Consider the following 51,192-nt stretch of genomic DNA (forward strand, 5'->3'; position numbering starts at 1 on the left):
TGCAGAGGGTTCTGGGTTTCATCCGTCTCCAGAAAATGGCCTTGGCCAATGGGGGCTGCCTCACCCAGGAGGCTGTGCACCTGTTTCCCTTTATGCTACCTCCCCTAATGTCAGCTCATGGCAGACTGGCTCAGGGCTGCAAATAGCTAGCTCTTTGCCTCAAGGTGGGACCCATGCTTTGGTACAAGGAGTGCTCCAGAGCTCCCTGTGATGTCAGGCCAAAGCCAGACTCCAGGATGATTCGGATAAGTTGTCCTTGCTTTTTTCCCTGGCCCACCTTGTTTCCCTCACTCTCTTGAGACCACTCCTGAGTGTATCCCTTGCGTAAGAATCTCCATCTCACGATCTGCTTCCAGGGAGATGAACTCAAGACAATAGGAAACAAAGGAAGTGGGATTCTGAGTGCTGATTCCTTCGGACGTAGAGAGGCAGAGCATGAGAGGAGGACCGTAAGCTATGATTGGATGACAGAGCCTAACTTTTGTCTTAGCTTCTGTTTTCTCAGGTGTTTATTGTATGATTTTTTAAAAACCTAATTTAAATAGCTAAATAAATAATGAAAAGAGGGCCATGCATGGATCAACAATGGGCGTGCTGTTAACCAAGAATTATGATCAATCTATTTCTGTGGACCTGAAATCTAATTTTTAAAATGTTTATAAGGATACAAATTTTAATAAAAAATTTTACTATTCAACATGCATTTATTGAGTACCTACTATGCGCCAGAGACAGTTTTAGAGGCTGGAAATGCAATAGGAAAAAAGATAAAAATCTCTTCTTTCGTGAAATTTCATTGTAATTGGACAGGCAGGAAGTCCTTAAGTAAACAACTAAATTAAAAGTGAATTTGGGTAACAAGAGCTGCTATAAATAAAAGAAAGCAGACGGCTTTCAGAAGAGGGATGGGTGGTGAGAGAGCCTCTATGGATTGAGAGAGCTAGGGAAGATGGCATTTGAATATAGTATTATAAATTCTTCTTCTTCTTCTTCTTCTTTTTTTTTGATCACCCAGGCTAGAGTGCAGTGGCATTATCATAGCTCACAGCAACCTCAAACTCCTGCGCTCAAGTAGTCCTTCTGCCTCTGCCTCCCAGAGTGCTAGAATTACTGGCATGAGTCACTGTGCCCAGCTGCCCATAACTTTATTCTTTATGTTCTTTGTATACTTCTCCAAGCCATGTGAAAAAGGTGGGCTACATTTTATTATCCACGCTTTATAGATGGAACATCTCCAGAGCTGTATGTTTTCACCCAAGATGAAATTAATATGTTCTCTAAGTGAAGACCCCACTGAAAACGAGAAAACCTGAGCCGTGAACATGCATGGACACAACTGAAATTTCTGTCACACATTTAAGTTTGAAAGGCTTTCATACCTCATCAAATAGTCTCTATGGAATTTCCCACCAATAAGACATCACTGAGCATGGAAAAGGGATAAGCCAGCAATGATGGGAAAAAGCGTTTTGAGTTCTTTTTTGCAGTTCTGGAAGCCATCTCCAGGTGTCATACTACGGGATCCTCCTCTTGGGGACCAAAAGAAGACTTCTGTGAAGTAGCTGCCACGGTGAGGGGTATAGTCCGCAGCTGTGGACGGGATTAGTTGGCATCCATGGCTGCTCACTCGAAACCGGAGCCACTCATCGACCTGCAGCCACCTAGGGGCCAGGGAGCAGATCACATCCACTTCTGTCTTCTGGGTCACCGACAGTGGGGAGCAGTGGAACCACCCAACTCCCTCAGTGCCCTGGGCCATGATGCACCCTCTAGGATCCTCAGTTTTTATCTATCTATCTATCTATCTATCTATCTATCTATCTATCTATCTATCTATCTATCTATGAGGTGGGTCTAGGCTGGTCTCAAACTTCTGGGCTCAAGCAATCCTTCTGCCTCAGCCTCCCAAAGTGCTGGGATTACAGACACACACCACCATGCCCGTCCTGTTTCCCATTTTTAAAATGAAAATAATTTCCGGGCGCAGTGACTCTGACTGTAATCCTAGCTCTCTGGGAGGCAGAGGCGGGCAAATCACTCAAGGTCAGGAGTTGGAAACCAGCCTGAGCAAGAGCGAGACCCCCGTCTGTACTAAAAAATAGAAAGAAATTAATTGGCCAACTAAAAACATACATGCCAGGCATGGTGGCGCATGTCTTTAATCCCAGCTACTCTGGAGGCTGAGACAGAAGGATTGCTTGAGCCCAGGAGTTTGAGGTTGCTGTGAGCTAGGCTGACACCACAGCACTCTAGCCAGGGCAATAGAGTGAGACTTTGTCTCAAAAAAAAAAAAAAAAGAAAATAATAATAGTATCTGCAATGACTTATCGAGAGCATTAAATAAGCTAACATGTTAAGGAAGCTAGTGATTAACCTGACAGAAGCTCTCGGTAGGTGTTAGAATTATTGTCACTGAATGGTGGCAATTTCTTTTGAATGGGGTCCTTGGCATTTTCCCTAAGTGGGAGAATTATTTGCTTTAGATTTTTCATGAGACTCAATAACGAAGATCTCAATAGTGCACAGAAAAATACCAGTTGGATGTTAAGTCGTGTTTTGGTATTATTTGGGTTTTGAAATATTGTGGTTCTTTCTCTGGGACCTTTCCCGTGTGATATAGATATTGATACCCCTTTATTAGATTACGACAGAGAACCATGGCCTGAAGCCATCATAGGTCCAGCTTCCAAGCACATCTATGTCAAACATATGGGGTCACCTCTGAGTTTTATAGGTCCTGGGAAGGGTTTGCTCCAACTCTGGAATGTCCTATGTAGATTATACTTCTTTTATGTTAGTATATAAAGACCAACTATGTAGAATCATTTTTATCATTATCACCATCATCTTTATCTTTCTGTTTGGTGAATTCTGGAATTTTGCCAACCCAGGCAGCTTGTAAAATAAATTCTCTCTGCTATTTGTGTTGAGCCTTAAATCATGAACACCAGCTGTTTCTTGTATTTGAAGTAAAGCTCCAGGTGTATTGGGGGCATCCAGAGAGCACAGGCAGTTTTTTCCTCCTCTAGAATAGACGGGTTCAGCTGGCAAATTTGCTCCTTTATTAAAGAAAGTGAATCTCATGCTTTTTTTGTATCTCCTATATGGCTTAGCTCAGCAGCTAGTAAATATTTGTTGATTGATTTGCTGCAGGGCAGCCAGTTAACAATCGCACAAGCCACACTCTCAACAAGTTAGGGCAGCAGGAAAAGAGCACTTTTTCCAACAAATATTATCAGTGGAATTCTGGAAAACAGATTGGAATGCATGCAGTTCTAAGAGAGACAGAGCATAAATTAAATATTCAGAGATAAGGAAGTCTTGATATTGGTTAAATTGCTTGCAGTTTTGTAATGATTTATAATTTTAAAATGCTTTATAGATACTGGATAATTAAATTATCACAACCACCTGGTGATACAGGCTGGCTGGGTATTATTGTCCCTGTTTAGCTGATGAGGAATCAAAGTATTAAAAAGGCAAAGTAACATGTCCAGTCGTACAGAGATGGAAATGGGGAAGCAGATTCTCATGACCAATTGTTGCTAAAGTAGCACAGAGGCAGGAGGTGTTTGGGTGATATTGGATTTGATTCTGAATGCCTTTAAAATGCACATAGTTTCCTGCAGTCCCTCTGGTCTCACACTCTCGTGTTCTCTGCCTGGCCCCTGAAACCTTTGAGTTTCCAGTTCTGCAGTCATGAGAGGGAATTTAGGGACGAAACAGGAGCCAGGTCTGCCTCCCTTGTTGCCACTGTTGGCTGAAGAAATACACTGATTGAGGAACATCATGTTGATCCTGTAGGTCCTCCTCTGGGCTTGGAATTGCCATCCAGGGAGAATTATGGGTAATGTTCTAATAAGAAACATCTGGAAGGGACTGACAACTGTATTTCCACCCTTTACGGATTTTATGTCTTTTCATGAGGATTCACAGTCCATGGAATCACCTACCCCTGTTAACTATTAGCCTCTTACAACCTTGAACGACAAAATGTGTACCTTCTCTCAACAAGCAAACAGATGCAATCTGTTTGAGTATTTAAACAATTTGGCCAAGCCTTAGAAAACTATTAACTTGAGTTTGGGGCTTATAAGCTCTTCAAGGGCAGAGCCAAGATTTTATTTATTTTGGGTCCCTAGGACCTAAACATGTAATGGTGCATCATAAAGATGTATTCAATGGATACCTGCAATGGCATCAATTCCACACCGGATTCCAGAGCAGCCCTGTGTATTCTTTCCACTTAGCTAACTGGTTGTAGCAGTCTTGTTCCCTCAGTTCTGAGTACTTTGCTATGGCATTGTTCTTCCTGATGGATGAGGGAAACACAGAGGTCAGGGGAAGCAAAGACCTTCTGCTCTAATTTCAGCAAATCTGTACTAGAAAACTCAGAGAAACCAGGCTCAGTGAGGAAAGGATGACCTGTCTCATCACTGTGAAGTGGTATTTTTTAAAATGCTTCAAGGCAGCTGGTGGGTGGACAGGTTAGGAGGCATGTCAAAAAACAAGGCACTAAGCTGTGCGCAGTGGCTCATGCCTGTAATCTTAGCACCCTAGGAGGCCTGGGTGGGAGGATGGCTTGAGCTCAGGAGCTTGAGACCAGCCTAAGCAAGAGCAAGACCCTGTCTCTACAAAAAATAGCAAAATTAGCTGGGCATGGTGGAGTGTGCCTATAGTCCCAGCTACTCAGGAGGCTAAAGCAGGAGGATCGATTGTGCTCAGGAGCTGGAGGTTGCAGTGAGGTAGGCTGACGCCACAGCACTCTAGCCCAGGCAACAGAGCAAGACTCTGTTTCAAAAAACAAAAAACCCAAAAAACAAAAAACTATACCTATTCATATCATAATCAACCTGGAAAAAAAAAAAAAAAAAAAAAGACAAAGTCTTGAAAGAAGCCAGAGGGGAAAACCACTATATATATAGAACCAAGAATAAGAATCAGAACAGACTTCTTGTGAAAAACTCTGCATGCAAGAAGAGAGTGGAGTAAAATATTTAAAGTGTTGAAAGAAAAACCCACCAACCTAGAATTCTATATCCAGTGACATTATCCTTCAAGTGTGAAGGAGAAATAATTCCTCAAACAAAAACTGAGGGAATTCATCAGCAGCAGACCTGCTCTGCAAGAAATATTAAAAGAAATGCTTTGGGCCAGGCGCGGTGGCTCACGCCTGTAATCCTAGCACTCTGGGAGGCGGAGGCGGGCAGATTGCTCGAGGTCAGGAGTTGGAAACCAGCCTGAGCAAGAGTGAGACCCCCGTCTCTACTATAAATAGAAAGAAATTAATTGGCCAACTAATATATATAGAAAAAAAATTAGCCAGGCATGGTGGCGCATGCCTGTAGTCCCAACTACTCGGGAGGCTGAGGCAGGAGGATTGCTTGAGCCCAGGGGTTTGAGGTTGCTGTGAGCTAGGCTGGCGCCACGTCACTCACTCTAGCCTGGGCAACAAAGCGAGACTCTGTCTCAAAAATAAAAATAAAAAAGAAGTGCTTTGATGAGTAGGAAAATGATATAGGTCAGATATCCAGATCTATGTAAAGATAGGGAAAGAGAAAGAATAAATGAAGGTAAAATAAAATATTTTATTTTTTCTTATTCCTTATTGATCTAAAAGATAACTATTTAAAGCAATACTAGTAATGTATTGTGTGATTATAACAGGGATAAGTGAAATATATTTCAGCAATGTCACAATGGGCAGGAAGAAGAAATTGGGAATACTCTGTTACAAGGTGCCTACACTACATGTGAAGTAGTGTGGGGTTATTTGAAGGTGGACTTAGATAAAAAATGTATTGCAAACTCTAGTGCAATTACTAGAATGATTTTTTTTTTTTTTGAGACAGAGTCTCACTTTGTTGCCCAGGCTAGAGTGAATGCCATGGCGTCAGCCTAGCTCACAGCAACCTCAAACTCATGGGCTCAAGCACTCCTCCTGCCTCAGCCTCCCCAGTAGCTGGGACTACAGGCATGTGCCACCATGCCCAGCTGATTTTTTCTATATGTATTAGTTGGCCAATTAATTTCTTTCTATTTATAGTAGAGACAAGGTCTCGCTCTTGCTCAGGCTGGTCTCGAACTTCTGACCTCAAGCAATCTGCCCACCTCGGCCTCCCAGAGTGCTTGGATTTCAGGCGTGATCCACCACGCCCAGCCACTAGAATGATTTTTAAAAGAAGTATACTTGATATGCTAAGAAAGAAGATAAAATGGAATTGTGCTCAATTAAAACCAGAGAAGGAAGAACAAGAGGGCAAACAAAAGAAACAAAGAACAGGCGTAATAGACAGAGAGCAGTTACAAACATGGTAGTTATTACTCCAACTACATTCATAATAAATTTAAACAGGAATGGCTAAATACACCAATTAAAAGAGATTGTCATAGTGTATTAAAAAACAAGACTCAAGCGTGTATTGTGTATAAGAAACTCACTTTATTTGTATTTATTTATTTATGTAAAGACAGACTCTCACTCTGTTGCCCTGGGTAGAGTGTCATCATCATAGCTCACTGCAACCTCAAATTCCTGGACTCGAGTGATCCTCAGGCGCATGCCATGACACATGGCTGATTTTTCTGTTTTTAGTAGAGACCGGGTCTTGCTGTTGCTCAGGCTGGTTTCAAACTCCTGAGCTCAAGCGATCCTCCCACCTCTGCCTCCCAGAGTGCTAGTATTATAGGTGTGAGCCACTGCACCCGGCCAGAAATCCACTTTAAATATAAAGACTCATGTATGTTAAAAGTAAAGGGGTGGAGAAAGCTATTTCAGGCTAACACTAATCAAAAGAAAGTTGTAGTAGTTCCCTTAATTTAAACAAAGCAGACTTAAGAAACAGAAAAATTGTCAGGGGCAAAGAGGTGCATTACATAACAATAAAGAGTTTAATTCTCTAAGAACCTATAACAATCCTCAACACGTAAGCACCTAACAACAGTGTCACAGTCAATGAGGCAAAAACTGGTAGAACTGCAAGGAGAAAAAGACAAATCCACTATTATAATTGGAGACTGAAAAACCCCTCTTTCAGTAATTTATACGTGAAGCAGGCAGAAAATCAGTAAGAATATAGTTGACCTGAAAAGCACCATCAATCAACTTGATCTAATTGACGTGTATAGACTACTCCATCCAGCAATAAAATACACATTCCTCTCAAGCTCACATGGAATATTCTCTAAGATAGACCACATTCTGGGCCATAGAAAAATCTTGACAAATTTAAAAGTATGGAAATCACAAAAGCCTTCAGGTTCTCAGTGCTCAGGATTCTTCTCCTGTAATTCAACATACTCTCTGTGCAACTGCCACCTGGCCCTCTTTGTGTTGTCCTGTGCAGGGGACTAGAGAACAGACACAAATGCTATCACCATGAGTAATAAAGTTCTTTGTCTCTGATCCAGGACTTTTGTGTCTTCTGCTGACACTCATGAAACTAGCAGACTAACTTGTTAGCTTGAAAGTAGGGTAAAATCTTCAGCTCTTCACAGCTCTTGATTATATCTCTTATAGTTTTATTTTTTTTCCTACCAAAGTGAATACCCAGATAGGTACTTGGATTAATCTGATGAAATGTCCAAGTGAGGCTAATGATTAGCTTCCAGCATGTTTATTTCCACATTTATCTCAGTTGCATCAAGTTTATCTCAACTGTTTAATCACTGGCACTAATAATTTCAGTTTTCAACTTTCCAGTAATTTTCACAAAATATGGGAAAAACATGCACAAATGCCACTATTTAGATGAAGACAAGTGAGGTGATTAGCAGGCCACACCCCCACCCCACTTGCTGTCCTTCGTTGCACAAAAGACAGCTGTTGTACAAGAGACAGAATTCAGCACGTGCAGGGAGCGTTACTTTATAATTTATGTAAGTCAAGCCCAGGGCAAAGTCAACGTGGACCCAGCTGTACTTGGAAAATTCTTGATCCCAAAGGCCTGCCTTGGGGAAAGATGGCTCTGATTCTATGTGACAAAAAGGAGCAGCAAAAGTTTAAAATCCCAAACAGAGACTAGGTTCCAAAGGCAGAACCTTGCTCACAGCAGTGCTCAATAAATAGCTTTTCACGTCATAATACATTGATTTCAAAGACAGTGAAATTCTCTAATATCTATCAATATTGATTTAAATACATTTTAACTTAAAAAATGAACTGGGAGTGGTGGCTCATAAGTGCTAATCCTAGCACTCTGGGCTGCTGAGGCAGGAGGATCACTTGAGGCCAGGAGTTTGAGACCAGCCTGGGCAATAGTGAGATCCCATTGCTACAAAAAAAAAAAAAAAATTTTTTTTTTCTTTTGGGGGTATTACTATTAACTGACACAAAAAATTTTTTAAAAAATTAGCTGAGCATTGTGGTGCACACCTATCGTTCCAGCTACTGGGGAGGCTGAGGCAGGAGGATCGCTTGAGCCCAGGAGTCTGGGGTTGCTGTGAGCTGTGACAGCACCACTGTACTCCGGCCTCAGTGACAGAGTGAGACCCTGCTCTAAAATAAGCAAATAAATACAACAAGAATGTTAAAAATAAAAAATCTAATTTTTACCATCCAACACTATGTGAGAGAAGAGTACTCACTTCCAGAAACAAAGGCACAACAGTGTGAAGCTTTTCAACATAAACTGAAGTGAGAACTGCAGGCCAGAATTCTTCTGGTTCCATCCTGCACTCTTACAATTAAAAAAAAAAATCTAGCATGTCACACCCACCCTATGTAATTACAGGTTTATAAATTCTGTACAAATGCCATTGTACTCACATTACGTATTTTATAAAACATAAACAAAAATATAAATAGAAAAGAATGAGATAAAAATATAGCATAGAAGTCTTAATAATTTCATTTTGCCCCAGTAGGAATGAATGCCTCACTTTGGAAATTGTTGGATTTGGTTAAAAAATGCTTCTAACTCTTGCCTCTGATTTACCTCAAGCTCTCTAATAGTTTTGAAAAGTCCCATAAATGAAGGCCGCCCTTTTAACTAGACCCGGGTAGGCAGAACTACAGCCTGCAGATCACATGTAGCCCCCACAGCCTGCAGGATAGAGATGGCTTTCACAATTTTAAATGTAAAAAAGGACTCTCCAATGAGAACAGTTGTTTTTTCTTACCTGAAATATTTACTCTTTGGCCCTTTCCAGAAAAAATTTGCTGGCCCCTGGACAGGGAAATGTGTGGGTCACCTTTGCCTTCCTATATAGGACGGGGCCTTCGAAAGCTCCTCACAGGGCTGCACAGGTGGCTCTCCAGGCCCAAGGGGCTGGCCCTGGCTCCAGCTGCAACCCTTGGCCTGTAGGTGCCTTTTTTTCTCAGAACAAGAAGTGACTTCTCGCTGGGCGTGGTGGCTCACACCTGTAATCCTAGCACTTTGGGAGGCCAAGACGGGTAGATTGCTCGAGGCCAGGAGTTCGAAACTAGCCTGAGCGAGACCCCGTCTCTACTAAAAATAGAAAGAAATTAATTGACCAACTATACAAAAAAAAATTAGCCGGGCATGGTGGCGCATGCCTGTAGTCCCAGCCACTCTGGAGGCTGAGGCAGGAGGATCGCTTGAGCCCAGGAGATTAAGGTTGCTGTGAGCTAGGCTGACGCCATGGTACTCACTCTAGCCTGGGCAACAAAGTGAGACTCTGTCTCAAAAAAAAAAAAAAGAGGTGACTTCTCGGTGGTGGCTGCCAACCCACTGTCTCACTAGGAGCAGGCCCAACAACTGTGGTCCTGGGCACCCCATGGTAGTCATTAGTTGGTCCTGGATGGCCAGACCCCCAGCCACAGGGTGGCAAGAGCTGTGGGACTTGTCACTGGGCATGTCACTGGACAGCACACCACCCCCAGACTGGAAGGTTGGGGGCTCCCTTGTTGGGTGGACAGACTAATGTGGAAGGGGTGGTGTAGTACAGTTGAGAGGAGACCAGCTGGGTGCCCGGGTGGAGACAGCAGGTGGCAGATGGTGACCCAAGAGCCTGTCATCCAATGCTGGGCCTATGCTTGGGGAGAGAAGTCAGACCTGGGGCGAGGGAAGGGAAGGTGAGACCCTGGGGTGGGAGGCCTGCCCTTAAGGATGACACCAGCGGAGCTGCCTGGCTGTGGTGGGTGAGAGTGGGGTCCAGTAACTGAAAATGGGGTGCAGGGAGCAGGCAGAGCAGAGGTCTAGAGCTCTGGGCTGACAGATGCAACGCTGAGTGGAACAGCAAGTGTGAAGGCCTAGGGTGTGAGGCTTTGCTCCCTAAGCTTCGGGGAGTCATTCAAACGACTGAATCGACCCATCAATCCACAGATAGGTCCTGGGCAGTGGCATGGGCTATTCATGGGCTTCCTCCGGTCACACAAATGAACGTGACACAGCCCCAGCCCATGAGAAGTTTGTTTCATCTTAGCAGATCCCTATAAAGCACTAGAATCTATGGTGTGTGATGGCAGGGGGAGGCACAAGGCAGGTTTGGCTAAACTGGGGAGACCTGGTCAGCTGGCTGTGGCTTCTGACCCTATCGGGGGTGGCCCCAGGGTGGGATTTTTGAATGAGGAAGTAGAGTTAGCACCTCTAATCTAGAGTGGCATTCACCTACCTTTGTGGTGGATCTTTGTTTTCTTGGATTTTCAATACTCAGTTTCCTGAAAGCACCTGCTTGGCCTATTTCTGGAAGGTGGGATAAGCCTGTTTTCTGTTAATTAAGTCACACTCGAGGGTGCTAGGGGAGCATTTTAAGAAACAGGGGTAAATCCTCTTGCTAATCAAGGAATCCTTTTAGAATGTGAATGATGATGTTCTGTTCTGTTTTTAAAGATTACACTTGATGTATATATTTCCATAAAGCACTCAAAGGGGAATTTTGGGGATTAAACATAATTTAGTTTGGGAGTTTTATTTGCAAATGTTGGATCTCTGGAGACCCTCAGGGTGGTCCCCAGCAGACGTGGGAATTAATACCTTTAATGAGGAAAGGATTCAGGGCAAGAATCGGGTTTCCTGCAACATGCCCACCATGCTTGGGCTAGTTAACTCCTCTACATCTTACCTAGCTCAGCTCAAATGCCACTGTTTGTTTGTTTTTAGCTTTAATTTTTTTGTGTGTGGTAAAAAATATGTAACATAAATTTTACCATTTTAATTGTCCTTAGGTGTATAGTTCAGTGGCATTAAGTATGTCTATATCGCTGTGCAACTGTCGCTGCCACACACCTCCAGGGCTTTTTTATTTTCCCAAACTGAAATTCTGTCCTCATTAAACAATAATTTCCCATTTTTCCCTTCCTCCTGGCCCCTGGTAGCCACCATTCTATTTTCTGTATCTATGAATTTGACTGCTCTAGTTATCAAATGCCACTTTTAAAACTTAACTTCAAAATTTTTTTATGTATATTTACTTTTTGGAGAAAAGGTCTTGCTGTGTCACTCAGGCTGGAGTGCAGTGGTGCAATCTTAGCTCCCTGTAACCTTGAACTCCTGGGCTCAAGGGATCCTGCTGCCTCAGCCTCCTGAGTGCATACGAACACATCTGGCTAATTTTTAAATTTTTAGTAGAGATGAGGTCTTGCTATGTTGCCCAGGCTGGTCTTGAACTCCTGGCCTCAAGTGACCCTCCAGCCGCAGCCTCCCAAAGTGCTGGGATTATAGGTGTGAGCCACAGTGTATCGGTTATACAGTACATTGTTTGAAGAGTCAAATAGTTCTACAAGACTTCTTATAAAAACTAGCAGAGTCCTGCCCCTCCGATGCTGCTTCCCAGGCCTTGCTGTTCAGAAACAACCATGTCGAGTGCTTTTAGCCTTAGAGTTCACATTCACACGTAGATACCTAGATAAATTGCTTATGCTACTATTTCCTGATTCTTCAGTTTCAGGCATTTTCTGTTGATTTCTCATTATGAAAAGTAAGAAATTAACCTGCCCACATTTCCTTTAAAATATGTTTTATGTCGTGAAATATATCACACAAAACCCTGTACAAAACTTTCATGTCTTGTTAAAAACACAATTAAGGCCAGTAGTGGTGGCTCACGCCTGTAATCCTAGCACTCTGGGAGGCTGAGGCGGGCGGATTGCTTGAGGTCAGGAGTTCGAAACCAGCCTGAGCAAGAGCAAGACCCCCATCTCTACTATAAATAGAAAGAAATTAATTGGCCAACTAATATATATAGAAAAAATTAGCCGGGCATGGTGGCGCATGCCTGTAGTCCCAGCTACTCGAAGGCTGAGGCAGGAGGATTGCTTGAGCCCAGCAGTTTGAGGTTGCTGTGAGCTAGATTGACACCATGGCACTCACTCTAGCCTGGACAACAAAGTGAGACTCTGTCTCAAAAAACAAAACAAAACAAAACAACCCCAAGAAAAACAAAAACAAAAAACAAACAAACAAAAAACCCCACAATTAACACTCTGACCCACCTATCAGCTTAAGAACACAAATATAACACTACCAAAGTAGCTTGCACGTGCCCCTCAAATGTACTCCCCTCCCTTCCATTGTCTTCTCCAGATAAAACCACTAATCTGTGCTGATCATTTTCTCCCTTTTTCTTATAATTATCGCACATGTACATACTCCTAAGCAAGGTATTGTTTTGTGGGCATATGCAAATGGAAACACAAGGTGTGTATGTATCCTGACTTGACTTCTTTCAGTCAACATCACATTTTTTGTTTTTTCTTTTGAGACAGAGTCTCACTTTGTTGCCCGGGCTAGAGTGCTCTGGCATCAGTCTAGCTCACAGCAACCTCAAACTCCTGGGCTCAAACAATCCTCCTGCCTCAGCCTCCCGAGTAGCTGGGACTACAGGCATGCACCACTATGCCTAGCTAATTTTTTTTTCTGTATATTTTTAGTTGTCCAGCTAATTTCTTTCTATTTTTGGTAGAGACAGGGTCTCGCTCTTGCTCAGGCTGGTCTTGAACTCCTAAGTTCAAACGATCCTCCTGCCTCTGCCTTCCAGAGTGCTAGGATTACAGGTGTGAGCCACTGCACCCAGCCACGTTTTTAAGGTTTGTCCATGTGAATGCATGGATGCAATTGATTCATTTTCTCTGCTCTGTTGTATTCTGTTGTACACCTGCATCTCCATTATTTATCCAATCTTGTACATTGACAAGAGTTTCTCTAGGGCATGTAGCTAGGAGTGGAACTGTTAGGGTGTAGGGTGTGCAATACATTTTTAGCTTTGCTAGGTAACAGCTGTTTTCTGAAGTGATTTCACCAAGCTCCACTAGAAGTGGATGAGAGATTGTATCGCCCACATCCTTGCCAACTCTTGGTGTTGACTGATTTTTTAAACTTTTGCCAAGTTGGTGGTGTGATATAGTAATTTCATTGTGATTTTAATTTGCTTTTCCCTGATCACTAATTTTCATATGTTTATAGATGATTTGCGAGTCCTCCTCTATGAAATGGCCTTTTATGTTTTTGCCCATTAAAAATAATTGATTCACAGATGTTCTTTATATATTCTGGATATTAATACTTTACCAGTTTTTATATGTTGCAAATAGGTCCTCTCATTTTGAGGTTGGCTTTCTACTATGAGTCAAAGTCTTAAGAACAGAAGATCTTAATTTTAATGTAGTAGATTTTTATCCATTTTTTCCTTTATGGGAATCTTTATGGTTGTTGGTTTTTTGTGGGTTTTTTTTGCCTTTTATATCTTGTTTAGAAAAACTATTCCCTACCCTAATTTCATAAAAATATCTTCTATATTATCTTCTAACATGTTATAGTTTTGCCTTTTACATTTAAGAATTTTTTTTTTTTTTTTTTTGAGACAGTCTTTCTTTGCTGCTCAGGCTAGAATGAGTGCTGTGGCATCAGCCTAGCTCACAGCAACCTCAATCTCTTGGGCTCAAGCAATCCTTCTGCCTCAACCTCACGAGTAGCTGGGACTACAGGCATGCGCCACCATGCCAGGCTAATTTTTTCTATATATATTAGTTGGCCAATTAATTTCTTTCTATTTATACTAGAGATGGGGTCTTGCTCTTGCTCAGGCTGGTCTCAAACTCCTGAGCTCAAAGGACCCACCCGCCTCGGCCTCCCAGAGTGCTAGGCTAACAGGTGTGAGCCACCACGCCCGGCCTAAGAATTGTAATTTAGGCCAGGCACGGTGGCTCACACCTGTAATCCTAGCACTCTGGGAGGCCGAGGAGGGTGGGTCCTTTGAGCTCAGGAGCTTGAAACCAGCCTGAGCAAGAGCAAGAACCTGTCTCTACTAAAACTAGAAAGAAATTACTTGGACAGCAAAAAATATATATAGAAAAAATTAGCCGGGCATGGTGGTGCATGCCTGTAGTCCCAGCTACTTGGGAGGCTGAGGCAGAAGGATTGCTTGAGCCCAGGAGTTTGAGGTTGCTGTGAGCTAGGCTGATGTCAGGGCACTGTAGCCCAGTCAACAGAGAATCTGCCTCAAAAAAAAAAAAAACCAAAAAAGAAAAAGAATTTTAATCTACATGGAATTGATTTTTGAATATGGTGTGATAGGAATTTAATTTAATTTTCTATAATTGTCCCAGCAACGTTTATTGAATAGTCTGCCTGTTCCACATTGATCTGCTGTGCGAAGTCTACAAAAAAATGAAGTTTCCAAAGATGCTTGGGTTTGTTTCTGTGCTATGTTCTATTTGCCTATCTGTGCCAATATCACATAGTCTCAATAACCATAGCTTTATCATATGTTTTAATGTCTGGTATAGAAAGTTCTCCCACCTTGTTCTTCTTCCGGACTATCTTGACTCTTCTTAGGATCTTTGTTTTTTAACGTACATTTTTGTGAGCTTGTGAAGTTTTGTGGAACTGCTGGGTTTTTGCTTGAAGTTACGTTGAATCTCTGGATCTATCTGGGGAAAATGAATAATTTTATGACATTGAGTTTTCTTATCCAAGAGTACAGTATATCATTGGATTTGTTTAGAACTTTAACATTTTCCAATGAAATTTTATAATTGCTTCCAGCTAGGATTGCACATTATTTGTTAGAATTATTCCTGGGTATTTTTATATGTTAAATATTCTTGGGAAATTAAAAGTAGTATCAGACAGTAATCCTCTTATTTTAAATAATGCCTTTTGCCTTAAAATTTATTTTATCTTACATTAATAAAGCTACAGTTGCTTTCTTTTGTTAGCATTTATCTGGAATACCTTTTTTCCATCCTTGACTGTTAGTTTCTCTTTGTTCTTATGTTTTTGGAATGTTTCTTGTAAATACATATAGGTGGGTTTTAAAAAATCTATTTTGGTTATTTTTGTCTTTTGCTAAAGAGTTAAGTCCATTTACATTTAGTATTGTTTGCAACTATATTTAGGTAAGCTTCTTATTTTTATGTCCTTCCAATTTGTTCCACTTTTTAAAATTCCTCTCTTTTTTAACCTTTTTTCCCCATCTTTTTTATTTTCTCCCTTTCTTCTCCTCCCATCTTTTCCCTTTCTACCTGTAATATACTCTGTGCCTATTCTTTTAGTTTTTGCTTTAGCTATTTGAACATGCATACTTACCAACGTATAAAAAATCTGCAATATCTATCCTTCCTACCAGCAATTCCAGGATCTTAAAACACTTTAACTCTGATTTCCCACTTACAAATAATATGTTATCATTTCCAGGACTTAAAACCTTGGCGTTAGATGATCCTGAGAAAAATATCCTCTGAGATTTCATAACCACAAGTAAGCCCCCACATGAGTTTGTGGTCTAGATTTATGCTAACTATGCAGTCCAAAAAAATATATCTTAAACAAATAATTTAATTTAGAGTAGTCTTATGTTGGTAGTGCCCCCCAGGCAACTCAGAGAAGTAGATGCAAATCCTCTCTGGAGAAACTGTCTTCAATCCCCAAGCCTCAAAGGATTTCCACAGATAAATGTTCAAAGAAAGGGATCGGCTCACAGATAAACACAGGGAAATGCACCATGAGTGAGAACCAACAGAAACAAAACACAGCACAAACAGACTTATAAAGTCTTTAGATACTATCATTATCTGACGAAGAATATAAAATAACTATGTTTCATAAATTTAAAGAAATGACTGAGAAATACTAAAATAGATAAGAAATTCAAGTCATTTGGGCTTGAGTCAAATAGAAGAATCAAATAGAACTTCTAAAAATGAAAAGTGAATACCATATTGTGTTGACTATAAAACAAGATTGATTACAATCTGCAGAACCCAATAGTGTCACTAGATGAAAAAAAAAAATAAAAATAAAAAAAAAAGATTGATTACAAGATGCACCCTAATTTTCTGTGACATCAAAAACACTGCCAACTATCATTGCAAGATGCCACTGATTGTAAGATGCATCCTGACTTTAGAGGTGTTAAAATGTGGGGGAAAAATTGTTTCAGAGTTGATGAACTGTAGCAACCAAAATGTACAATTTAGCAGATCAATTAAATTGCAGATTAAATTTGCAATCTGAGGAGATAATCAGTTAACTGGAATAAGAAACAAATATTTGACACAGATAAATTGTCCAGAATGTAGAGAAACAATGAAATGGGAATATAACAGAAGGGTTAAGAGTATTAGAGGATGGAATAAGAAGGCCTAATATCTCCTAATCAAAAATTCCAATTAGGCAAGCATGGTGGCACATGCCTGTAGTCCCAGCTACTGAGGAGGCTGAGGCATGAGGATGGCTTGAGCCCAGGAGTTTGAGGTTGCTGTGAGCTATGATGATGCCACTGCACTCTGGCCCAGGCAACACAGCGAGACCCTGTTTAAAAAAAAACCAAAAAGTTCCATACGAAGGAAATAGAGAGAGTAGAGACAAGAAGTTTAAAGATATAATGGCTGAGAAATTGAAAATAGTGGCAAGACAGCCATACTCAGATGCAGGCATTCAAATGATTCTCAGGCAGGATGAAACAAAAGAAATCTACACCTAGACATATCATGATGTGTCTGAAGAATACATGATAAAACTGTAGAATATCACAGGCAAACAGAAGATCTTCAAAGCAGCCAGAAGTAAGAAAACATCACCAACTAAGGAGTAATAAGTAGAATAACCTATTACCTTTTAGCAGCAAAAATCGAAGCCAGAAGACTGTGGGATAATATTTTCAATGTGCCAAGAGAAAAGCAATAATCAACCTAATGTTTATACCCAGTAAGACTCTTTCAAAACGGAGAGCAAAGTAAAGAACTTTCAAGTAAATAAAAACAGAGATCTTTGATAAAGGCAAATCTGAAAAGATAGATTTGAAGCAGAAGAAAAACAATCTTAGATACAAGATATATGCTTCTAGGAAGAAGACCAAGAGTTCCAGGATTCTGAGAAATGCTGGGGGCTGGGCAGGGGGGAGCTGGCTTACCTTTTGTGGATCTGTCTGGATTTTTCTTCTTTCTGGGATCTGGATTTTTCTTTTTGCGCCGAACCCCTGATGCATTTAAAAAGCTATTATTAGGCCAAGCACGGTAGCTCATGCCTGTAATCCCAGCACTTTGGGAGGCTAAGTGGGGAGGATCACCTGAGGCCAGGAGTTCACAACCAGCCTGGGCAACATAGTGAGACCTTGTCTCTAAAACAAAAAGTTGTTATTAACAATATTTTTTATCCTGAGTTCTTTCATTTAAGCAGGATTGTTTAGGTATGGAATCCATATACCTGTAGTCAATAAAAGTCCTCCAACAAAATTTCTTTAGGGAAACCCTCCTTCAGCCTATATGGAATCCATGTTACTTGTCCTTGAGGTACAACGTACCTTCCTCTTGTATACACACTATATTTTGACATTTATCTGAAGGCAGACGTATGTATTACCCTTGCACTACGAGGTCACCATTTTATCTGTATGCTTTTGAAATAAATTGTCTACTTACCCCATTAAAAATGTAAGGGCCAGGTATATGTTGCTCTCTGTTTTATTTCCAGACCTTAGCAAGTGGCCTGGCACATAGTAGCTATTCAGTATACATGTATTGAGTAAAGGATTAGATGAGTAATTAATTATGAATGAGCAGCCAACACTGGGTATTAGGTCAAGCAGAGCTCTGTGTCTCTGCTTCAAATCGGCCACTGGAGATGTGCTTTTGGGGTTGGTGAATTCCCAAAGAACTCTGCAGCTTGATATGGTAGCCACATGTGCCTATTTACATTGTATTTAAATTAATTAAAATTAAATAAAATTAAATAAAATCCAATATTCGATTTCTCAGTCTCACTAGCCACATTTCAAGCGGCTAGTGTTATCCTATTGGACAGTGCAGACAGAGAACATTCCCATTATCACAGAAAGTTCCATTGGAAGTGCGGCCATAGAATTCTCAAGAATTCCTAACTGCTCCTCTCTTTCTCTCTCTCTCTCTCTTTCGCTTTCACTCTCTCTCTCTCCCCCTTTGCCCCCCAAACCAAGCACAGGGATAGTGGTCTTATTAGTGACTTAAAGTGATGCTTTTGAACAAGAAGATGCTGGGTACTTTTGGTGACTAGCACCACTCCCACTTTTTTCTCTTAAATTCCTGAGCTTTTGTTTGCAGTCTCTTATTCCCGGTGCTACTGAAGCGGAATGTTACTGGGGTGGAAAGCATAATTGCTTTCTTTTCTAGGTCCTTAAACCCTTTGCTAATGTCACTGAGAGTTCCCAAAGCCAGGGTTCTAGGAGAGTTGGGCACATCTGAACAGCTGGACCATGAAATAATGGAGTAGAGCAGGCAGGCGGGGGAGCAGGGAGTGCTGTCAATAAAAGAGCTCCCCTCTCTGCACACATGGCCAATTAATTGGCCATTCTGGGAAAGTATGGATGGGAGGGGGCTTCTGAGAATTGTCGGTGACAGCTAAGTGGCCTTTTGTGGACGTCCTTTGCTGAACAACTTTGTTGGATTGAGTCTCTGCCTCCCCCACCTCCTGTGGGTTTCCTGTTAGATCCATCATTTACTATTCAGGCATCATCTTTCACTTTTCCTTCCAATATGACCGCTCTGTGTGCTGGCTCTGCAGTATGCCTCCCACCCCCAGACCCTAAAGGGGACTGTGTGGGGCTTTGGCAGGACTGAGGAATTGACTCTGCTGTCTGTTGAGAGCTATAATAAGGACTGCCGTGACCTCCACGTCTAGCAGCAAACGAACTGCCTGTCTCGGCATAATGGCGACCACCTGAAGATAGAGAAAAGGGACTCTTGACTGAGTTCCTTCTCGTGCCATAGAGATTTCCTTTGCTCTGCTCTCCATGCTCTTCTCTTCCTCTTTTGCCCATCGCAACTGAGCTAAGATGCAGCTGTGACTAAGAGCTAATACCTTTGAAATAATAATACACTCCATTTGGCAGGCTTTGCCAAGCCAATTCACCCAGGCTGTCTCATCTAATACCCCCCAAAACCCTGTGAGGTAGGGAGGGGAGGTATGAACCCCATTGCACTAATGAGTAAAGTGAGATTTAGAGAGATGAGGTCGGTTGCCCCAGCTCTGTCTGTAAGCCTAGCAGTCTTTCAGCGATGTCCACGCCCCACGCGTGAGGAGGATGTGGCCAGGGAAAGCACGACTGGGTTGGGAGGGAGAAGGAGAGCAAAAGAGAAGAGTTCACAGAGGAGGGAGGAAAGGAGTGGCGTCTAGGGCCACTGTTTACTCTCGCCTTTCTCCGGAGATGGAGGATTTCATGCTCACAAGAGGCTGGCCCAGCAACCCTCTGGAGAGGAAGAAACGCCAAGGGCCTGGTCTTCCTCTTTCTCCCCTCCCCCTCCCCTTCGCAGGAGAGGCTCTGTCTGGGTGGGGGAGGGGCAGCCCTAGCTCCCCTGATGTGGCAGCCACATGTGGGGTGTCCCCCAGAGCCTAACGCCCCTTCTCAGGCCGGGCCTGCCGGCCTCTAGGTGCTGCGCTGTCCTGAGGCCTGGGCCATGCCGGCGTGCAAGGAGAGCCCCTGAAGGACGCCTGGAGGAAGAAGCATGCAGGGCACCCCCGGTGGAGGGACATGCCCTAGGCTGCCCCCTCTGGACAGGCAGACACTCCTGGTCTTCAGCTTTATTCTGGCAGCAGCTTTGGGCCAAATGAATTTCACAGGGTGAGTGCTCCACAGGAGGAGGGAGGACTGGCGGGGAGCTAGGGCACCCAGCGTCCTGGAGGGTGGCAGTCCTGCTGGGGCCTCCCACTCTCGGCTCCAGGCCAAGCCGCCAGCTGTGCTGCTGCTCCTCCCCAAACCCAGAGTTCCTATCCTGGAGTCCAGCGGTAAGCTTTCGGGGCTCCAAGAATGCCCTGAAATCACACGTAACGGTTTTCATATGCAGTATGTTCTCCTTTGGGGGTGAAAAATTCATAGCTTTCCTCAGATTCTCAGAGCAGTTAGTAACCCCCAAAAGACTGTGTGCCCCTACCACAAATGGTGTGGTATTGTCCTCCTTTGAGTAACAGTAAGTTCTAGCATTGTACTCCAGGCCTCTAGGGACATGATTTGTGAGCCTCCCAAAGACCTCAGAAGGTAGCTACTCCATCGTATCTGCACAGTGGGGAAGACCCTAGAGAGGGGTTCCCTGACCACAGTCTCAGAGCACCCAGGGAGGCAACCAACACCACTCAAAGTGTCAGACCTCTGAGCTCACAGCACCAGCCGCCTCCTCCCTACTGTCATTGGGAAGGGAAGGGGCTCAGCTTCCCCTGAATAAGGTGGGGTGACATTATCTGATCTCCCCTTCCCTGGGATTTGGACAGACTGTGGCCTCCATTGGTCCCCTCAGCCCCCTGCATCTAACCCCCTTTCTCCGGTTCAGTCCTTGTGTTCTACACACAGACACACACTGCACGCCATATTCCTTTCCCCTCCTTCTTTCCCTGTCTTGGCTCTCTGTCCCTCAGTAGCATGGATGGGCTTTATTTAGTCCCCTTGGGTCTGTCCTTGGGCCTGGAGAGCCCATGGCTCTAGGCCGAGGGACTGTGTGTTCCTCAGAGCTGCGCACAAGTCCTTCCTGCTCAGGGCTCCTCCAGCCTCCTGCCAGGCCCCCTCAGCCCGGCCTCTTCTCCACTCTGCCTCTTCCAAGGGACACAGCCTTCCAGGAATCCTTCCCCACAGCTTTCTCCCCCCCTCGCCATGTTTTTCCAGAGACCAGGTTCTTCGAGTCCTGGCCAAGGATGAGAAGCAGCTCTCACTTCTCAGGGATCTGGAAGGCCTGAAGCCCCAGAAGGTGAGGACTCCTCGGGGCGTGGGGACACCCCCAGTGGCTCACACCTCAGCTCCCTGTCCTGCTCCCCCCACCCCAAACCTGCCCTCTTAATGTCTCTGCCAAAGAGCACAAAACTGTGGAAAAATAAAATGTGGCTCCTCTTCAGGAAAAACTGGGGACACTTGCCCAGAAGGTTGTGGCGCCTTTTCAGGCTGCAGTTGCTTCCTTAGCCATCCCCTCTGTCCCAGTGGGAGGCTGCTGAGAGAGCTCTGTCAGGCAGCCTCTCTGCAAATGGCCAGGATTTCCAAAAGCCACACGGGAGGCACAGATGTTCTGGGTGGGACGCCACGTAGCAGGGTGGCTGGACACATTTGCTTCCAAAGTGAACGGGCTTTGCCTGGCAAACCTGTGTTTTGTTTGGGTTCGTCCCTGTCAGCCCAAGCACTGGTTTCCGAGAACACTTGTCCTCTGCAAGTTTTCACAATGGAAAACATTTTCTTTGACTATATTATAATAGGAGGGTTTTGTTTGAGGGCGGTGGAAACAACCAGATATTTCTGGATGTGGCCCGAAGCTCTTCCTCCTACTTGCTGTGAAGCTTCCCTGTTGCAAGGACTCTTAACACTTTATGCTAATTCTCTGTTTTACAAATTGAGAAATCAACATAGCCAAAGGCTGACTTGGGGGTCCAGAATCCGCCTTTCCTACTTCTCCAGGGCTTGCCATCAAGGTTGTCCCCCTGTCCTGGCCAGGGTTCTTGTCCATGCGAATGTCCCGATGATGCTCAGTCTCACCTGTATAACTCGTTAGGGCTCTTGGATCCAAGCCAAATTGTGACATGTGCGAGTGACAGGTTCCCCAGGCTAAGCGCGTTCGCTTGGGAAGCAGATGTTTAGGGAGACAAGGGTGCTCGAAATCAGGGACAGAACCTCAGTGGCTTGGGATTTTGTGTGTTTGTCCTGGTCCTTCTCCTCAGCCTTAGGGTTTTCATTATGGAACTGGAGCCCTTTTAAGTGTACAGCAGTCTCTTATCCTCAGTTAACTGTGGTCTGAAACATTAAATGGAAAGTTCTAGAAGAAATAAATAAGTCATACATTTTAAATATTGTGCTCTTCTAGTATCGTGATAAAATCTTATGTCTCTGCCTTGTCCACACTCCCTGCCAGCGCCCCCCTCAGTCACTTAGTCGCCGTCTGGGTTATCGGATCAGCTGTCGTGGTATTGTAGTGCTCCTCTTCTAGTAATCTTTATTTGACTTAATAATGGCTCCAAAGTGCAAGAGTAGTGATTCTGGCATATTGTTATAATTGCTCTATTTTATTATTGTTATTAATTTCTTACTGTGCCTAGTTTATGAATTAAAGTTGATCATGGGTCTGTATGTATAGAAAAAAACAGTCTATATAAGGTTTGGTACTATCTGCCTTCTCAGGACCCCCTGGGGGTCTTGGAGTGTAGTTCCCGTGCCTAAGGGGGGACTACTGTCTAACAGATTATCTCCAGGGCTCTCCAGGGTGCCTAAAGCATTGTGTATGATATGTACTGAATGCACCGGTTTGTTTGTTTTTTTTCCTTTTTGAACAAGGTGGACTTCTGGCGCTCCCCAGCCAGGCCCAGCCTCCCCGTGGATATGAGAGTTTCTTTCTCTGAACTGAAAGACGTCAAAGCTTATCTGGCGTCTCATGGCCTGGCCTACAGCATCATGATAAAGGACATCCAGGTGAGGTCTCCCCCTCCCTCACTGGCTGGGGCCTCATCCCCCTGCCTTTCTGGTGGGGTCCTAACCTGGAGGCTAAACATTCAGGGCTAAGAGTAGAGTTGTTGTTTCTGGACCTCCGTCTGCATGTTTGGGAGCATGCCGTGGAAGGAGTTAAATCTCACACTTCTCAAAGGAAACTTAAAACCTAGGACAAAGTTCATGGGGGGAAATGCTCAGAGTGTAGTCGGTAATGGCAAGGCCTCGTGGGGATGAGCCCTTCCTCTTGTGCGGGGACTCGCAGCTGATGAGGAGGAGGAGAAAGCTCCCCTAGGCAGCTTGCCGGGACAGGTGGCTGCAGATCTGCCCGTGGGAAAGGCAAAGCAGGCCTTTATCCCGGGCCTCCCTGCCTCCCTGCACGCTCTCTCTGCGTCTTTTCTGAACATCGTGACATTCTGTTTCAGTCGTCCTGTCTTCAGGGATAGCCTAGACAGCCTATGAAAGGCGCTGGCAGCACCGCTTCCTTCCTAAACGTTCTCTTGGGTACCGTTCATAAGTTAAGGCTTCCTGGCTGCATCCTTCCGCCCATGCTGTCGCTGGCTCTGTACCTGTGGAAATGTGTCCACGTAGATTCATTCCCAACCATTTTGTACGCCACTGATCTCCTGTAAAGGCTCCAGTGTGGGACAGAGTCTCCTGGAGCGAGCACGGACACTGCATGCCAGGGGGGCAATGCACCAGGCAGCATTCCTTTCCCATGCAAGCAAGGGCCGGGCACTCGGGTCCCTGCAAAGACCCTTCTCCCCCAGCAGGCACATCTGTTTCCCGCTCGACATGTGGGGGTGGGATAGTTCTCTAAATCCCCCACAAACAAAAATAGGGAAACTCCCACAGACTAGAGAGGCTACCACATCAAAAGAAATAGAACTTAATGCTCATTTTTAGCCCAGGCCTATATTTTGAAGTTTGCATTTCCCTGCTCCTGCCCCGCCCTGGGAAGCCAGGAGCATTTGGCAAACAGATATGCAGAGGTCTCTCTGCAAACTTTCCGCTGATTTCTGCACATCAGGGACGGCCCCAGAGTCACCTCAGAGTCACCTCTGAGCCTCCCCCGCTGGCTCCTCTGGAGCCGGTTGGCTGCATTCTTCCCTGCCCATCCTCTCCTGATGTCCCCAGCCCCAGGACCCTCTGAGGCTTTGTACTCCCTCTCGGGAAAATGCCCTGAACTCTTGGCCCTAACCCAGCCAGGCAGGGTTTTCAGCAACAACTCGCTCTGTCTGCAACGCATCAAGCTCTGACTGCCATACTTGAGATCACATTTTGGCTTAGAGGGGGCTGAGGGCGGGGGAGGCCTTTGTGTCGAGTTGATTTGTGGCAGTGGTGGAGGAGGGGTCCGGGCGGAAGGAGGAAAGCCCAGAGGCACTAACAGGATGGGAAAGGCTTTGCAGTACTGGGCCGTGGGCCTCCAGTCTTCCGACTCAAAGACGGACACACGGGGCTGATTTCCTCCCTGTCCACTGGATCTTCTCAGCCCCGGTACTGGGAACTACGTCCCCTGCACTGCGGGCCCTCAAAGGTCCTCTGCTGAGTGAATCACTCTAGGGGCCACTCACGGAAAGCCGAAAGCGAGTCTGGAGACAGACCTTGTTAATGTGTTGGTCTTTGTCCCCCTGGTCCCCTGCCCTCCACCCTCAAGTTCAGTTCCACACTCTTGTCTGTCTACAACCCCGGCACCCACCCACCATAGTGCCCGCTGTTAACCGGGGCTTAACAAGCATCTGTTTTGAATTGCTGGACGAGAAGAGGAAAGGAAAGAGCAGAGGCTGCGTTTGGTGGCTAGGACCAGGCTGCCAGGGGGGCTGCAAAAACCTCAATGCCGGTTTTCACTCTGGCCAGGGGTGAGGGAGATTTTTGAGGAAGGGAAGTGCGTCCTCTTCCCACCTGGCTTGTGCTGCTAGGGGTGCTTGAGAAAGACGGGTGGGACCCCTCATTCCGGCCACAGACAAAGAGATCCCTACTGTGTGCTGAGCCTCTGGCAAGGTGCTGGGAGCTCGAACATGAAAAATCCAGCCGCTACATCCAGGGGAGCTGGAGCGGCGTGGGGGAGGGGGGAATCAGTGATTACAATGGAGTGGATGAGCGGTGGAGAGGGCGGTTGCTATGGGAGCGCACACAAGAGGCCCGCTCGGCTTCAGAGAAGGCGGTAATTACGGTGCGCTGAAGAGCAGCTGAGGGGGGCTGGCCAGGGAACGGGGCCCCCACCCCCGATTGGCGATGAGGCCGGACCCCATCACAAAGGGCATCCTCTGCCATGTGAAGAGGTCGGAATTTAACCTGAACACCATGGGGGAGCCATAGGAGGGGCTTCGACGTGATCAGATTTGCACTGAAGAAATGCCGCTCTGACAGTGACAGTGTTGAGTCGAGGCCAGGGCCAGGGAGACTGACAGGCAGGAGGGCGGTGAGGAAATTGCAGTGGGCCAGGCAAGAAATTATCTGATTCTGAGTGAGCTCCATTTGCATTTAATTTTTCTTCACCTCCTCATTCTCTGCAGCCCTTTGGTGGTGGTTGTTTTTTTTCCCTGGGATGAGTCACCATGGAAAAGCTTCACTTGAGCAATCAGCTCGGTGGATTTTAATGGCTTTTTTCTGATTACAAAATTAATAAATATTCATGTTAGATAATTTGGAAAATAGGGGAAAGTAGAAGTAGAAAACAAAATTCACCCATGCTCCTACCATCTAGAGCAGAATCCAATTTAGTGTAAATATTGCTTCACCAATTTCCCTCTCTCTAGTGGGTCATCCCCATCAGCATACAAATGGAGGGTTATTTCTCCCACCTTACAAAGTCCTCTCTTTATTCCTCCCTCATCCCCCAGCAATCACGCCATTTGTCTGCTAGAGCAAAACTTCTGGAGATCCTGCCTCTGCATGCCATACCCATCCTTTGCCCCAGCAGACTGTCCCCCTCACTTCACCAGAGCTGCCCTTGGCAGTGTCACACGCAGGTCCTGTCCAGCCCTGTGGTCAACTCCCAGTGTTCCTCTTCCGTCAGTACACTGGTCGCTCTCTCCTCCCTGGGAGTGTCTCTTCTCTCCACTTCCCAGACACTGTGCTCTCCGGGGCTATCCCAGCTCACTGGCTGCTCCCTTGGCCTTGGACCGCTCATCCCTCCCCTCCTCTGGGATCACCGTGTTAAATACTTTCTGTCTCCTGATGCCTCCTGTGTTATGTCTCCAGCCGTTCTTCCCTCCTGGCTCTAGACTCCTGCATCCAACTGCCTACTTAGTATTTCCGCCTGTGTGTCCAGGGGGCATCTTGAACTTTCCAGGTCTGCACCAGGCTCCCCCGGGCCTCCCTCTGCTCCTCTGCAGCCTTCCCCAGCTCAGGAAGGGCAACACCATCCTTCCAGTCACTCAGGCAACTGTCCCGGCACGCAGGACCTTCTGTTACTCGCGGGGGGCGAGGGGGACCGTGCCTGAAAGAGATGGGCGAGAGAAAGGAATGAGACCAAGCAAATGGTTGTCAAGGTCTACTTTACTTAGATTTTCTGCTGGTTTTATAATCATATAGAAACAAGGAAGTATGAACAGAAAAATAGAGTGGGGGGATGATGAGGCTCGGGTTTGGGTCAATCAGCCCCAATTAGCATTTTATCGGCATTAAAGCTGTTTGTAACTGATCACTCAACCTCAACCGGGCGGGTGGGGGTCAGAAACAATTGCAGGCAGCACACCCTAGAGCAAACAATTACAAATAGCACACCTTAGAGCAAGCACGTCATAGAGTACATTCTTCTCAGAGCTATAGCTGGAGGGTTGGGTGCTTATTTTTGTCCTGGGAATTTTCCAGGGCGAAGCCCATGCGTAGGACAAGTCGTTGGGGTGTTGAGGGTCTTAGTCTCTAACAGGCAACAAGCTTGGAGTCATTCTTGACTGCTTTCTCACACCCCATGTCCAATCCTTCAGCAAATCCCATGGGCGCTGCCTTCAAAATGTATTTCAGGACATCCACACCATCCCCTGGGCCGAGGCACCATCATCCCTTACCTGGATTATTCCAGTTGTTTTCTAGCTCTTCTCCCCAATTCCACCCTTGCCTCCTTATTGCCTGGTCTCAAAACAGCAGTCAGAGGGGTCCTTTAAAGATATGCACTTCTGATGGGGTCACTCCTCCACTTAACGTCCTCCATTGGCTTCCCAGCTCAAAGTCCTCGTGAGGGTTTTGGTAGCTCTTTGACATTGTAGGCGCACCTCCCTACCCTGCATCACTGACTGTTCTCCCCTTGCTCACTCTGAGCCACACAGGGACCTCCTTGATGTTCCTGGTGCTTCCTGCCCCATTCCTGCCTCAGGGCCCTTGGCTATACTCACACCTCAGGGCCTTTGCACCTGCTGGTCCCTATACCTGGAATGCTGTTCCTGCAGACAGCTGCATGGTTTATTCCTTCCCTGCTTTCAGGACTTGCTCGCACGTCACCTTCTTATTTTAAATTGTGCCCTCTTCTCCCCTACTTCCCCAACTCCTTCTCTCCTCCCCCTCTTCCTCTGCTCTTCTCCTCACCACATGTCTGTCTCCCCCACTAGACTGTAAGCTCCACGAGGGCAGACAGTGTTGTTTTGTTGGCTGCCATATCTTCAGTGCCCAGCAAATATTGTGCGCCCAACAAACACTTGCTGGCTGAACGTCAGGGTCTCGAAGGTGGAGGGGCTGTCACCGGTGTGGGGGTGGGTGGCCTAGAGAGGAGAGGAGGCCGCAGGGGAGACTGCAGGGAAGGCAGGGAGGACAGGAGCAGCCATGAGTGAGGTCCCGGGAGGGGCAGGGCCTGGCTGCATCACCAGGCAGGGACAGCAGGGGACCCAGGCCCCTCTGGGGCCACACGAAGGGCAGTGTTGACTGACTCACCCAGATGACCGTGAATGGGGATCTGTGGTCCAAGCCCCACAGATGCATCTTCCCTCTGGAGGAATCCCCGTTTCCTGGCCATGCCTTGTAGTGACCCATTGCAGAGCCCTGGAGTCACCCCAAGGGTTATTGTGGTCCTCTCCTTGTCCTCGTCATCCCCCTCATAGCTAACATTTACCAGTATTTACTATGTGCCAGGTGACGTTCTAAGCACTTAGCATGTGTTACCCATTGTGATCCTCAGGAGAACACTTTAAAGTATGTGATGACATGATCCCTCCTTTTATGAAGGGGAAACTGAGGCATGGAGAAGTTAGTAGTTTGCCCATGTTAGTAACAGTGTCAGGGTATAATCTGAGACAGTTTGGTTCCTGGACTGGCTCGCTGGTCTGCCCTGTGGTGGCCACTGTTCTTTGTGTGGTGATTTAACTTTGCCCTTGGGACAGTGAAGCCCTATGGTTAGCCGCGACCTCTGAGGGGTCAATTCCCACAGCATCAGATCTGTAGCGCCCTCTCGTACAGGCCGGGACTGTAGCTGCTCCCGCAGCGGTCAGGCCTGGGAGAGAAGATCTCCAGGCTCCCCAGCCCCTCCTGGTGGGGCTCAGCTGCTGAGAGGCCCCGCTCCCCTGAGGCCTCCCCTTCCCCAGCCTGAGGTGCTTTCTCTGCCCAATGTCCCCGCCATAAATTAATTCACACCAAAGTATTACTTTCCCAGTCAGGTTACCGCTTCCAGGGAAGCAAATGGCTTACTTCTGAGTTCCTTGTTTCTTTGTTTTGTTTTGTTTTTTCTCTCCTGAGAAGCCTGACAGGACTGTGATTAGGCCTCCCCAGCCTGCGGCAGAGTGCGCTCTCCATGGGCCCGTCCCTTTCCCTCAGCCCTGGGGAGCCGGAGAGCAACTGCCTGTCCATTTTTCAGGCCAGGGCAGATTCATGTTTCTGGAATTGGGGCCCAGCTGTGAGGGCCGAGCGTTCCTGATTTGAGAGAGGGTGTCATATCCATTCGCAAGGCTGTGAGGGTGTCGGGAAAGTTATTTGCAGTTTGGTGCAGACTCACCATTTGCCTCCAGGCTGTTTTGTGGAACAAAGGACAGTCTGGAGGGAGCTGTGTTCCTGTGGTGTGCTGGGGCTGCGCGGGAGGAACTGGGTCCTCAGTCCTTTCTTTCTCATTCCTCTTCCCTGTCCTCCACCCCCATGCAGGCTGCCCCCAGACCCTCGAGACACTTTCACTGCATTCTCAGGCTGGCCGGGGCCTGTCTTCCTTGCAGCTGTTCATCGCAGCTGGCAGCTCCTGCGCAAGTGGCCAGCAAGCATTGGTCATGGGGGGCTGCTGAGATTTGGGTTGGTTTTCTGGGAAGAAGACAAATTCCTTTTGTTAGAGCTTCCCAGGGGTGTTTGTGAGTGGCCAGAGAGGATCTGGGCTCCCCCGGCCATATCTAACTTAACTGGCAATCCCAGCTCTGCCCAAGTGGAAATGTCCCCAACCCGGCCAGTTCAGCTAGAAAACATTGTAACTGTAATGTCTCACATCTTGTCAGTGCTCAAACATGAAATAAAATGAGCCTCAAACATCGATTCACAGTTCCATTTTGCAATCTGTGAACTTGAGAGCTGTGAGCAAGCTGACCAGGCCTCTGGGAGGACACAGTCACCAGGCAGGCCTCATCACAGCAGGTGGGGTGGGGCGGGGTGGGGGGCCTGGGGTAGAAGACAGCATTAGCCATTAGGGCTTTTGGTTTTGCTGCTACTATTTATTCATTTAAAAGCTCTTACTTATTGAAGTAGTAGAAGCACATTGCCAAAATGTAAAAATAGGGAAAAGAAACAAATATACTCAAAATCCTAATTCTTCTACGCTAAAAGGCGTTGTTAGCATTTGAGTATATATTTCTGGTGTTTTAGTTATCTTGTGTTCCTATGCTGGGGGGGGCGGCCCTTCATTTTTCATTATTGTGATAAACTTTTTAAGATAGCATGCTGCACTTTTTAGCTGTTGCTAACATTTTGCACATTTGCACGCTCTGTCCACACACATGCACTCACACACACAGGTACACATATCCATGTATGTATGTTTTCATTGCTGGCCTTTAGTTCTGATAGCTAGCCTAAGGAACTTCAGGCCAGGGACCAGGATATCTGGTTCTTATCTCACATCTGCCTCTTGTTAGCTTTGCCCCATTAAGCACCCTCACAATCTGCAGTTATCTCTAGAACACATAGTAATTATAATTCCTGCCTTATTATCAGGTCATCTGACCAGATCAAGTAAGACAATGAAGGTAAAATTGCTTGGTAAACAAAGGCTCTAGCCTGCCATAAGCTATGCTAAAGATTGGCTTGTGACCCAGAGCTGCAAACAAGGGACAATTTGGGGCTTTCTCAGCATCCATCTGGGACAGTCAGTGCTGGACCCTGGGAAGCCTTACCCCCTGGGTGCCAATACAAAGGCATGAGCCTGGATGAAGGGAACCTGCCCATCTCACTGTGACCCAAGCTCGGAAAAATGCCCAGGATGATGTGGGTGATCTGAGCAGTGAGTGGGTGACCCACCAGACCCTAACTGCCCTCTCTGTGGTTAGTGGAAGCACCGTGTGAGGATTGAGTGCCAACTCCAAATTGACACCCAAGGGCATTGCTTTTGGCTCACTTATACTTGTGTTTAGGAGGCAGTTAATATGGTGCCTGAAATACCATTGGCACATTAATAATAATAATTATTATTATTATTAAGGCTTTGTCCATACCTGGCTTTCCAAATGACTTGTCTAGGCTGCTTCCCGGGAGGAGAGTCAATATCGGGGGCGAGAGGAGCCTTCTCTTCTCTCCAGGGGGACAGCGTGCATGAGTCATATTGAGTTCTGACTCAACAGCGTGTTTATAATGTGCAAAAGAAATGTCACAGTAGACTGTGAGCACCTTTTCCCAAAACACCTTTATATCTGATATTACATTTTCTCCTATGAGGTGGCAAGGCAGATATTTCTGACCCAAGTTTTAAGCTGAGAAAACTAAGGCCACCACAAGTTAGTGGCAGAGGCACACTCAGCTCTCTGGACTCTCTGGACTCCTTGCCCTGTGCTCATTTGGGAAATGGTAGCATGAATGCCAGCTTGCCAGGCAGAAGAGTCACCCAGCAACCTGGCACATCCTACTGTTGTGCCCCTCACATTCATGGTGGCTCCTTCTCCTGTGTCACCTCTGTCTTTACACACAGCCTGCTGAGGCAGGGCTCAGAAGAGGCATGGCCAGCCCAGCCCCCTCCTTCCCCCTCCAGCATGTGTCCCCTGTCCCCTAGGTGCTGCTGGATGAGGAGAGAGAGGCCATGGCGAGGTCCCGCCGGCTGGAGCGCAGCACCAGCAGCTTCAGCTACTCCTCTTACCACACCCTGGAGGAGGTATGTCTGCCAGGTCAAGCTCTGGGCTCTCCTGTGCCTTGGGGCCCCTCAGGGTCTCCAGACTCAGATGAGACTAGGGAAGGACTCCTGGGTCTATAGGAGACTATAAATGACTCTTGGGAAGAGCAGAGCAGACATTAGGTGAGGTCCATTAGGTAGACAGTCAGCCTCAGAGAGGTCCAGATGCCAGGATTCAGAGAGGGGACTGCAGTTCAACCATACAACCCTAGGCAGGTACAGAGGCGAGTAATGGGTCTACTAGGCACAGCACTAAGGCAGGACCTGTTATGGGCAGAGCAGAGGCTGCCTTTGTATCCAGTCCTTTGGTGAGGGATCCCGGGGTCTGCTCCTTTCCACCAGTCCTGGTGTCCAGGGGACCCAGCTATGTGTCCTGGGGTACATAGGAGCAGAAAGCCAGGCACATTTTGGAGAGCCACATTTGTAGAATAAAACAGAATTGCCTTCTCTTGAAGAAAATTCATGATTACAATTACAGCCAGCCAGTGCAGGTATGACTAACGGTGACTTATTTATAAAGGGGGATATGCAAGGAGGGCACATGGATGCCCACTCCATAAAGAAACTCAAGACACAGGTCTCATTTTGCATGTAAAGGACGTGACATTATTGACATTGTCCATTCTATTATCACCATCACTTTTTCCTTTCAGAAGGCTTGTAATGGAGGATCCATTCTCTTTCATGTAGTTGTTAATTCAGTTATGTGTATTGAAAGACTAGAGAATGAATCAATGTAGTCTGTCAGTATTTATTGATGCCAAAGATAAATAAGACCAGAACCTTGCCTTCAAGGGGCTTAGTGTCTAAAAGAAGCAAAAAGGCTGGGCGCGGTGGCTCACGCCTATAATCTTAGCACTCTGGGAGGCCGAGGCGGGTGGATTGCTTGAGGTCAGGAGTTCGAAACCAGCCTGAGCAAGAGTGAGACCCCCATCTCTACTATAAATAGAAAGAAATTAATTGGCCAACTAATATATGTAGAAAAAATTAGCTGGGCATGGTGGTGCGTGCCTGCAGTCCCAGCTACTCGGGAGGCTGAGGCAGCAGGATTGCTTAAGCCCAGGAGTTTGAGGTTGCTGTAAGCTAGGCTGATGCCACAGCACTCACCCTAGACTGGGCAACAAAGCAAGACTCTGTCTAAAAAAATAAAAAAGAAAGAGAGCGAGACAGAAAATAAATAAAAGAAGCAAAAAGACAATACTACACGGTATCTCAGATCTGTCAAATGGATTGAAGGGGCCAAAGAATGGAGGCGAGAGAGAGAATTTGCAACCAGAGAGAGCTGTGTTGGCTGAGCCTGGGGATTTCAGCAGGCCCAGCACCTGCTGTTCTCCTAGGCAAAGGCGTAGCTCTGCACGGGGCAAGGAGCCTGGGGGGTCCAACCAGACCACGACTCACTGCCCTTAGTCCTGACGGCATGTTCAATTTTTGAAGTTCTCAGTCTGGGTTCTTTTAGACCCTCAAGGGAGGTGGGAAGGCACTGAGGACGGGGGATAGGGAAAGGAGAACATTTGGAGAGGTCCTGGGGCTCATCCCTCTCCCTACTTAACTGCCAGTCTGATAAACTTCATTCCTTTCAGATATATAGCTGGATGGACAACTTTGTAACTGAGCATTCAGACATGGTCTCAAAAATTCGGATTGGCAGGAGCTTTGAAAATCGGACCATTCTTGTCCTGAAGGTAAAAGCTTGCAGTGTCCCCCACTGCACTTGACAGTGAGGGCCTCTGGCATAAGACTGAGCTCCTGTGGGGCGGTGGCTGGGTAGGAGTTCTGGGGAGAGAGAAGTGTGTTCTCCTTTCCTCGGGTGACCCATGAGGGTTGAGATTGTGGCATTCAGGGACCCACCCTAGTAGGTATAGACAGGTGGTAGTGCCGTGATCTGGTACATCCTTGGTTAGGGAGCAGGTGGGAGGTTGCTAAGGAGATGGAGCTAAAGAGTGGCAATTGTTTCCCCGGACTTGGGGCCCGAGTGTGGGTGAATCAGCATTCTTCCCATTACCTCGGTTGCTTCATCTGTTAAATGGGAAGAGAGGTACACAGAGGGCCCATTTGCCAATGACTGGTGTCATCTGGCTCAAGCAGCCCTGCAGAGAGGCCTGAGCTTCTGGGGGAACCTCCCAGCCCTTTACAGGGGCCACTGGAACAGAGTTTGGACAAACTCAGCAACATAGTCCCCTTGGTCATGAAGGAAACAGCAGAGCCCACCAGAAAACAATTCTTTATTCAGGCCCTAAAAGGGGCATGGACCATGCAGGACACTGGGCATCAGCTGTCAGGGAGGACAGGCACTGCCACTCTCAACAATGCTCTGGTGAACTCTTCCCAACAGACAAGTGGCCTCCCCTAACTTGGGACCCGACTTCCCCTGTCTCTGCTTCCATTTCCCTTGGGGCTGTGGTGGTATTTTCTCTGCAGTGTCATCTAAGGCAGGGCTGGGGAACCTTTTCATGTTGGAAGGCCCCATTAATTTAGTTTAAATCAAATAAGGCTGCATTCAAGAAACTTCAATGATATACTTAAAAATGTACATTATTTTGTAAAAATCTAACTACTATGTACTTAATAATTCCAAAAAATGAAAACTATTTGTTAATTTTAGAGTTAACCTTAAAATGACTTTGTCGTGTCTGCTTTTTGTTGGAAAGCATTTTGAATGTTTGGTTGCAGCATGGCAGTCCGCAGTTTCAGCTGATCCTCTAGATGGGTATCAGTCATTTGTGGCCTTAAGGGCATTTTGATTTGGGTTAGGTAGGAGAATGTAGATTTGCAGCAGTAAGTGGATGAAAAGCAAGAAAGCATTTCTGGGGAATGTTGCCAAAGTTGTGGATATTCTACTGCATTTTTCCACATTTCAATTGGATCTTTCTTAGCATCAAACAATGATTTTAAAATGTCAACTACTGAGAGCTCAATCAATTAATTCCACCTGTACTTCTTTAGGTGCCTTGGTGATATCAACTAGGTGAGGCTGAAATGCTAACTTCAGTGTGATGTCATGGCTCTTAAAGTCAGTGAACCTTTCGTTGTATTCTCCAATGAATTTGTCTGTAACAGATGCATATTCTTCAAATGATTCACATATATCATCAATGACCTTTGCTAACTAGGGGAAATGTTCATCTGAAATTTCCTTTTGAAGAAGTGTTTTGAAAAAAGATAGCTTTTTTTTTTTTTTCTCTCAAAATGCTTGGATTTTTTGCTACATGTCATATACGGACTTAGTCTTACCTTGCAAAGAAATATTCAAGTCATTTTGTTTGACATGATAGCACACAGAAATGCTGCATTCTTACAGAAATCTTCTTTCAATAATTCACATTACTGATTCTGTTCTTCATAAAATTTAATTATCTGTTCTCTCAGAGATAAAATTTTGGCTAACACCTGTCCCTGCGATAGCCAACACACTTTAGCATGATACTACAAATCCACACTGAATATCTCATCCTTCAACTTTAGCATGTTATGAAATTGGTGATGCTGATGTCGGGTTGCATTTGCAGGAATACAGTTAACGATACTTATAACTTGTTGCAAAGTGTCACTTAAAATAGTAGCTTAGCACAGAGATTTCACTGATGCAAGATACAGTGAAAAGAAAATGAGAGCATTTGGATCTGTTAATACTTTTTTTTTATCTGTGCAATAAACCCGTCATATTTTCTTGTCATAGAAGATGCACCATCTGTACATACACTAACTAAATTTACCAAATTCAGTCCAACTTCACAACATTTATCTTGAAAGTTGTTGAAGACATCTATTCCCCTGTTCTGTTCTCACATGTGAGTAACTCTTCATACCAAAGAAAATCTTCTGTTATACTTCAAATGAAGTATAAAACCTGCACCAAGTTAGTAGTATCAGTTGATTCATTCAAAGAGATTGAATAATATATATTTTCCTTTTGAGGTATTGCATGAACTTGTTCTATTAAGTTGAAGGCTAATTGATGCTGCTGATCAGTTATAGTTCTCCTTGAAAGAGGCAACTATTCATACTTTGAAACGTTATTGGGGTCTAAGCATCCTACAACTTTGACATGCATTCTTTCACAATTTCTACATCACTGAATGGCTTCCTTCCCCCTCCCACCCCTCCACCCCTGCCCAGTACATAAGCTACTTTATAAGTTGCTTCAGTGGCATTATTTCCAAGTCTTATTGCTGCTTGAAGGAATTGTCTTTGCTTTTGTTTTTCATCTTTTAATGCCTGCAATACAACCTTCTGGACCTCTCCCTCTAATTTAAAATATTTTTGGTCTTTATGAGTGTTATAATGCTGATGAGCATCAAATTTCTTTTTTCTTTTTTTGAGACAGAGTGCCGTGGCATCAACCTAGCTCACAGCAACCTCAAACTCCTGGGCTCAAGCGATTCTTCTGCCTCAGCCTCCCGAGTGGCTGGGACTACAGGCATGTGCCACTATGCCCAGCTAATTTTTTCTCTATATATTTTTAGTTGGCCAATTAATTTCTTTATATTTTTTTTAGTAGAGATGGGGGGGAGGGTTCTTGCTCTTGCTCAGGGTGGTTTCGAACTCCTGACCTTGAGCCATCCATCTGCCTCAGGCTCCCAGAGTGCTAGGATTACAGGCATGAGCCACCACTGAGCAACCGTGCCCAGCCCCAAATTTCTTTAATGTTGATATTGCAGCATCACAAAGCAAGCAAATAATATATTTAGCAGAAACAAGATAATATTGCCATTCCCAATCCTCATTAAAAAAATCTGTTTTCTTCCTTCAGCGTTCCCTTGGTCTTGTTTGACATGATGGGCTGTTAAGCAGACAGAATTAAAAAATACTGTTGAGCCATGCAGCTATTCACAAATTCCACTTCAAACAGAAACACAGTGCACGGTTGTCAAAAGCTGATAACAGACTGGTGCACTCGACCCCCCCATAAACTCTCGCCAACCAGCCTCGTGCGGTAGTGGTTCCAGTCAGGCGGGGGAAGTTAGAACTAAATCAAGAGCGTAGCAATCATCAGTTTAGCCCTTATGTTCTAATTGTGCTGGTCAATCCAGGAGGATTATTTTGTTGAAACTTATTATATTCTTTGGTATTTTAAATATGTTCATTTTAAAAATAAAATAAAAATATAAAACATTTTTTAAAATTTAAAAATATTAATAAAAATAAAAGGATTTGTTCTGTAAAATTTGGATTCCGTCAAAAGGCTGAACTTAAGGACCTGGAAGGCCACATGTGGCCTTAAGGCTGCAGTTTCCCACCCTGGCCTGAAGCCTTGCTACTCAAAGTGTGGTCCTTGCCCAGCAACATGAAAATCACCTTGATGATGTTGCTAGAAATGCAGAACCTCAGACTCCTCCCCAGACCTACTGAATCAAAATCTGCACTTGAGTAAGATGCTCAGGTGGATTCATGTGCCATTTAAGTTTGGGAAACACTAGTCTTAAGATACCTTCAATCCTGGGAAATTCTGTGCTTCTGGCTGGATCACTTTGCTCGCCAAGGGGACTACCTATCTCCAAGGCCCTTTGTGCCCTGTTGGGCGCACACACAGGTACCTGCACACACACACTCTCTTGGGCTAGACACACCTGACATGTAGAGCTGCCCTAAGCAGTAGGATGCACCTGGGACCTCCCACCAGGTAGCCGAGGGACAGTAGCTGTCTCGGGAAAAACCTCTGTTTGGGGCCTGCTTCTTTTTTCCAGTTCAGCACTGGAGGTTCTCGGCGCCCAGCCATCTGGATTGACACTGGAATTCACTCCCGGGAGTGGATCACCCATGCTACCGGCATCTGGACTGCCAAGAAGGTCAGCATAGACCCTCACCCGAGGACCGCCATGATGGGGGCTGGAACTGGGAGAAGGGTGGGTGACCATTTAAGGGCACCTCCAGTGGAAAGATTTTTCTTGGGGTGCTCTCTCCCCTCATGCCCTTTGGAACAGCCACCATGAGCTCTGGCCTTTTGCAACCCAGAGCCCACATCTATCCTCTGCCTTCTAGCTGTTTAAATTCTAAGCTTTTGGTCCTTCATGGAGGATGTACCTGATGGTCTCATGCCACCCCTTCCTGCAGCCACCTGCTGTGCAAATGTCCTGTTCCACTTCCCAGGAGAGCCCAGCAGGGCCTCCCACCCCTTACCCTTTCTTGCAGATTGTCAGTGAATACGGTAAAGACCCTGTCCTGACAGACATACTGAAAGCCATGGACATCTTTATAGAGCTTGTCACCAACCCTGATGGGTTTGCTTTCACCCACAGCATGGTGAGGGCTCCTGGGAGCATGGGGGCAGGGGCCCACTCTAGGGGGATGAAGGAAAGGTCACTGTACCTCAGGGAGCCAGTGCCTTCAGGGGCTCCTTGCAGAGAGCCTCACCGAGGGCAGGAGGGCTGCTCAGGGAATGCACCTGCAGCTTCTTGCCCTTTGACCGCCTTCCTGCTGCCCGGGGAAGGCCGCTTTTGGCAGCCTGTGCTCAGGCCCAGACCCTTGGCTTCAATTGCCAAGTACCTGATCTGCAGCCTTGGCCCAGCCCATGCCAGCCCCATCCTGTCTCCTAGCGATTCCTTCCCTCTGCTCCTCCCTGAACCCCTACTCCCCCACCCCCAATGTCAGAGGCTCCCACCCCTGGGAATTGGCCCAGTGAATGAGGTCACCTGACCTGGGCTTTCTCAGAACCGCTTGTGGCGGAAGAACAAGTCCACCAGACGTGGTATCTTCTGCATTGGCGTGGATCTCAACAGGAACTGGAAGTCAGGCTTTGGAGGTATGGCACCCTGACCGGGCTGGAGGCAGCGCTGCGGGAGGAGGTGTTGGTCCCTGGCAGGTTCTCCCACCCAGTCAGATTATGTTGGCTCATAACTTGGGAGACACAGGACAAACTAGTTAGCTAATATGCATGAGTCACGGCCAGGGACAGTCAGGCACATACCTGGGACTGGCCGTGGGATATGCAGAGAGCTTGCACAGGTGTGTACACATATGCTAAGCCTTCATGGGAAACATGTAAGGGAGGCCCCAGCTCCCGAGATGAGGATAAACCACGAGAGTCAAACCCAAAACATGCCAGAGAAATGCTTAAGGAGGTCAAAGTAGTCCTTCTGGTTGTTCAAAATCTACAGTTTATGTGCCCCCCAAATGTCCCTAGCCCTTCCTTGAAGGGAGCACAGTGCAAGGAAATGCCTCTGAATTCCTTCCCTGAGACTGAGACCCGAAACTTGCCCTTTGGGGAGGCCAGAACAATAGTCCAAAGACAGTAGAATGGGCGAATTTTTCTTATCACAAGGCAGACTTGAGCTTGGGTTTATGTTCTGCTCACTACTTTGTAACCCCCGGCCAGCTCCTGCAGGGCTGTGTGAGCCCAGTGAGGGGTGGGGGTGGGGGCAGCTTTCTCCTGAGTTCCTTGGTTTTTCTCCCAGATTGTTTTCCCCTTACCATGCTAGGGCACGGGGACTAGATGGGGATACTGAGGCAGGTTCAGGGACCTCGGGAATGCAGCAGTGGGATGGGTGGGATGCTGGGTCTAGCCAGGACAGAGCCCCCAGAAGTGGCATCCACACTACATGGGCAGGTTGGGGTTTGGCTCCACAGGGGACAGAGCCATTGCTGGTGCCAGGCAGACCCATAGGCTGGCATCCAAAGCAATGAGATAGAACATTCAGGATCTGGCTGCCTATTGCTTTGAAAATCTGGCTTCTTAGGGTCTGTTCCCATTGAAAAATGAGGACAGCTCTGGAGCACTGGCGGGGAGGCCCCCAGCCCACAGTGCTGGGGCTGCCTGAGGGTCTGGGCTCTGTGTGTAACCACTTGGATAAGAGCACAAGACTGTGCAAAATTAGGCGTTTTCACCCCCATGTGACCAGACACTTGCCCTGGTGGGCATCCATGCGGGCCCTTCAGAACTGACTGGAGTGTCCATGGACCCAAGGCAGACTGGATAGCAGAAAGATAAATTACCTCTTAAAGAAAATAACTTCTGTGGTTTCACTCGAGGGGGAAAAATCTGTACATACACAATGTACAAAACAATTATGGAAAAAAAATAGTCCACAGGGGGCAAAAAGCTCTCATAATCCCACTACTCAAAGATCGCCGCTTTTAATAATTTACCATGTCCTTCCAGAGATGTCCCCTTGCTACAAATTACATTTTTAGAGAAGGAAAAATAAATAGCTAATGAATCCATTAGCAGGTACTTGTGAAACAGGCAGGCTCAGAGGACCTTGACTGCTAACGTCAGAGATGCAGGCAGCTAATTCCCATTCGGCCAGGGGAAGATTAGTTTATTCTGCTTAGCTCAAACCAGAACTAATGGCCTGAAGTGTTTCTCCATATTTGGGCAAAGCCACCTGGTCGTTGGCAGGGGAACTGCTTTCTGTGCGTGGGCTGCAAAAGCAGACAAAGCTTTCAGCCTCCCTGCCCTGCGCATCTGTTGCTGTTTGTCACTCATCAAGTGGAGCAGGTGCAGCAGCTCCCAGCAGACACAACACTGTTAGCTGGGCCCCCTCCAGCATGGGGGGCTGCCTACACCCCATTGCTGTCTGCGGGTGAATCCCCTTCTGAGGTCCCCACCCCAGATGAGGACCAGCAAACCAAGAGGGGATGTGCTCCCTGGTGACAGAATTGCCTCTGGGCCTGCCTGTGGCCAGAAGTAATATGTGTCTGAGCTGGTGACTCAGGCGAGAAGTTTTGTTTATGATTTTATTATTGCCTTAATTCGACTGCAGTGTAATGAGTCATCTGTACCATCCCTCCCACTTTGCACTCTTAGGGAGGACCGTGTGCTGCATTCCTACAGCATCATCTGAACTGGTCCCTGGGCCAGGCCTCTCCCTGCCCCCAGGGGCCAGATGGGGTGCTGTGGGATTCTCAGGAGGTTTCAGAAGTCGGGGTGTTCCCTGGCCTCTGGACCAGGCTTGCGTGCAGCCATTCATTCCAGGGAGAGGAGAGGGAGGAGGAACTGGGATGGCTCCTTCCAAACGTGTCCCTCACCTACAAGTCTTAACCATCCTAGCCCAGCACACCACAGCATCACCCCTAGGGGAGGGAGGAAAGCCAAAGAGAAGTGGAAGAGGAAGAAAAGAGATGGGGGTGGTAGTGTGGTGGCCCATGCCTGCAGTCCCAGCTACTCAGGATGCTGAGGCAGGATGATCACTGGAAGCCAGGAATTTGAGTTTGCAGTGAGCTGTGATTGGACTACTGCATTCCAGCCTGGGCAGCAGAGCAAGACCCTGTCTCTTAAAAAAGAAAAGAAAAAGAAAAAGAGAGAGAGAGGTAGAGGTGGGCAAAAAATCTAGGAGATGAGAACAAATTAAACTTGTGGAAAAAAAAAAAAAAAAGCCTAGCTCCTTTTTGTCCCCTCCCCCAACTTAGGTGCCAAGAAGAATTTTCAAAGACCTCTTTGGAACTGTACTTCCCATATCAGCCTCAGGCAACTCTGGGGAACTGTTCTGTCTTTCCTTAGGCCCCAAGTCCATGGCACCCCTGGGACCATGGCCGTGGCCAAGCGTGAGCAGACACCAAGTCTGAGCACTCAGTTGGCCACAAACCCAAGAAGGACCAGTGTAAGGGACTGCTGCTCAGTAGGGGAAGCTGGGGTTGGGCTGGAGACCTAGAGCTTCTTCTGGATGCAGCTTATGAGGCAGGCCTGCCTTTCTAGTAGAACCACAGTGAGGACTTAACCAAAGGACAAGCCAAGACAGCTACCTGCAGGGCTCCAGAGCTGCCGCGTTGTGGTGTGGCTATAGGTCTCTGATGTATCAGGTTAGGGTCTGCAGCAGTAACTAATACCCCTCTGAATCTCAGTGGCTTAACACAATACACGTTCAATTTTCATGCACACAGAGTCCTGTGTGGGTAGGTGACTGTCCTTGGTAGCTTTCTTCCAGTGGTGACAGAGGGACCCAGGATGCTGCTTCTATCTAGATGTTTTTTGCTTCCAGCCACACACAGTGGAGAAGTCACACTTGCTCTTAACAGCCTCAAACCAGAAGTGACACTGACACGGCATTGCTGCTCCCATTTTCTTTGGTCAGAAGCAGTCACATGACCTCAACCAAACTGCAAAGGAATCTGGGAAACACAGGGGAACGGGAGGGTATTGTGTGAGAGAGCTAAGTGTCTCTGCCACACCTGGGTGGCTTTATTTTACTCCCAGGAAATGGTTCTAATGCCAATCCCTGCTCAGAGACTTATCACGGGCCCTCCCCTCAGTCGGAGCCGGAGGTGGCCGCCATTGTGGACTTCATCACAGCCCATGGGAACTTCAAGGCGCTGATCTCCATCCACAGCTACTCTCAGATGCTCATGTATCCTTATGGCCAAACCCTGGAGCCTGTTTCAAACGAGCAGGAGATGGTGAGACTGGCCCCTTAGGGCTTGGGAAGAAGGAAGCCCTTCCCCAGGGAAATCCGAGTCTGAGACACTCCCAGAGAGTCCAGGCTCTCGCTGGGAAAACAAGGGCCTGGTCCAGCTGACCCCATGGTAGGGGGAGGGGGAGCGTGTTGTTCTCACGTTTGATCATGTCCAAAGCTGGAGGAGCTGTGCTCCTAGCTCATGAGGGCCATCTGCACACTCAACTCCCAGGACTCCCAGTGCGTGCTTCTCGCCGGCTGGTGAAGGTGCGGGAGCCACTCTGAGCCCCGGCCTCTCACCCCGTGCGTGTGATCTTGCAGTACGATCTTGCCAAGGCTGCGGTGAAGGCCCTGCACAAGGTCCATGGGATCCAGTACATTTTTGGCAGCATCAGCAACACCCTCTGTGAGTGAGCCTCTCCTGGCAGCTGCCACAGACACCACCGCCACTGGGGTCAGGCAGGTGCAAGCCTGGCCACAGATCTAGCTGAGCTGGGCCCACACTGCTTCCCACATCTGGAGAGAAGGGTACACCGTGGTGCCCAGGCAGCCATGTCTTGGCAGCATCCATGCACGGCTCCCAGTGCCTGGCCTACTGCAAGGCTCCTTGAGGGGTTCGAGCCCGTTGTGTGGGCAGCAGGAGCTTTCTTTGCACAGGGCTAGCGAATGGGCGAGTGGGCGGGTGTGGCCCGGTGGAGGGCCGGGCAGGAAGCTTGGTGTGGTCTGGGTGGGTGGGGCTTTGGCTCCCAGGGCCACTTTCTGTTCAAGATGACTCTGTACCTTGTGGGCACATCCTCTTCTTCCTTTTGGGGATGCGTTTTGGCCCCTTTGTTTCCAGACTTGGCCAGCGGGATCACCGTCGACTGGGCCTACGACAGCGGCATCAAGTATGCCTTCAGCTTCGAGCTCCGGGACACGGGGCACTTTGGCTTCCTGCTGCCAGCCACGCAGATCATCCCCACAGCCCAGGAGACGTGGATGGCGATTCTGACCATCATGGAGCACACCCTGAGGCACCCCTACTAGCAACACTCCTGGGGGCAGAGCAGAGGGGTTCGTCGTCCCCTCCAGGGCCTGGGGTTTCTCCCGAAACCCAAGTTATACACCCACCTCCCCATGCCCTTGTCCAGAACCCTTAGAAAATAAACATGAGTTCATTTAGTGTTGGCTACCACCCCTATGGACTCAGCACTGAAGGGGACAGCAGGTGGCCCCTCATCTCCCAGGGCAGCTTACAATGCTGTGGGAAGCCTTTCCACCCCCCAGGCCACCTTCTGGAACATGAGGCATAGCAGGCTGTGCCTTTTCTCCTCTTGCAGTGCTCTCAGGGCCCAGAACAGAGAACTCATCCCAGCAGCTACTAACATGCACGTTGTCCCAGTGTATTTGCATATTAAGATGACCCTGGAGGGGACAATGTTTGATCTAAAGGAGAGGATCTGTGATGGTGGCATTTCCGGCACCTACAGGGAGAGGTGGGCCCAGACAGGAGCCACCACCTGCGCGCTCCATGTCCCACGCTGTGAGGGAGCAGGGCACATCACAGGGGTCTCCACCCGGAGGATCTCACTCCCCCATAACTGAACAGGACAAGTCACGGGTTTGTGGCCTGCGCCTCTGAGATGCCCTCAAAAGTCTCCCTTGGTCTTTGGAGCACGGGGTCAGAGCCAGCACAACAAAGTGCCACATATCCAAGAGAAAGAATTCTCCTCCTCTCCATCACCAAAGTCATCGTCATGGTGGTCAGTCACTGAGCAGTGACTCCAGGCTGGGCACATGCTGGGGAGGCACTTTCTAAGAGAGTTAAAGGGGCACTATTTTGATGTGATGATGGGAGTCTTCCCCCATCCCCAGGCCTCCTTGTACCTTCTGCCCGCCCTCGTCCCGCCGGGGAGCAGGGGACTGGGTCTGCTTGCTCTGCCCTGGAAACAAGGGATCAACTGAAGATGGATGAATTTGTACAAGTCTGAGGCAGAAACAGTAGTCTAGAGGGCAAGGCTTGCATTTGCAAGAGCCAGGGTGTGTGTGTGCAAGAAAAGGGTATGGATGCCTGTGTGCCGACCAGTGGAGGGAGGACACAGAGGGCAGGAAGAAAGCAGAGAGAAGTGAGAACAGGCCCTGCTTTCCATCCGATCTGCAAAAGGAAACAGCGCTTGGGCAGCCAGTTTGTGGAAGGAGGGGATCAGAGGTGATCAAAACCTCAGGTAAGGCCAGCATGGTGGCTAGCGCCTGTAATCCTAGCACTCTAAGAGCCTGAGGCAGGAGGATCCCATGAGGCCAGGAGTTCAAGACCAGCCTGAGCAAGAGTGAGACCCCCCCCCCGCCTGTACAAAAAGTAGAAAAATTTGGTGGGCATGGTGGCATGCACCTGTAGTCCCACTTACTTGGGAGGCTGAGGCAGGAGGATTGCTTGGGCCTAGAAGTTTGGGGTTGCAGTGAGCTCTGATGACGCCACTGCACTCTAGCCAGGGCAACAGAGTGAGACTCTGTGTCAAAGACAAAAAACAAAAACATAAAACAAAAATATCCCTCAGGTAAGGCCCAGATCCAATATGGCACCTAGGCAGCAAACTAATAAATGGCTAAAGAAGGAGACTAGACAGAGGATTAGAGGCAGCTCTATGGGCTGGGCGCGCCGCGGCAGTGCAGCTGTTGAGAGCCCTGAGCAAAGAAACAAGCAGCTTGGCAGGTGAGGAGGCCCAGGGTAGATACCAGAAGGCCAAGCCCAGGGACTGTGCAACCAGTGGCCATGGTGGCACAGCTGGCCTTGGCTGGGCATGCGGAGGCCCTGAGGAAGTCAGGGTAATTAACCTCTGAAAAACCCAGATCACCTCCAAGGGAAGAGCCAGCAATGGAGGAGGAGAGAATGCTGATTCTGGTTGAAGTTTCCCACTGGAGACTTGAGTTTTGTAAAGCTGGAAGTGGCCTGAGTGAGTTAGAATTTCCAACCCAAGGTTTTCTGCTGTTAGTGTTGAAATACGTACGGGGTCACTGGCTAAGTTAATATAAGCTAGAGATAAATAAAGCATGTTATACCTTCGCACACTGGAGTCTGTGATTATAACTTTTATGCTATCTACACAAATATTTTTATTTCATTCTCCTAGGGAGAGTATTCCTGGTATTAATAAGCTCATTTTTTAGATAAGGAAAGCAAGATTTGGAGAGATTTTAAAGGCCATGCAGAGCCCCACAGACAGAAAGTTGTTGAAGGAGATTTGAACGTGGATTTTTCTAATTCCAAAGCCAATATGTCACCATTTGTCCATGTGTGGTTGGTTGATCCCCCCTGCAGCAGAACCCATGGGGACTTATTTAACATAATGAAGGTGTTCGGGTTCCATCTTCAGACTGAAATAGAATCTCAGGGGGGAGACACTCTTACCATTAGCTCAAGGAGTTCTGAGGTACCTTGAAAGTATTATCACCAATTCCTGTTCTCCCACCTCCCAGAAAGAATATATCTGGGTCTTCCAGGAGGAGTCGGGCTTTGGGGTCTCCCACTGTCTGCTGTTGTCCACTAGGGCTGGAGGTGGCGACAACTGTGGGAGGTCAGGCATTGTTCTCCAGGATCTATCCTGGTGGCTGCCCTGGCCCGGGCCTAAAGCAGTGTGGTCTGCAGGCCACAGGCACCAGCATCACCTGGGAGCTTATTGGAAATGCATATTCTCAGCCACCCCATGCCTACCAAATTAGAGTCTCAGGGTGGGGGCTGGAGAGGTGGGGTGGGGGAGAGGGGCCAGGTGATTCTGATGCTAAATTGGAAAAGCATTAGCCTAGAGGCAGGAGTATTTTGACTCTGATGAGCTTCCCAGTAATAGCAAAAATCATTAACTCTGTTCTAGCACTTACTACTTGCCACGCCAAGTACATTAGGGGATTCAACACCAGGCCTCCTCACTGCTTGCAGAGGTAGGACTCTTAGTGTCCTTACTTTCAGACAAGGGAGCCCAGGCTCAGAGAGGATGGTCACTAAAGGGCACAGGTGGCAGAGCTGGGCCTGGCCTTCACGCGGGTGGTTCATCATCTGCCTTCAGAACCTGAGCCAGGCTCACGCCCAAGCCCCTCAGGACCAGGGATGACCACCTTGTTTTCACAGCCAGGTTGGCAAGATCTCTGTGCAGCCAACAGGCCCACAAAAGTTGAGGCTGAAGCTGCTTTCCAGATGGAGGTCTTCTCCAAAGACAACGTTATTTTCCAGACCCTTCCACAACTTAAAGAAAAGCCCCGCCCAGGCCACAGCATGACCCGCCTGCCTGCCCCACTGTGTCCCAGCACCTCTGTGTCCTCACTCATCGGCTCCAACCTCACCGGTTTCCTCTCAGTTGTTCCTTTATCACCGAAGCTCCTTCCCAGCTGGCAGCTTTGCATGTGCTGCTCCTTCCTGTCTGGAACATTCTTTCCTCCCACTCGTCCCCTTCAATATCATTTCCTCACTAGTCCCAGGACCACCCAGGGGAAGTAGCTTTCCTTCTAGGATTCTCTTTTCCAGGGCCTCACTTATTTCCTTCAGAGCAATTAGATAAGCAGTAATTGATTGACTTCTTTGTCTCCTGTTGTCCACCGCTGCCCACCAGCTGGTGAGCCCTGTGAGGGCAGGGCCGTGTCGGGGCTCCTCACACTCACTCAGCTCCTGGCAGCGCCAGACACACAGAAGAGATGTGATGTTTGTTGAAGGACCATTTCTGCTCTTCAGCCTCGTACAGATTAGGACTAAGTTTAGCTGTATGTGACAGACACCAACCTGACTGTGGCTTAACGAAATAGGGGCTTTATTTTTATCAGGCAACAAGAAGTCTTCAGCAGTGGGCAGTCCAGGGCTGGTTCAAGTGACCCCCTTGATGCATTAGGGACCCAGACCCTTCTGAGCTGTGCTGTTTTGCCATTCTGCTACATTTCACCCCAAGTCACAAGATGGCTGCTCTACCTCCATCATAGGACTGAAGTCCAGGCAGGAAGAGTGAGGGGCAAAAAAGCGAGTCAGCTAGGTCAGCCAGTCCAGGGATTTCCACTTACACCTTATTGGCTGGGACTGTGCCATGTGGCCGCGCCCAGCTGCAAGGGAGGCTGGGAAATTGCTCTATAGCCGGGCACATTGCTGCCCCAAATGAAATCGGAGTTCTGTTGATAAGGAGGAAGGGAAGAATGGATATCGGGAAGGCAGCCAGCAGAATCTGCTGCAGCTTCTCTGAGGGACAGAGAGGATCTGAAGGGACCCCAGTGCCCGTTTCTTGCTCTAGTTCAAGTGACTGACTTAATCATAAAGCCATAGAACTTTCCAGATGTTCTATGCAGTTATAAAGACAGGAGCCTCCGAATCAGGAGACTTGCACAAGGTCCCATGTGAACCTAACAGCTGGGAGAAGACTAAAGCCAGGGCCGTGCTGTGGTCCCAGCTCACTGCTGCTTCCCCCAGGAGCGAGGGGCCACCCTGCCGGGGAGATGCTGGCTGGGGGCTTAAGCTTATCGCACAAATGCTCGCTCAAGACACAAACATGCAAGTTTTAGAGTTACTGCAGAAGAATCTTCTCTTCATAAAACCTTAACTTCCCCGCCCCGCCATTTTCTTAAGTATATAATACTAAACAGGAGCTTGGTTTTTCTACATTCTGCTTGGTGGTTTTTTGTTTTTTTTTTCCTTTTTCCCAACAAACTGCTCTTTTTAAGTGTGTTTTTTCATCCTTTTCACGAGTAAAATTTATGAGCATTTATTTAAACGAAAAAAACATTGGAAAAACTGAAGGGAGAAAGAGTGATTATACATATGGAAAGCTATAAAGAACCACAGTGAATGTGCTGTGGTTATTGCTTTCTTAAAAAAACAAACCAGGCAGGCAGCTTGGAATGTGAGAGGCCTGTGTGAGGCCCGGGGAGAGGCCGCGGGTGACGGGCTCATGGCCGGGATCCAGGGCGTCCGGCGAGGGGCCGTTCGCGTCCCATCCTCCTCCCGCTCCCCTCTGACCACTCTGAGAGACGCAGAGCCAGAGAGAAAATGACTTCACTGAAAAAGTTAAGTTTGATTTAAAAACGCTGTCTTTAGAAAAACAGGAAGGCCCAGACAGTGGTGCGGGCTGCGAGAGAATCCCATGGACGTGGGGCCTGTGGCTGCCTCACAGACGGGGCGGCCAGACGGACACCACAGCAGGGAGACGGCGAGAGGCCCCTGCTGGCCCCGGGCCGGGGGCTGGGAGGGGGAGCCAGATGGATTGGACTGTGGGAGTGTTATCTTTTCCAAGGATTGTCCGAAATACGAGTAGGAGAAACCTCAAAGGCCAAACAGGCTGCCTGGATTTCCCCCCAAGGAGAGCATTATTTGTTGCTGTCACTTTGTTAATGTTCGCCAGCCGGGCGTGGCCACTGCCGCTCCCAGACACGGTCGCCAGCGTGTTGGGACCCAGGCTGGGGTGGGCTCTGAGGAATGTTCCAAGGCGACAAGAATATTCCAAGGCAACTTCCTTGTTTGCTAGACGAGGAAACTGAGGCCCAGGGGTGTTTCGTGACCTGTTCGAAGTCATATGACCCATTTGTGGCAACCCATGTGGAAAGGCTTCCCTGACCCACGTTGCTCTCTTCTGCGGTTAGAGAATGTCCTTGTATCGCCTGTGCACTTTACCCGGTCACATGTGACAGACGACCAACCTGGAAAAGGTTGAGGGAAAAAAATGGAATTTGTTGGCCCATGCTGAGAGTTGGGGTGGGCGTGGGGTGGCTGGGGGCACCTGAATCATGTGGCCTCAGAGTGGGGAAGGGTGCCCTGCTCCCTAAGGGAAAATGGAGACACTGTTATCAGAAGGAAGAGGATACTGGGTAGGTCTTGAACTCCTGGCCTCAAGCAATCCTCCTACCTCAGCCTCCCCAAGTGCTAAGATTACGGGCATGAGCCACTGTGCCTGGCCCTGGGTAGGCAAAATGAGAGATGTGCACTGCAGTCTATCATGTGGCTGTTTCAAATTCTCATAGATTCCTCTTCCCATACATACAATTGTATTATATACAAGCTTCAACACACTTGTGCATCTGGCTTTGATCCCTAATATGAACACTGGGAACTGATTCTCTGTCTCTTTAATAACTCATTTTCTAGGTTTTGGGTTGAGGGTTTCTGAGCATTGCCTTAGAGCCTCTGTTTACCACGTGTGGGAGTTTTCTGGCAATAGGGCTGTCATGGATAGTTGTCCAGTTTGCACACTGCTCAAAGTCATCCTGTTGAAAGAGAGAGGCAATAATGTCTGCAGATGTGGAGGGATGCCTTTCTCCATTTCACATAAAGGCACTGAGAGGCTAGAATTGGCCTCCTCTTCTAACAACACAAGCACCTTAAAAGTTTAGTAGGTGCATCAGTTAGAAAGCTTTTCCCAGCAACAACAGAAACCCCAACCAAGAAAAAAGAAATAAATGTACATTCTGTCATATTATGTTGTCCAAAGGTGGGGTGACAGACATGAATATATCCAGAAAAAGATGCTTCCTTCTTAAGAATGGAGAAACCTTTAGAATCTTCCTCACTGGCCTCCCCTCACATCACATTGGCAAAACAAGGTCACATGCCAATGCCACTTGCAAAAGTAAATGGGATTTCCCCCACTATCTCAGATCAATCAGAACTCACCCCTGGGCTGGATGCAGGCACACAACCTGGGTTTGTCCAGCCAGGAAGAAATGGGGAGGGTCGCTGAGGACAACAGTCAGTGTGGCTGTCCAAGGTCTCCCACTGTTGTTTGCATTCGGGCACTTGCTGGGTGACTCACTCTTGAATCTAGATCCCAGCCTGGTGGTTTCAGTGCCCTGTGTATTTACGTGGCACTGAGCCTGGTGGCCGCCCTCTCTGCCCTCACTTTGGACCAGTGTGAGACAGTCCCATGGGTGGAAAGGAAGAGCTGTGGCCCTCTGCCCCAGGTCACACTCTAGCAAATTGTCTTTACCAGGAGGTACCTTTCATCTTCCCAAGGTGCTCTGCAGGGGCGGAGGGGACGAGTCTTACTCTGCACCTGAGACCCAAATTCCTCTGCCACAGTGCTATCCGCCTCATGCCGGCAAGGGCCATAATTTCATCTTGCAGCAATGAGTTTATTCTTTCCAAACTCGAAAGAAATTTACTGCATGACTCTTGGGCCTCTTAGGTTGCTGGCTGGAGGCAGATGGAGGCTCTCTTAGTGAGTCTGTGCCCTTCCCCCAGGCCTCTCCCTTTTTCGGGGGGTTTGTCTCTTCTGGAAGGGATCCTCAGAGGCCCAAGAACTAGCCGACATCCCCCAGCATGTGTAGCGTGAGCGAAAAGACTCGAAATTACGGGATAGCTTTGTGTTTAGAAGCAGAAAAAGCAGTCTTGTTTTTATAGTGCAAACTAAAGAAAGGCTCTCCAGAACCTTTGTCTCGGGGTGGGGAGATTAGAGAAACATGAGGACCCTGCAGGGCATTAGGAGGCCAGGGACGCCTGAGGAATGCGGAAGACATGGTGCCTGGCCTGAGGAAATTTAGGGTCTCCTTGGGGAGACAAAAATAACACTCCAGGAATGATAAAGGGGAAACCAGTGCGAGTTTGCTGTTCAAGCACTAAATAGCATGATGGATGTCCTTTTCCTTCCCTGCCTGGCAAAATCCTGTCATTAGGATCCAGGTCAAATGTCAACTTCTTGGTAAAGTCTCCCCTGGACCCTCTTGTATGTGCCATAGTGTGTGTCCTTAGCCCTGTTGGCACTTCTCATGCCCACGGAACAGGTGCTGTTCGGCTCTCCTGCGGGGAGAGGAACAGCCCAAGAAGTCCCCTGCACGCCCCACCCTGTGTGCTGAGAGCGGCTTGGAGGACCTGTTGGAGAATCGACAAGTTAGTTGGTTACTTCTGTCTTCCCTGCTAGGCTGTGAGCTCCCTGAGGTCGGGGACCAATCTGTCTTGGGTGTCATGTCAGTGTGGAGCACGGGTCCCGGCCCGAGAGGAAACATGGGTTGAATGAATGAACCAAGGGCTGAGCACGCAGAGAAGGAGAAGACAGGTGAGGGCCAGAGGCAGCTCTGGGGAGGACGTTAGCAGGGGTGAGGCTGCCAGAGGGGAGTGGAGGGGCCTCGGTGCAGGCTCTACACCTGCCAGATTCAGGGTTTTACCGTCTTCCTGGAGTCAGGCTGGGAGAGCTGTCCGTGAACACAGTGGGCTCACTCTGCCTTGGCATAGAGGGGTGGCCAGGTAGGGCTGGTGTGGGGAACAGATGGAAACCAGAAAGGGCTGCCTTGGCTGTCGTCAGTGCCCTGACACAGAGCAGAGCCCCTAACAGTGCTGGGGAGCCCTGGGGCCCCGTGGACCAGGGCAGATTTGCGTTGCATGTCTCTGCGATGAGATCAGCATAGGAGCTGGGCGAGTTCCCCTTTGCGAGTTCCAGCTTCTCCTGGACACTGTGCAGTCCCCACATGGGTCTGTCCCTGGTCCCCACCACCACACTTCCTATCCAGCTGACATCTAGTCACAGTTCCCGTCAGGGGTAACTGGGTAACTGGATCCCGGGGCCCCGTGGTGGGGGGGCTGGAGGAAGGGGCTGGGAAGTCCCCTAGGGGTGTGGCGGGCACAGGGCAGAGGCAGTGTGGACGTGGGCAGTGTGACGTGGCTGGCGTGGTGAAGGCTGGGCCGACACCGCTGCGGGGCAGCCGCAGGGCCTGGCTTGCTCTATCACAGGAACGGAAGAGCTGGCGCCTGCCACGGGACCCCAGCTGCGGGTGCCAGGGGCTGCGGGTGGTGGCTGCGGGCTGCGGGCTGGTGTCCTTGGGCCCCAGCTGACC

General features: G+C 47.7%; 1 protein-coding gene across 2 annotated transcripts; it reads left to right on the forward strand.

Moving 5' to 3' along the window:
• The first annotated feature begins 18,247 nt into the window (after positions 1-18,247).
• Positions 18,248-42,697, forward strand: CPA5 (carboxypeptidase A5). Of its 2 annotated transcripts, none has more exons than XM_076006191.1 (12): positions 18,248-18,414; positions 19,784-19,995; positions 21,028-21,109; positions 22,675-22,809; positions 30,989-31,087; positions 32,686-32,787; positions 36,790-36,891; positions 37,235-37,345; positions 37,754-37,844; positions 41,235-41,434; positions 41,752-41,836; positions 42,269-42,697. In XM_076006191.1, the coding sequence occupies exons 2-12, from the start codon at positions 19,880-19,882 to the stop codon at positions 42,454-42,456; spliced, it is 1,311 nt and encodes a 436-aa protein (XP_075862306.1). In that variant the 5' UTR covers positions 18,248-18,414; positions 19,784-19,879; the 3' UTR covers positions 42,457-42,697. The 2 variants fall into 2 exon arrangements, with proteins under 2 accessions (XP_075862306.1, XP_075862307.1); XM_076006192.1 differs by lacking the exon at positions 18,248-18,414 and adding an exon at positions 19,361-19,409.
• The last annotated feature ends 8,495 nt before the right edge of the window (positions 42,698-51,192 follow it).

This window comes from Microcebus murinus, chromosome 9 (assembly GCF_040939455.1).
Source record: "Microcebus murinus isolate Inina chromosome 9, M.murinus_Inina_mat1.0, whole genome shotgun sequence".
NCBI classification, from domain to species: Eukaryota; Metazoa; Chordata; class Mammalia; order Primates; family Cheirogaleidae; genus Microcebus; species Microcebus murinus.

Coding starts and splice junctions, on each gene's coding strand:
- CPA5 (XM_076006191.1), top strand. CDS start 19,880: ATGCAGGGCACCCCCGGTGGAGGGACATGCCCTAGGCTGCCCCCTCTG. Junction 31,088..32,685: donor CTTACCACACCCTGGAGGAG/GTATGTCTGCCA, acceptor CATTCCTTTCAG/ATATATAGCTGGATGGACAA. Junction 41,837..42,268: donor CAGCATCAGCAACACCCTCT/GTGAGTGAGCCT, acceptor CTTTGTTTCCAG/ACTTGGCCAGCGGGATCACC.